The following is a 54,699-nucleotide window of genomic DNA, read 5'->3' on the forward strand; positions in this document are numbered from 1 at the left end:
GATGACTAGACACAAAAGTGCATGAAGTCAAGGGGATATGTTGACTCCTTTAATCCTTACAAGACTCTTGAGGAAACAGGCACAGAGAGGTTCAGAACTCCTTCAGGGTCACATAGCTAGTGAGGGAGAGCTAGGATTTGAACACACATTCCTAACTCCTTCATTGCTGACACCCCTTGTCCTGAAGTGCAAAGTATGTGTTATTAACTACCATTATTATCACCTTGATCTGAAGAGAATGTAGACAGCTCAAGTTTCTCTTCTTGATTGTAAGAATAATCTTTCCACAGGAAACTGATTCTAACTCCCAAATATCTCCCCCTTGCATTTGCTTATTTCTCTGTCAGTCATCGGGCAACACTGCAGTCCAGGCTACCATTATTTCTGACCAGGATTGCAACAGAACGCTCTCACTCTCCATCCTGCCTCCAATCCTGCCTCATCCCATCCTTGCCCCAGGGTGCAGACAGCCATCTTGCTAGCCTGATTTCATTTGCCTAATTAATCAAGCACCAACAGACAATCAATAAATAATTATGAAATGAACGAATGAAATGTAAGGCTTCATTGGCCATATTCCCTCCATGTAAGCAGTGCGTGAATGAACACTACCACATTCCACTGTCTCATTTTTCCCCCAGCTTCCTTTGCTCACAGTTCCTCTTTTAAGCAGTTAATTCTTTCAATATTTTTTTCAATCCATCAAGTGATGCCATGCGACTTAAAAAGTACAATCAAGAGTAATAATAATAGCGTGGTTTAACTGGGTGAGGGTACTTTATACTCTTCCTTTTCAAATTGCACTACAACTTTAAGTAAATGACTATTCTTAATACTGGTTTTAATTTCACATGGCGAGATCAAAGCTGTAATTTTTTCCTCTCAATTTTGTTGCTTAGCTAATATCTGTGAATTTTCACCATGACCATCATCATTGCCCTCAGCATCCTCCTCATTGTAGTCATTGCGTGTTAAAGTGAAAGTTTCAAGAATCTGACTCCTGAACCCGTGGTGCCTTGCCCAGAACCTCTCCAGTTCGCTCACTGTTAGGGGTGGAATGTTTCTGTTCCCCCGAATTCATATATTCAATCTCTAACTCTTTTGTTGTTGTTGTTGTTGTTTTTGAGATGGAGTCTCGCTCTGTTGCCCAGCTGGAGTGCAGTGGCAAGATCTCGGCTCACTGCAAGCTCCACCTACTGGGTTCACGCCATTCTCCTGCCTCAGCCTCCTGAGTATCTGGGACTACAGGTGCCCGCCACCACGCCTGGCTAACTTCTTTTGTATTTTTAGTAGAGACGGGGTTTCACTCTGTTAGCCAGGATGGTCTCGATCTCCTGACCTCGTGATCTGCCCGCCTCGGCCTCCCAAAGTGCTGAGATTACAGGCATGAGCCACCGGGCCCCGCCTCAACCTCTAACTCTTAATGTGACTGTATTTGGAGATAGGATTTTTAGGGAGGCAATTAAGGTCACATTAAGTCATAAGGGTGGGACCCTAATCTGATAGGACCACTCTCCTTAAGAGAAGAAAAAAAGGCCAGGTGAGGTGGCTCATGCCTGTAATCCTAACACTTTGGGAGGCTGAGGCTGGTGGATCACCTGAGGTCAGGAGTTCGAGACCAGTCTGGCCAACATGGCAAAACCCCATCTCTACCAAAAATACAAAAAATAGCCAGGCGTGGTGGTGCGCACCTGTAATCCCAGCTACTCGGGAGGCTGAGGCAGGAGAATCGCTTGAACCCTGGAGGTGAGCTGAGATAGTGCCACTGCACTCCAGCCTGGGCAACAGACTCCATCTCAAAAAAAAAAAAAAAGACTACCAGAGAGCCTGCTTGCACCCTCTGGTGTACTCTCATGCTCTCCCCATCTCTCTCTTTCTCTCTCTCCCGCTTCCACCCTCCCTCTGTGCAAGCTCAGAGGAAAGGCCCTATGAGGACGGAAGTAAGAAGGCAGCTGTCTGCAAACCACAAAAAGAGGCCTCACCAGAAACCAGCCCTGGCACCTTGATCTGGGACTTCCAGCTTCCAGATCTGTGTGAAAATGGATGTCCAGCCACCAGTCTGTGGTGTTTTGTTATAGCAGCCAGAATAGACTAAGGCACTCATGGTGCTGGGAGGATCAGCAATCCAGCATCTTTCTCTTTCTTCTTCCTAGGACCCAGGGCTGTTTCCTGGAGCCTGGCATTGTAATTGCTGGGCTTGAAGGGGAGGAAAGGGACAAGAAGACAAAAATGATGCCTGGATATCCAGCACCTGGAGACCTTGGGCTTTCCAGTATTGAAGAGGGAAGAAGGTTAAGTTAATGGAGGAATGTGAAGGAAAAAAGCAGATAGTTTAGTCTGGAAACAGGAGGAAGGGCCACCCATCCTCGGACATGCTGCCCTGCGTGCAGGCTTCTCAAGACCATGGGCTGCGGCATCCCTCCCTGGGAGGGTCTCCTGAGCAAAAGACTGGCTGCAACTCTTCTTTCAGATATTTCTTCTGATTGCCTTAAAACACACACAGAGAAAGTGAGAGCTCTTGAACTGTTTAGGAACTTAAGCTTTATGTAGGTTTGATGAAACGTTTTCATGAGTTGCAAAAAGTTGAACGATTTTTACACGAATTTTAAGTCAGGAGTGATTTTGTACAGAATACTTGGCAGTGATCCCAGAAGTTGTTTATGTTGATTTCTAGAAGGAGATACAGAATGCCATGCTAGGTTTAAAACTCCTGAGAATGTTCAAGCAGTAATAAATGCACACGCAGAAATTAAACAGAAACACTGCTTGAAACTCAAGGTCCTTTCTGGTGGTCAGAACAGGCATCACCGGGAGATTTCAGCTGATAGACAGGCCCGACTTGATCAGCCTCAGGAAAAGCTTGCCAAAAGGCACTGAAAGTTAATCACCAAAGCCAAAAAGATTAGACTGGCAAAGACTCAACAAGCAAGTAAACACATTAGATTTTCTGAATATGACTAAAAACAATTACAGTTCACTTGTTAATATTTCACTGGATACTCAAACTTTTCTTAGGAAATTCACTTTTGTTGTGGCAGGACTGCATAAGAAATGTTTCTGTCTCTCTTTTTTTTTTTTGAGATGGAGTTTTGCTCTTGTCACCCAGTCTAGAGTGCAATGGCACGATCTTGGCTCACTGCAACCTCCGCCTCCCGGGTTCAAGCAATTCTCCTGTCTCAGCCTCCCAAGTAGCTGGGATTACAGGCCCCCACCACCATGCCTGGCTAATTTTTGTGTTTTTTAGTAGCAAGGGGGTTTCACCATGTTGGCCAGGCTGGTCTCGAACTCCTGACCTCAGGTAATCCACCCGCCTCGGCCTCCCAAAGTGCTTAGATTACAGGCATGAGCCACCGTACCTGGCCAAGAAATATTTTTCTAAAACCTACATTTAACTAAAAGGAATACTTTTGTTCCTCAACTGATAATTAAGACTTATTTTTTTTTCTAGAGACAGGTCCATTGTATACTATAATTTTTCACTATACGTTTTATTTGTTGAAATTGTCTTATATAAGTCAATTGAAAGTGATTTAGTAAATCAATGTGTTTTGAACATTAAAATCAAACAAACAAAAGAACGCACAGACAGATATTCCTTTAGAGCCAGTTTTAAGCCTATGATAATATCAGTAATAAGCTTGGCTTACCAGTAAGCTTGGTTTATACTTCTAAACAAGAGGCAAAGGGAGAATTTTGCATACAAACAAGTTTCATTCAAAGGTCATAAAATGTATCTGTTTTTTCAAAGCGCAGGGTTTAGTAAACAGGAGTGACTGGTGAAGATGAAGGAGTTGACGCCAGTAAAATGGTAAAAGGAGGCCCGGCATAGTGGCTCATGCCTGCAATCCCAGCACTTTGGGAGGCCGAGATGGGTGGATCTCTTGAGGTCAGGAGTTCGAGACCAGCTTGGCCAATATGGTGAACCCCCTTCTCTACTAAAAATAAAATTAGCTGGGTGTGGTAGTGCATGACTGTAATCCCAGCTACTCAGGAGGCTGAGGCAGGAGAATCACTTGAACCCGGGAGGCGGGCTAAGTGAGCTGAGATCATGCCACTGCACTCCAGCCTGGGGTGACAGAGCAAGAGTCCATCTCAAAAAAACAAAAAACAAAAAACAAAAAAAAAACGGTAAAAGGAGCAGAAAGTGGAGGCTTTGTCCAAGCTCCCACACTTACATTCACTGGGACATGAACAAATACAGATGGGGTAACAAGGAATTCCTGTCTTCTTGGTCAATCAGAGCTGCAATCATTAGTTGGGAGAAGAAAAAAAGAAGTGGACACATTTTCTTCATTCTTCATGTTCTCCCTGGATTTGACAAAGGGTGTCCCCAGACTCGCATACCTAAGGCCCTGGTCACACAGCACATCCTGGCTTTTCAGGCCAGCCATTGACCAGGGCCACCTTTTGAATGGACAGCCACTTGGGCTCCAACTCAGTGTTTCAGGATCATCCTCCTAGCCTTCAACTCACAACCCTTTAACCCTCCTCTTAGCTTTAGGCTCCAATTCTAAAAAACTTTAAGCCACCACCTAAAGACATACATGTGGACTAGGTCTTCAACATGTTTTCATGTAAAGTCGAGAAAATGGGAGCTTGTCCCTGAAAGGTAAGGTTGGGGTCTCTGGAGCCTATAAAATTCTATTGGTAAAGCAGTAATGATCATTCCTTTTTCTCAAGAGCTCTAGGAACTCAGGGTTGTCTCTGGTGTTTTCTACCCAAACTCCATCAGGGTCTTGAGTTATTCACCACGGTCCCTGGTTGTTCTAGATTTGGCAGCAGATTGCCTCAGATATGTGGGAACCAAGGAACTTTCCAGAGTCTATGGATGCTGATGTGAGTTTCCTCCCATCCTCTGCTTGGCATCTCTTCCATCCGTCTAGACTGAGCCCCTGCCATCGGGGCAGGATGGATTGCACTCGTGTTGGTGTCAGGGGTGCCTCGCATTGGTGTTAGGGGTGCAAAGGTCGCTGCTGCCCAGCCTGCAGTGGTTGATTTCTCCCACAGAAATATTCAATAGGCGTCACTGACTGAGCCTTTCAGTGCTGCTCTCCTAGACAACTAAAGGGCTGCAAGAACTTTTTTTCCTTGGAGTTGCCAGAGAGCAAATCCTGCACTTCTTTTATCTCTTGACATCATTTCCTAATCAGGTTTAGCTTCATTTTGTGCCCAGGCTTTGAATAAAAATAGCACACTTGCTAGTGCTCTGCAGGCTTTGTGTGTGTGTGTGGGAAAAAAAAGTTTATTAGAAAAAACGAGTTGTTTCCAAATTCAATTAAGATGGTATGTTAGCTGCCAAGTATATATCTTAGATTAACTGAAAAATGGCATTTGTTTCAGTCAAGATATTGAAACATTCACAAATCCCTCATTTAAAGACACCAAACTACTTAAAACTTTAACTCATTCATTAACACATTGCTTCTCATAAATATGTGAACTAAAGTATATGAATGAAAGTGGCTTTTCAAATATGCAAAGAATATTATATTGGTTTTCAGCAGATGTGAGCAATACAAGTTGGTCTAACTAGAAAAAAAGAGAAGTTTAGGGGGCAGAATGGTTTTGTACCTACCATAGTATAAACAGTTTTTTTTTTTTTTTTTTTTTGAGATGGAGTCTTGCTCTGTCTCCCAGGCTGGAGTGCAATGGCGCAATATCGGTTCACTGCAACCTCAGCCTCCTGGGCTCAAGTGATTCTCGTGCCTCAGCCTCCCAAGTAGCTGGCATTACAGGCACGTGCCACTGTGCCCAGCTAATTTTTGTATTTTTAGTAGACACAGGGTTTCACCATGTTGCCCAGGCTGGTCTTGAACTCCTCACCTCAGGTCATCCACCCGTCCTGGCCTCCCAAAGTGCTGGGATTACAGGTGTGAGCCACCGTGCCCGCATAAACAGGATTTTCTTCAAAACACTGAAACATTAGTAGACATGCCTCATGAGCTCTTGGAATGCTAATTAAAATCTAGTCAAAAAGGAATTGAAATAGAAAAATATTATCTTCTGAAAATACCATTTAAAAGTTTTTAGTTCATATGTCTTGTTTTGTGTATTTATGTGCATATTTTTATTTGCAAAACAGCCAGAGATCAATCCAGTATTCAGCGTTGCAAAGTATGTGGGTGAAATTAATGAAAGGATTAATGAAAGCTATTGCTATAAAGTTTACATATATGAAAACAAAGTCATGTTTCTAAGTCACATGTAAAGACAATCATGATAAATACATTTAAAAATCAGCAACCAATTCTAAATTAGCTAATTTCAAGGTTAAGAAGTGATGTAGCAGAACTTAGAGCACCCCAAAATAAAATTATTTTCACTTTACTTTCAAATTTTAATACATTTAATGAGTTGCCTAATCAAGTCAAGCAGAATAATAAACATTGAGCAGAAAAAGTACACCTGTTACTAGAATACTTATTAGTCTGTATTCAGAGTACTTATAAAATAGAAAGCTGAAAGCATCAGGGTAACAACTCAGCTTCATTTTGTTATTTTTCCCTGCTTAGGTCTTCAGCAAACTCTTCAACAAAGCAGTCAGGCTGAGGAGGTGAGCCTCTCCCTAGAGGGTGACTCAGGCTGGCGAAGCTCCTGCCCAGGTAACCACACCCCGCAGGAGGCGGGTCTCATCCTGGGCGATGGGGAGCAGGAGGTGATGGTGGTGGTGGTATTTGAAGTGGTGCTTCATTCCACTCCAGGTGTGACAGTGACAGTGATGGTGACAGTGAAGCAAGGGTAGAAGCGTGTTTTATAATCAGGGCTGCCAGGTGATCAGGGAACGGGGAGGGAGACAGGGCTGTACAGGGCGGTAGCAGTGAGAAAGGCAAGGGCTTAGGCCGAGGCGGATTTAAAGGAGAACAACCAGGCCAGGCCAGATGGCTCACATCTGTGATCCCAGCACTTTGGGAGGCTGACGCGGGAGTATTGCTTGAGGCCGGGAGTTCAGCCCAGGCAACGTAGTAAGACCTATCTCTACCAAAAAAAAAAAAAAAAAAAAAAAAAATTGGCAGGTGCAATGGTGTGGCCTGTAGTCCCAGCTACTTGGGAGGCTGAGGCAGGAGGATTACTTGAACCCAGGAGGTCAAGCCTGCAGTGAGCTATGATCACGCTACTGTACTCCAGCCTGGGCAGCAAAGCAAGAGCCTGTCTAAAAAAAAATAAGATAAAACAAAAGAAAGAAACAAACACCAGAAGGCACTCTCAGGCACAGCCTTCCAGTGTGACCTAGTTAGTGCTGGGCTGTGGGATGTGAGGGGCGGAGGCTCGGCACAGCCCTCGGAGACTCCAATACTGTAGTTTCTCCTCTCTTCACTTTCATTTGTTTTAGCTGCGTTCAGCTATGCAATGATGATCAGACAATGACGGCCAGACCTACCCTACACACGATGCTCCTGGTGACAGGCACATGCTGCTTCCTTCTTGAGTATTTGATTCGACTAATATTTATGAAGCATTTATCAGCGCATGGCATCACGGTGTAGGCAAAAATATATGTGATGCACATTCACTGAGAGCTTGCTTTACATAGAACAGGAATTGGAAGTTTGCAACCTGCGAAAATTACTTTTTCTGGTTGCAAAAAATGTATGTGTACTATGAGAAAGTATATTATCTCTGAAAGAAATTCAAACATACAAAATATAGAAAATAAAAAAGTAGAACTAATCCCATAATCTCTCCCTCCGGATGTAGCCGCAGTTAGAATTTATCTTCAAAACTTTTTAAATATCCTTAAGTCTCTGGGAGTGTTTTATTTTTGAAAATTAAGATAACAGGGCCAGGCGTGGTGGCTTTGGGCTGGGCACAGTGGTTTATGCCTGTAATCCCAGCACTTCAGGAGCCTGAGGTGGGTGGAACACCTGAGGTCAGGAGTTCGAGACCAGCCTGGCCAACATGGTGAAACCCCGTTTCTACTAAAAATACAAAAATTAGCTGGGTGTGGTGGCATGCACCTGTAATCCCAGCTACTTGGGAGGCTAAGGCAGGAGAATCGCTTGAACCCGCGAGGCGGAGGTTGCAGTGAGCCGAGATCATGCCACTGCACTCTAGCCTGGGCGACAGAGTGAGGTTCCATCTCAAACAAAACAAAACAAAACAAAAAAACTAAAATAATAATACTACTAAAAAAAGACAATTAAGAGAACATTAAAATTATACAGTATATGAAAGTATTGGAATACTGGTTAAAGAAAATAATCTCAAAAACCTTCCCCAATTTTATTTTGTTATTTCATTAAAATGATTTTATTTTACTGGAAAAAATGTTATTGGTCAATTCATCGATGAAAGTCCCATGGAGCGGAGGCTCGCGAGATGTCAGAGGTGACACCTGCTGTCCTGCTACCGTGGAGCTGTTGCCTGAGCTGAGTTCTGGAGACTCTGCTGGCCCCACCTTCCTCTGAGATTACGGATTCAGGTTCAATGCAACACAGTGCAACATATCTTTCTAGAACACGACTCTGCCCAGGACCCTTAAGCTTGAAATTGAAGAGCTAATTTTCCCCAGACAAATAAAGCAAATACTTGACGTGATAGCATCTCATTTCCTGCAGGTCTGAGAGATGGATCGTGATGCTGGGATCTAAAGGCAACACACTTATCAGAGGAGGCAATGTGTTTGCTCATCCATTGAGTTGGCTAAAAAGGATGCTTAGGATACAAGGGGTGCGTTTACTCAAGATGCTATCTAAGTAATTGTCTATTGGTAATAAAAAAATAGCTAGAAAGAAATTAAAATTAATTCCTCCAGGAATATCTTTGGTCTGAGAGCAATAAATGTGTCAAATTACCATCTGTAGTACAAATGTCAGCGATCTGTTTGTACTGTTATTGGTGGATACTATAATTCCCAGACCCAAGTAGAAATAGGGATTTTGCAGCTGGCTAGGTGCAATGTATTTAAATTTGTTTTGGGGGTTAATCTGGAGAATAGGTGTATTGTTCTTTGTAAAACAATTTAATGGTAATAGGCAAAATGGCAGTGATAAAGTAAGGAACACAAGAGGACACAAATAAAAATAGGGAGACCTCAGTCAGGCATCTTTGCTGGGATGACTCCACATTACAAGTATAGAGTTACACACACACACACACACACACACACACACACACACACACACACACAGAGTTGCCTGATGTGGCAAAGAAAAATCCAGAACGTCCTTCCCTCTCTGAATTGTTCCTCCTATGTGCTCCCTGGGCTCTCATCACTCTGTCTGACCCTGTTCAGTTCTCTTCATCCGTCAATGGACTGTAAGTTCATTCCACCAGTTTATCCCCAGTGTGTTTCACTGCGCCTGGCTTAAGTCAGATATTCAGTTAATATCTGTTGACTGAATGGATGAAAGAGTGAGTGGCACAGAAAACACACTCACGCTTGAGGATCGCACAGCCGTGTGAAGCTGACTGTGGATTGCACTGAAGAACGAGGCTGGGATAGTAGAGATGCCCAAAGGAGGAGACTGTGAAGGCAAGCCTGGATTCTGCCCTGCAGCCCCTAGATACCAGGGCTGGTCCTGGGCACAGGAGAGACAGGTGAGCATTGATGTTTCAGAAAGAATATTCTTCCAGCAGCATGAAGGGCAGCTTATGGATAGGTGAGGCGGGAGGCACGTGGGAGATGAGACAGAAGGGTTTGTGCTTTATAATCTGAGTTGGAAGTGTGGGTGTTTCTTCTCTGTGGTCTGTGGGTTTCAGTATTAGTTATATTCTGCAGTTGAAGATGACAGTGATTTAGAGCAGGGTTGACCCTAAGTCTCCCCTGCCACCTCCCACACCAGAGCCATATTGTCACTGCTATGACCCCGACCATAGGAGGGGCAGAAAGACTTCGCAGGGTCTCAGCTGAAGGAGGTTTTGGGTGGAAGCGGCCAGAAGGCACCTGTGTTAGAGCAGTTAATCATTAAAAACACACACTAATGCTCCCTTAGAATATAAATGGTGTATGTTAGTGTGAACAGCTAGGAGGGCAGAGGGTGAGTTACCTGAAGAAGAGGAGGACACAGAGGAAAGAGCTGTGACCCCAGTGACTGAGAAAAAAGGTGCCGAGACAGCTGCGGCCGGCAGAGCCCGCGGGTTCTAAGATTCCTCTCCACTCAGTTGCTAACTCCTGCCCCACTCCCCACCTCCCACAACAAGAAAACATTCTTCAAGAGTAGCTGGTGCCTGTGATTTCTTTCATAAGAAGCAGAGTCTTTAATTCTGCATTGGAGATTAGAGGTTTACTCTAAAAGGTCAGCTCAGGAGACTCTTGAAAACAGCTCCAATCTAAATGCAACCAGTTCATAAATTCCTGTCCTATGGAGATAAGTTATCGCAGCAAATCCAACCACAGGCAGTACAGCTCCTGAATCATCAGGGAGAATTAAAAGGAGATGATGAAATGGGTAGCTTTTAGATTAATACAACGGTATAAAACCCAGGGAATGAGAGAATCTTGAGACTGTTATTTTCTGTATCTGCCATGACAAACGTTCCTTAATTCTTTAAACACTCATTAAAGAAATGAAAATTACTTTCTCATTCTCTAAAAACAATTAACAAACTTGTAGAGGGGAGAGAGTCTGGGGGAATGGGAATTGAAGATGAAGGGATGGGGGAAACGTCCGCTGGAGAAAAGCGAGAGACACACGTTTTACCAGAAATTGAGCGCTTAGGATTTTTGGCATTGCTGTTATGAAGACAGGAAGTTCTGATGGACATTTATTAGGATTGCCAGATAGAACACAGGACGCTCAGTTAAATTTGAATTTCAATTAAACAACCAATAGTACATGAGACAGTTGCATTCCATATATTTCTTGGGACTAAAAACATCATTCCCTTCCAGGAGAGAGTGATGTTGCACCATAGCAGGGGTTAGCAAACTATGACCTGTGGGCCAAATCCAATCCTCTTCCTGTTTTTGTAAATAAAGTTATATTGCAACACGGCCTGCTCATTCATTTAAATATTGTTCATGGCTATTTTCACAGCATAACAGCAAAATTGAATAGTTGTGAGTCAGACCGCATAGTCTTCAAAGCCTGAAATAATTACTTTCTATTCTAGTGGAAATCAGGAGTTTTCTAGGTATAGAAGTTTAGGAAAAAACTGTTTCTGGTCCTGAGGTTTCAGAAAACATGACAAATAGGAGGATGCAGGAAGTTTGGTGAGTGGGGAGAATTATAAGCAGGAAATTTAAGTGGGGATCAGCTTTTTTTGTGTGTCTGAGACAGATTCTTGTTCTGCCACCCAGGCTGAAGTACAGTGGTGAGATTATGGCTCACTGTAGCCTCGACCTCCCAGGCTCAAGCAGTCCTCCCACCTTAGCCTCCCAAAGTGCTGGGATTACAGACAATGAGGCACTGTGAGTGGTGGGGTCAACTTTGGAAGGGTTTTGTAAACCATTTTAAGGAATACCTTTGCTCTTTCTGTTTAATCTTCCTAGAATAGTTTTCCTCTCAACATGCCTGTTAAAATCTTATCCGTTCTTTGAAGCAAGCTTTAATCTCACCTTGAGCATAAGATTTTTGGTAAGAATATTTTTGCTCATTGTTCTTTTTATTTATCAGTGCAATAGTACTTATAGTGGGTTATCATTAGCTGTTGCCCTTACGTAACAGAAAAGTTCTTTTTTTTTTCTTTTGAGACAGAGTCTCACTCTTTCACCCAGGCTGGAGTGCAGTGGCATGACCTCGGCTCACTGCAACCTCTGCCTCCCATGTTCAAGCAATTCTTCTGCCTTAGCCTCCCGAGTAGCTGGGATTACAGGTGCCCGCCACCACGCCCAGTTAATTTTTGTATTTTTCGTAGAGACGGGGTTTCTCCATGTTGGCCAGGCTGGTCTTGAACTCCTGACCTCAGGCGATCCACCTTAGCCCCCCAAAGTGCTGAGATTACAGGCATGAGCCACCATGCCTAGCCAGAAAAGTTCTTAAATGCAGAAATTATTCGTCTCCATAGGTACTAAAGTGATTAAGGTAGTTATATATAAGTAGATGTTCAATAAATAAATATTGAATAAATATATATAGTGATGGGCCTACAAGAGTGTAAGAATAATTACAACATTGTTTGACTACAACAGTTGAATGCTTCCGCAGGGACAATTTCTCCGGCATGGTCCACATCTTCCAATGTTCAGTGCTATCATTTACACCTGCTTCTTTACACTGCTGACTAATGGGGCAAATCTTTTCTACTTTATTATTGTTTTTGCCTTTCTTTATTATGACTAATAACCCACTGGCCAACCTAAATGTCAGTCGTCATCTTCTTTGCTCATTTCCTTCTCCTTCAAATTGTGCTGTCAAGCATTCTAATTTTGGCTGGCTTAGGTGGGATTAATGCTCCTGACTGTAAGGCTATTTTCCCCGCTTTGCACAAATATTTCTTTAAGCAATGATCATACTTCTTTGGTAGCTTTGTTACAATCCGGTAATACCTGGGCATCTATCTTCTGTATTGAAAAAAGAGCATGGTCAAAGGATTCAGTATCGAGCTCCACATTTAATGACTAAAGAAGACATTTAATTTGAAATACCATTTGTCTCCAAACTGACATTTTATATATGAGAAACCTGAGATCCACACAGAGATCAAATGACAGACAGCTGGTTTTCATGGAAGTCCAGAGAAGCACCTTCCAGCAGGTTGCAAACTTCTCCCTTTAGAAGATAACAGCTAAAATCTTTCTGTCTCCCACTCTTGGCTCTAATTTGTTTATCAGACAACCAGCAGTTTTGTCATTGTTTCTTCATTTGGAGACAGAGCTAGTAAGTCTTGGTCAAGCCCAGTGATTCATTTCCTTATTTTTTTTCACTGCAGTTCCCATTCAGGGTTCTGCCAAGTGCTCTTTTGCATGGGGGAGGAGGGGGGGCCGCAGCCTGTGCCCTCTTGACCTAAAAGAGCTCTGGTTGGGCGGTGAGTCATTAATTCCCTGATGTCTTTTCCAACTGTAGATAAAAATCACAGTTGATTAAATGATGGGGCAAGGTGTGGAATGAAGGTTGGCATGGGTGTAGGAAAAAAAGTACATTTCCTTTTCCAAAGTACAGTATTTATTTTAATTGGCTCACAATAAATAGTAGGGGTAATTGTAACTCACAAAAGAGAAGTGCCCTTTGGAGAACTGGCATCACATAGAAAAGAACAAAAGGACATAGAAAAGTTTTACAGCAATCCTGATATTTGTGACTTAGAGTGATTTTTATAGGATTATAAAATTTGCTGGAATTAGTAGCTCTGTAGAGAAAATAGGAATCACAGAATTTCAGAGCCAGAAGGTATTTTACAAAGTGAGTCAACCTCAACCTCCTTAGATTGCTGATAAGAAAAATGAGGCAATGAAGTGCTCAGAGGTAGGATTTGTCTTGCAAGTCCTTGGGGTACCTCCATTTGCAAAGCTGCAGGTGAATCACAAGTTCTGATGACCTCTGACCTCTAGAATCACCTAAACACAGTGGAGAAACTACAGCTGGCTACAGGGTATCCAAGGTGGGTTAACGGGACAGCCCTCTTTCAGACATGCTGTACTCCCAAAGTCTCATCACATTTAGCAGGACTTCTCCCATATATGTGGGGGTTCAGGCTTCCCAGACCCCTCTGTGTCTCTCCATTAACATTTCAGTTTGGTATTGGGCTTCCTGGGGCTCTAACAATGCTCTGAGAATTCAAAATGTAGTATAGAGAGGATGTGTGAGATGAATATTTCTAAAACATAATGATGTTACTCTTTTGCTTAAACGTCTTTGAAAGTCCTTTCTTGCCAACACCAGTATTTTAAATTGTAGTTTTATTGTTACTGAGCTATGGTAAGGCCAACAGGTTGGGAGATGATTGGTATGGAAAAGACAGTTTGTTACTAACAGTTCCCAAGAGGAGGGGGCAAGTGTCCTGCTGGGCCCCACGAGGAAGCACCAGGGTGTGTCGGGAGGCAGGAGAGAGGTGGGGCAGAGTGTGGGCAGGAAGTTTTATTGTGGCTTCCACAGGAAAGGCAAGGCTAGGCAGGCTTAGGATTGGTAAGCCTGAATAATTTCAGTGGGTTCTGGGCTAGAGAGGCTGTCCCTAGTTGTCCGGTACCTGGCTCTTGGATGATGAGCGCAGATGAACATTGTCTCCGGGGTATGTGTGCCAGGTGGAAGATGTGGTGGGTGTTGGCTCTGGATTGTTAGTTTCCATATGAAGGATGGGCTCCCAGGTGAGTTGTTTGCTATCTCTAAGAATTGTCAAGCCCCCAGAGAGGCAGTCTGTCCCCTGTCAGCAAGGCCCCAGATGCCAGAGCATCAAGAATGCAGAAAATATAGATAATACAAGCTTCATTTGCAGGAGTGTGCACCTCGGAACAGTTTTCCTGGGAGATGCTCTGAAGCCAGAGGATTCTGTCCTCTATTTTGGGAACTGCTGCCTGTGGGTCCCCTCTGGCAGTGTGTTAGCAGATTAAGGTCATTGGGGGAAATCCTGCTTGAAAGAAACCTGTTAGTCTTTATTTAACCCTGTTTTCCAAACTTGTTTAACCATAAAATCCTTTTGAAAAACATGAACTGTCATTTTTAAGATTAACTTGAATATGTGGTTTAGAGGTAGAATCCAGGCTTTGCTTTGTTCAAAATCTGGCCCTCACCTTCTCTCCTGGGGATTCTAGTAAGAACCATTCACGGCAGGCAGGCTGGTTTAATTAGGGTTACTATCACAAGCTTTCTTCCTTCCTGCCTCCAAGCTTCGCTCAACCGGTTTGCCCATGATTCAGGATAGTACCTCGTGCTCCCTCCCCAATCCAAGTCTTTCTAGCATCTCCTCCTCTGTGAAGTCCTTGCCAGCTTCCCCAGCCCACAAAATAGATGTTGCATACCACATGTGAGACTATTCTAAGCACTTTGGAAACCTTAACTAACTTAACAATCACTGTGGTCCTACAAGGCTGGCACAATTTGTAACCCTATTTTACAGAGAAGGAACCTGAGATGTGGAGGTGTTGAATGACACGCAGAGTCATTGATTTGGTTTGGATCTGTGTCCCCACCCTAATCTCATGTTTACTTGTAATCCCCAATGTTGGAGGCTGGGCCTAATGGGAGGTGATTGACTTATGGGTGTGAATTTCCCCTTTGGTGCTGTTCTCCTGAGAGTGAGTGCGTTCCGGTGAGATCTGGTCATTTAAAAGTGTGTGGCACCTCCCCTCCCTCTCTCTCCCTCCTGCCCCACCATGCGAAATGCTTGCTCCCCCTTTGCCTTCCGCCATGATTGTAAGTTTTCTGAGGCTTCCCCAGAGGCAGAAGACACTGCTTCCTAGAGTCTGCAGAACTGTGAGCCAATTAAACCTCTTTTCTTTATAAATCACCCAGTCTCAGCTATTTCTTTATAGCAGTGCAAGAAAGGATTAATATAGTCATAAAGCTGAAAGGTGTTCAGGATGTCATTGGCATTCAGTGAATGCTGTTAGAATAAATGAAAACATGGGAATCATGTAGGTCTCTTCTAAAATGTGTGTGTGTGTGTGTGTGTGTGTGAATACATGCTTTAAATCAAAGAGAAGGTGCATCTTTCACTCTCTCCTCTCTCATTTAACATTCTGCAACTTTATTAAGACTCCACTCATTCATAATTTGTTCAGATGGAATTTACATTTAGAGTTTACTTGGGCTTACCAAGATGATTTTCTGAGTCCTTCCTCTGAGACAGTGTAAGTTCATAGGTAAATGGGAACACAGGGAAAAATTTAAAACCACTTAAATGTACTAGCTTTTATACCAGCACAATATACTACTAATTCATCCTTATACATTAATTACAATAACATTTTAACAACTGTATCAGGGTTCAACCAGAGAAGCAGAACCAGTAGAAGACAGATATTAAGAGGCTTATTGCAGGGAATTGGATATGTAACCATGGGGCTGGATAGGCTAGTCTGAAATTTGCAGGGCAGTCTCCAGAAGGGGCTGGAGTTGCTATGCACTGGCAGAATTTCTTCAGAGAAGCCTCATTTCTGCTTTTAAGATCCTTCAACTGACAGAATCGGGCTGCCCCAGATTATCTCGGATAATCTCCCTTAACAAATAAAGTCAACTGACTACGGAATTGACTGACATCTACAAAATACCTTCCCAGCAACCCCTAGAGTAGGGTTTGACTGAAACACTGGAGCCTGTAGCCTCACCAAATTCACACATCCAAAGGCAGTTACAAGAACCTTTACTAATTACCATGTTTTTAGTCTATTTTATGTTTCTATTTGTATTTTAAAATAAAAAATAATTTATCTAGAAATAAGCTATTGAATACCTAAGATGTTTTAATCATCCGAATGGACTTCCCTTCAGTTGGCAGGGAGGTAATATGACACTAGTTACTGGTATTTCCTTGCTTTTCTGTTATCTTCAGATCTCTATTTATTTCTGTTTCTCTCTCCCTTCATGTTCCAGGTGTAAGTATCTCCGGTTGACATTAACCTTGAGCCTCAGTCACCTTACCGGAAAATGAGGATGATTACAAAGTACTGACGTCATAGGGTGGACTGGAGGATGAGATGAATTAATGAAAGCACTTGGATGAGGGTCTGGTAGGCAATGAGTGGTGCCCTCTTTGTAGCAGTAGGAATTGCTCATTACCCTCTGGTTAATTTCCTCTGGCCATGACCATGCGTATGAGTGACAGAGGTCTTTCCAGAAGACATCCAGAGACTGTGGCATCACGTGTTGAAGAATTAAAACATTAGTATATACCAATGCCTTTCTAATGTAAAATGTGTCATTTTCAAAGACCTGTTTTCCATTACCTTTCTGGGCTGCTAGAGACTCATGCATTCCTCCCGGCTGTCAGCTGGACTGGCTTTTGAAAATTCATGGCAGCTTTGCTGTCAGGCCAGGTGGATGGTCTTTCACAGGGAGGGACTTTCTTGCCACAAAATTTGACATGGTCACACTGCTCCTCAACACTGAATGCGTTCAAAGACCCTGATAGGCAGCAAGACAGTTTTACTAGGTAGCTCCCTTTTGAGGTGGAACTCACTATCAGGAGAACAGCAAGGAAGAAATTCACCCCCATGATCCAATCACCTCCCATTAGGCCCCACCTCCAACACTGGGGATTACTATTCAACATGAGATTTGGGCAGATCCAAACTATGTAAATAAGTAAGTGTGTTTTATTGTCATCTTGGGTTGGAGGAAGATACTAAGACGCAGAGAAAGGGCCTTTTCCTCTAGCCTCAGCTCTAGAATTAGACAAAGCAGGCCAGACATCTAGGCCTTTGCCCACCAGCTCTGGGTAAAACATGACTGTTACTGAGCACTAAACTCACTCTTCTTTCTAGGTGGATACCAACACTCAAGCATAGGTGAGGTTGTGGGGAAAAACCCTGATTTTCTTCCCCAATTCTTTTTCCCTGGCACTGCTGGCAATGGCAGGAAGACACATTCAATTTGCCAGCGGGAATGCTTTCCTAATTTGCTTTTCGAAGAGTACAGCAAAATTTCTTCTGGGGAAAAGAGTGACAGTCGCTGCCATGTAAACAGGAGGCAAGGGCTTGCGGCACTACCAGAGCCTCCTCTTTGCAGAACGCTCTGAGCTGCTTTGAGGCTTGTGAGGGGAGGGGTGTGAGTGGTGAGGAGGATGTTTTCTTTACACATCCACCTCCATAAACTGTCCGTGCCATCTGGTAGAGACTGTATATGCTGTTGTCCCAGACGCAGGAAGAATCATCTCTTCTGCGATGATGTCTTGACGGAGAGCTCCCATGTCAGAGCTGCTGACTGTGTACCTGCAGCCAGCAAAGCAGGTCCCCTTCCTTTATCTGCTTCTTCCTGTCCGCAGCCCCTTGCATTTCCACCTCAACCTGAGACGGTGAAGCCCTCACTCACATGGGAGAATGCAGACTTGCCCCTGCGTGCATTGCCATACTTCCTAGAGGAGAGCTCAAAGCAGAGCAGGGGCTCAGCAAATGTTGGTTGAATAAATGAATTAATGGATCTACTAAGGTGTTTCTAGGTTCACCCAAATGAATAGTTTACGAAGTTTCTAAGGGCCAGGTGTGGTGGCTCACGCCTATAATTCCAGCACTTTGGGAGGCCAAGGTAGGAGGATAACTTGAGCCAAGGAGTTCTAGGTTAGATTGAGCTGTGATTGAGCCACTGCACTCCAGCCTGGGTCACAGAATGAGACCCTGTCTCTAAACAAGCAAACAAACAAACAAACAGAAGTTTCTTAGGACCCAAAGCCACTAGGAACAAGAATTCAGCCAGGTGCAGTGGCTCACGCCTGCAATCCCAGCCCTCTGGGAGGCTGGGACAGGTGGATTTTTTGAGCCCAGGAGTTCAAGACCAGCCTGGGTAACATGCTGAAACCTCACGTCTACAAAAAAAAAAAAAAATTAGCCTGGCATGGTGGTGCACACCTGTTGTCCCAGCTACTCAAGAGGCTGAAGTGGGCAGACTGCTTGAGCCCAGGAGGTCCAGGCTGCAGTGAGCTGAGATCATACCATTGCACTCCAGCCTGGGTGACAGAGCAAGACCTTGTCTCCAAAAAACAAACAAACAAACAAAACCTGAATTCAGAAATGGTTGTCACAGATGAAGTATGTAATAATGGAAGAGCATTTCTGACTTAGAAGAACAAGTACCTAGAAACAATGTCCATGTTACAAGGGAAAGGCACTGCTACTGTGGTGATGGATTTTGGTGGCATTAAAACCAAATGATTTATGTATTTAGATAATGAGACTGTATCATCCTGCTTTTCATTTAAAGGCTGTTATTTAGTTTAATGATAACTTCAAGCTAGAAGGTAGGACTAGGAGTGCGGATTAAGTATTGAGCAATGGTTAAGAAAAGAGTTGATGGTAGGTACCATGAAGAGTAATCATGAGATGAAATTTTCAAAGGTCACTCTGTTTAATTCTAATCTGAACAATCAATGCGTTAAATTATCTCAATAATTTATTTAAATCAACACTCATATAAATAGGGGTGAGTACATCGATTTTGACCATTTCCTGAGTTCCAATTCACATAAGTGCTTGTGGCCAGAGGTAGGTAGATGGAGAAAATATTTTACCCTCTTCAAGAGCTTTAGCCTGAATACTAGCACAGGTGTTTCAGTGGTGTCTGAAAGTCAAAGTGAAACTGTATTGCTTGTGGCTATCTAGTTCCTGAATTATAAAAGAAACTGCTGATCTTCATTGCTGTCTTTTGAATATTTTGTTACTGACAGATCAAATATTCACTAGGCTTTATCAAGTATGCCTGTGTGTGTATTCACATCATTAAACTAATATTTACTGCACACTCCTCTAAGTACTATATGTGTGTTGACTTATTTAATTCTCTCAACAGTCTGTGAGGAAGTCCTTATCATTCTTTATGTTAAGATAAGGACCAGCCTGGCCAACATGGCGAAACCCTGTCTCTACTAAAAATACAAAAAATTAGGCCCAGCGCAGTGGCTCACGCCTGTAATCCCAGCACTTTGGGAGGCCGAGGCGGGCGGATCACCTGACATCAGGAGTTTGAGACCAGCCTGGCCAACGTGGTGAAACCCCGTCTCTATTAAAAACACAAAACAAAATTAACCAGGTATGGTGGCGGGTGCCTGTAATCCCAGCTACTCAGGAGGCTGGGCAGGAGAATCGCCTGAACCCGGGAGGTGGAGGTTGCAGTGAGCCGAGATCACACCACTGCACTCCAGCCTGGGCGACAGAGCGAGACTGTCTAAAAAAAAAAAAAAAAAAAAAAAAAAAAAAAAAAGATAAGGAAAGGGAAGTACCGGGAGGTGATCACACAGTCCTAGTTCCACACTCAACACTGACTGCCACAGCCACTGCTGTACAGGGAGGGCCACTGGCTGGCCTGTCTACACGTGTTCTTCCAGGGAAATGATGCAACTGTCAGACGACATTCAGACCCTGATAGGGTATCATCCACAAACATAACCTGGAGGCACAGTGTACCCGCTTCAGCTTTTGAACTCTGCTTACAGTATTATTGGAGTGGTCAAAATGGGGATGGCTTCTACAACAAAACCTCTAAAAGCAAAGGAACAGGATTTGTCACAACTCCTGGTGTCCTCAGGGACAAATGCACCGTGGTGATGCTGAGGGCTGGAACCCCGGCTGCGCCTGTTCCGCTGCTGCAGTCTCACTTTGTCCCGTCCCTGACTGGGAATGAAACACTTGCCTCCAGCTGGGATGTAAACATTTTGGAGTCTTTCGATATTTGTTCCAATTTAGCCAGTCATCATTGACATTTTCCTGGAAATTTGCACAATATTCTTTCATTTAACACTGGGATGAATTCCAAATGAAGAAGGCTCACTATTCTTGTGTGTTTTTTAAAAAAATTTTGAACCTCTCCCTCCATTTTTAGATGAATAAATGTGAAGAAAGAGACGAAAGAACATAGAATTTAGAAAAATGATGTGGATGTATTAACTATGCCTAAGTTACCAAACCGAGCCTCCTGAAGACTCTACGTTGGTCACACCCATCCATGTCATATTCAGGCAGGGCGGCCGCAAGTGGATGCCGGCGTGCTTCTGACTTCGGGTTTTCTCTGAAAGCCATTAAGAACAGGAAACGAAGGATGTTACGTCGTGATGACGAACCTAGAACAGCTTCTAAAACAAACAAGTTACATAGTGATGAGGAACATAGCAGAGCTTCTAAAACAAAGGAAGTTACCTAGTGATGAGGAACATAGAAGAGCTTCTAAAACAAAGGAAGTTACGTAGCGATGAGGAACATAGAAAAGCTTCTAAAACAAAGGATGTTACGTAGTGATGACGAACAAGAACAGCTTCTACGTCTTCTCTGAGAAAACACCAAATGGCGGATAACGCCGGTGCAGCGGGGGCCGGAAGCCCCGGGGGACCCTGGGATGGGGAACTGCGGTGGTTTCCGCTGAGGTTTCCGCAGTGGCATGCGGGCCGGGGTCGCGGCCGTGGATCTGGCCGTGGACCGGGCCAGGGCCGAGGCTGCGGAGCTCGCGGAGTCAAGGCCAAGGATAAGGGGTGGACACCCATTACCAAGCTGGGCCTCCTGGTCAAGGACATGAAGATCAAGTCCCTGGAGGAGACCTATCTCTTCTCCCTGCCCATCAAGGAATCTGAGATCATTGGCTTTTTCCTGGGGGCCTCTCTCAAGGACGAGGTTTTGAAGATTATGCCGGTGCAGAAGCAGACCCGCGCCGGCCAGCGCACCAGGTTCAAGGCATTTGTTGCCATCGGGGACTATAATTGCCACGTCGGTCTGCGTGTTAAGTGCTCCAAAGAGGTGGCCACTGCCATCCGCGGGGCCATTATCCTGGCCAAGCTCTCCATTGTCCCCGTGCGCAGAGGCTACTGGGGGAACAAGATCGGCAAGCCCCACACCGTCCCTTGCAAGGTGACAGGCCACTGCGGCTCTGTGCTGGTCGGCTTCATCCCCACGCCCAGGGGCACTGGCACCGTCTCGGCGCCTGTGCCCAAGAAGCTGCTCATGATGGCTGGTATGGATGTCTGCTACACCTCAGCCAGGGGCTGCACTGCCACCCTGGGCAACTGCGCCAAGGCCATCTTTGACCTTACAGCTCTAAGACCTACAGCTACCTGACCCCCCGACCTTTGGAAGGAGCCTGTATTCACCAAGTCTTCCTATCAGGAATTCACTGACCACACCTGGTCAAGGCCGACCCAGAGTCTCCGTGCAGAGGACCCAGGCTCCAGCTGTGGCTACAACACAGGGTTTTATACACAAAAAATAAAGTGAATTAAGCCTGTGGGGGAAAAAAAGAAAAAAGAACAGCTTCTAAAATAAAGATTGATTATAATAGGCTGGGTGAGACTTCTGACAAATCCAGACATGAGGCAATAGGAATTCTCCCTGAGTTGAGAAATACAGTCCTAACTGTTTATTCAGTCAAGGAGGATTACACAGCAACACGCTAGAAGAAGATTTAAGGATGAAAAGTCCACATGATGAAAGAGGAAGTGTCACCTTGGAGGGTCTGGCATTCAACATTGGATTAAACTGAAGCCCAGGAATTCCTACAAAACATCCCCCCACCTAGTACTAAGTAATCTTCACTATCTGCCTGACAATGGAATGTAGGAATTGTGTCACACCCAGAGGGTGCAGGTGGAGTTTTCTCAGGATGCCGCAGTGCAGGGTCAGTGTGGGATTTAATAATATTTTGAGAATAAGAAGAATCAAGTTGGGAGGTTTTAGGAATAGTGAAGTTACCTCCCATAAAGTCCCTTTCCCAAGATTGCAGATATCATCATGTACTTAACAAAACCCTACTAATCAGAGATATGTATTGTACAAATGAAACCTTGGGTGGACAACAAGAAGTGTGAAAAAAGTTGAACTCAGGTCAGGCACGGTGGTTTACGCCTGTTATCCCAGCACTCTGGGAGGCCAAGGCAGGCAGATCATGAGGACAAGAGATCAAGACCATCTTGGCCAACATGGTGAAACCCTGTCTCTACTAAAAATACAAAAATTAGCCAGACTTGGTGGCGGGTGCCTGTAGACCCGGCTACTTGGGAAGTTGAGGCAGGAGAATTGCTTGAACCCGGGAGGTGGAGGTTGCAGTGAGCCGAGATCGTGCCACTGCACTGCAGTCTGGCAACAGAGCAAGACTCCGTCTTAAAAAAAAAAAAAAAAAAAAAAAGTTGAACTCAATAGAAACCAAAGAAAGGCAATGTTAAGTAATTTTCCACTTGCCAATTTGGCAGAGAGTAAAAAGGAACAATAATGACCAGTATTTGTGAGGGTATCAGGAAATGGCAGCTCATATGGTAAAAGTATAAACTGATGTGATCTGTCATTCATTGCCTTTTCAAAAAGTATAATATATAAATATATATAGCAGTGTTTAAAACTGTAACATTATTTTTATTGCCCAGGAAGTTCAAATAAAAATAAACATCTTCATAGTAAGAAAATGGTACAATGGGCCAGGTACAGTGGCTCATACCTGTAATCCCAGCACTTTGGGAGGCCGAGGTAGGCAGATCACCTGAGGTCAGGAGTTTGAGATTAGCATGGCCAACATGGTGAAACCTCGTCTCTACTAAAAATACAAAAATTAGGCGGGCGTGGTGGCGGGTGCCTCTAATCCCAGCTACTCAGAGGCTGAGGCAGAAACCTGAACAAACATCTTTCATTAAAGGATATTCTTAGGTAAGCACTTAAAACTTTTTAGTATATTACAGGGACATAGTTTTTACTATTCCAACTGTAAAACATTAAGACATGACAGTGGTGATTGTAACTATTTTGTAGGAGCGTTGAAATGATTATGCTTTGTTTCATGAGAAAGCAGAGTGAAAAATTCCACATACCTCTAATTACATAACTTAATAAAGTTATTTATTTTGGTTACACCTATCAATATAATTTTCATGCAGTGCAAGTTATGCCATAGGGATTATGGTTGTCAACTGAAGAATGACAAGGCTTATAAATTTGGAAAGGGTTGCAGCCTGCAGGGTGGCCATCTGACAGGGTGGGAAGCCAGAAACAGACATTTTGAGGGAGGGGCAACAGGAACAGGAATATATGCTGAACGAAGTGGCTGAATATATGTGTTTAATAAGCTACAGGAGAAGTCATGAATCTTTGTGAAAGAGGAAACATGTGCATGAGCAATAAAGCTTCCTGCTTCTCCAAGGGATCCATGTTCAGAAAATGGCCATGTTAGCATGATCGGAGAGTGGAGTGTTTGGCCTTCTGACTTCAAAAGGTGAACCAGAGGACACAAAAATTCCAACTGCACATTCCTTGTAGACTCCATGGTCCGTGGTCTCTTATCAGGCAAAAAGGAGGGGTGGGCAGTGTCAGGTTGGTCAATAGCGGTGGAATCATTTGAAAGACTGGTTTCTGTTTTGCTCTTAGGGAAGAAAGCTTAATGGTGGCCAGCAGGGGAAGGGCACATTGAGGTGTGTCTGACCCCATTCCATCATGGTCAAGAACTCAGTTTCCAAGGTTACTCTGGGGTCCCCTGGACCAAGAGGGGGTCCATTCAGTGAGTTGAGGAGCTTAGCATTTCATTTTTATTTCTCATGGGTTTTTCTGTCAGGCCAATAAAAAACAACAAACACGCATGGAAGAAGTACTGTGGCTGCCTTTTTTTTTTTTTTTTTGAAATGGAGTTTTGCTCTTGTTGTCCAGGCTGGAGTGCAATGGCACAATCTCAGCTCACCACAACCTCTACCTCCCGGGTTCAAGCGATTCTCCTGCCTCTGCCTCCCTAGTAGCTGAGATTACAGGCATGCGCCACCACGCCTGGCTAATTTTGTATTTTTAGTAGAGACGGGGTTTCTCCGTGTTGGTCAGGCTGGTCTTGAGCTCCCTACCTCAGGTGATCTGCCCGCCTCGGCCTCCCAAAGTGCTGGGATTACAGGCCACTGCGCCCAGTCCTGTGGCTGCCTTAAAATATCTGATACTAATATTACCTAGGTATTACAGACTGAACTGTGTCTCCCCCAAATTGATATGTTGAAGTCTTAACCCCCAACTGTGACTATAATTGAAGATAGGGCCTATAAGGAGGTAAATAAGGTTAAATGAGGTCAGAAGGGTGGGGCTCTGGATAGATACAGTATCCTTACACCAAGAGACACTGGAGAGCCCTCTCTCTTTCCCCACAGGCATATAAGAGGCCATGTGAGCCCACAGCGAGAAGGCTGCCATCTGCTGGCCAAGAGAATTGGTCTCGGAATGAAACCACCTTGTGGCCACCTTGATCTTGGACTTCCAGCTTACAGAACTGTGAGAAATACATTTTTGTTGTTTAAGTCACCCTGTCTATGATATTTTGTATGGCAGCCTGAGCTATGATATATGGAATGCCTATTTATTATTTTTTAATATCTATTTCAATCTTATCAGGTAGCTACTTCATTAGCCCAACGTTGCACATTGAGGTTTACGGAACTAACTTGTCCAATGTCACACAGCTGATCACTGGAAGAACCAGGAATTAAAGTCTTCTGATTCTAAATTCTAAATTCGTTTCTTTTCTTTTTCTTTCTTTCTTTTTTTTTTTTTTTTTGAGACAGAATCTTGCTCTGTCACCCAGGCTGGAGTGCAGTGGCGTGATCTCAGCTCACTGCAACCTCCACTGCCAGAGTTCAAATGATTCTCCTGCCTTAGCCTCCCGAGTAGCTGAGATTACAGGTGAGTGCCACCATGCACAGCTAATTTTTATATTTTTAGTAAAGACATGGTTTGGCCATGTTGGCCAGGCTGGTCTCAAACTCCTGACCTCAAGTGATCTGCCCACCTCGGCCTCCCGAAGTGCTGGGATAACAAGCGTGAGCCACCTCACCCTGCCTCTAATTTTAAATTCCATACTATCATGATTACTCAGATTAATTTTTTAAATAATGTGTTACTTTCATCATTGAACCTCATAAATAGTTGTATAACTTTTGGTTTTCCCATCACCTAAAATAAAACAGCACATTACTAAAACTGCTGTAGCTTTACTTTAGCTGTTTATTTTTCAAAACATGAGTAATTATATTTCAGTGGATTGTCTTAATTTTATATGGCTGGGTATAGAAAGAAGAGTAACTCCACTTTAGAGATGGCAGTGGCCAGGAATAATCATGATTCCCATCATTTTTGGCTGGAGAATTTTAAAAGAATATTGAAAAAAAGTAGTGCTTTAGAGGGGACTGTGCTAATGATTCTGCTATTGGCAGGTCACCCCAGGAGAAATAAGTCTCAGCCCATCAATTTGCTGATGCTACTTCTCTGGGAGAGGTGAGGATGTTCTCAAAGAAGGCAAGAGTACTCATTATTGTAAAGATAAAACATGATTTAAAAGACTCATGAGAAAAGTTGTTTTCTAGAAGCACAGCAAACATCACGAGGAAGCCATGTTGCTTATCTGCAGTCTTTGCTTTGATATTTCTGTGTTGGATTAGTCTTTGACATTTGGAAATCAGTTCATCATTATTGGAGCAGTGGTGTTCTTAATAAGAAAAAAAAACATCTAAAGCAAACTAAATGGTGGAGAGGAAAGGCTGTATATGTTAAGAGGTGAGTTAGGAAAGCACGGAGGAACTCTGACTTGGAGCCGATTCAAATAGGACTGAGAGAAGTAGTGGATAATACCATAGATGTTTAATAACAGCTTGCAGACAAGGTTCAACAAGGACCTGTCAAAAGTAACTCTTCCAAATACCATGATAGAGTTAAGGCAGAGGACATCTTTGCATTGTTTCATTATGAAATATTTCTTAATTATAAAAAGTTACAGAGAAAATCAGCCAGGCACAGTGGCTCACACCTGTAATCCCAGCACTTTGAGAGGTCAAGGTGGGTGGATCACCTGAGGTCAGGAGTTCGAGACTAGCCTGGCTAACATGGTGAAACCCTGTCTCTACTAAAAATACAAAAGTTAGCCAGACACGGTGTCAGGCACCTGTAATCCCAGCTACTCGGAGGCTGAGGAAAGAGAATCACTTGAAGCCGGGAGATGGAGGCTGCAGTGAACCGAGATCACACCACTGCACTTCAGCCTGGGCAACAGAGCGAGACTCTGTCACAAAAAAAAAAAAAAAAAAAAAAAGAAAAAGAAAATTTCAGAGAAAATCATGGCCAACAGGTGTGTGTGTGCCCCTCAGCCCTATCAAAGCTCAACATGTTGCTATATTAACTGTAGATTTAAAATGCCATATTTGCTCCAGGATTTAAATGAGAACAAATTACAGAGACACTTACCCCCTCTGTAATACCTTCCTCTCCTGTTACTCTCTCTCTCCTTTCTTTCCCAGGGGAGGGTTTAGTGTTTATTATTTCCATGAGATTTTTTTAAAATGGCTTTTCATTACTTAGGTAAATACCTGTAAATTACCGCCAATATTTGTAGAGGGTTGAATGCTTGTCCTCCCAAAGGGTATGTCCACATCCTGACCCTCTGCAACCTGTGAGTGTGCCCTTATTTGGGAAGTGTCTTGGTGGATATAGAAAAGACATGATCCTCCACCATCCGGTGGACCCTAAATCCAACAAGTGTCCTTACAAGACAGAAAAGAGAAGACCATGTGAAGATGGAGGCAGAGACTGGAGTGATACGGCCACAAGCCGAGGACGTCCTGGAGCCACCGGAAGCTGGAAAGGGCCAGGCAGGAACCCCTAGGGCCTTTGAAGGAGTGCTGCCCTGATGGTCCCTTGGATTCCAACTTCCGGCCTCCAAAAGGGTGAGAGGATACATTTCTGTTGTCAGCTACCCAGTTCATGCTTATTTGTGATGGCAGCCCTAGGAAACTCATGCAGTATTGATTTGCATCTTTCAGACTAATGTAATGGTATGTTACTGTATCAGTCTACAACCTACTTTTTCTCACGGTTTGATATTTATCCATAATGCTACATATAATTTTATTTCATTCCTTTCCTTTGTTCTGTAGTGTTCCACTGCATGACTTTATTTCTAATCAGCTGAGTGACCTTGGGCTTATTTCTGTGTGTCTTCATATCCTAATCTATAAAATGGGGAAAATAATCACTAAAAATAGTGGAAGTATTAAAATTCATAAAAACCTATCTATCTTATAGAGTTCTTTTGAAAGTCAAATAATTTAATATTTTTAACGTTCTTACAATAGAACATTCCTGGCCAGGCGCGGTGGCTCACGCCTGTAATCCCAGCACTTTGGGAGGCCGAGGCGGGTGGATCATGAGGTCAGGAGATCGAGACCATCCTGGCTAACAAGGTGAAACCCCGTCTCTACTAAAAATACAAAAAATTAGCCGGGCGCGGTGGCGGGCGCCTGTAGTCCCAGCTACTCGGGAGGCTGAGGCAGGAGAATGGCGTGAACCCGGGAAGCGGAGCTTGCAGTGAGCCGAGATTGCGCCACTGCAGTCCGCAGTCCGGCCTGGGCGACAGAGCGAGACTCCGTCTCAAAAAAAAAAACACAAAAAAACAAAAACAAAACAAAACAACAAAAAAAAATAGAACATTCCTGAAACATAGTAATTGCCCTGTGTTAATTAAAAAATCTATTTATCTATTTGATTGTTGATGGATTTTTAGGATGGTTATGCTTTGCCATCATCATAAACAACAGAGCTATGAGCTGTATGTATCTTCTGGTCTACATATGCAAGAATTTCTCCGTGGTCTAGGCCTAGAGGTAGAATTTCTGAGTGTTTTGGAATTTCTGAGTATACCTTTAACTTTATGAGATCTTACCCAATTGTTCTCCAGAGTGGTTGTAACCATGGTCTTTCCTCTTGAAATAAATGAAGTTTGTCCATGTCTTTGTCAATGCTTATTGTTATTAGAGTTCGGATTTTTTGCTTCTCTGATGGATACAAAGTGGTTTAATTTCAGTATTCCATTTAACTATTATTTTTCATATTACTAGTGAAATTGAGCATCTTGTCAAATGTTTCTTGACTCTGTTTCCTATCTGTGAACTGTGGGTTTGTACCCCCATCTCTCTTTATATTGGATAGTTTATCTCTTTCTTATTTATGTATCACCCTTTGTGGATTCTGGACACTCTCTTTAAGTATTGCATATATATATATATTTTTTGAGATGGAATCTCACTCTGTTATTGCCCAGGTTAGAGTGTAGTGGTGCAATCTCGGCTCACTGCAACCTCCGCCTCCCAGGTTCAAGTGATTCTCCTGCCTCAGCCTCCCAAGTAGCTGGGATTACAGGCACCCACCACCAGGCCTGGCCTTGCATATATATACATATATATATATTTTTTTTTTGTAGAGATGGGGTTTCACCATGTTGGCCAGGCTTGTCTCAAGCTCCTGACCTTGGATTAGCCCCCTACCTCAGCCTCCCAAAGTGCTGGGATTATAGGCGTGAGCCACCGCACCTGGCCAACGCTTGCCTTTCTTTAAGTATTGCAAATCTTTTGTACCAGTTTGTGCTTTTATTTTCACTTTGTTTGTGGTGTCTTTTGTTTCATGAAAGTTTTAAAAATTTTTTATGTTGTCAAATACACCTTTTTTATCATTTGTTGTTTTAAAGAAATCTTGTTTGAAAAATCATTTTCTACCATAGTCATAAAATCTTGCTCTTATAATTCTTTTAAATGTTTTAATGGATTTGATTTTCATGCCTGGCATTTTAGTAGGCTTTGAATTATTTCTTTATATGATGTAAGTGAGGGATACAATATTTTCCATATGGATGACCAATTTTCTCAGATTTATTGAAAAGACTGGTATGTCTCCAGCCTCTCTGAAACACTGATCTACTTAGTACTGCCTAGTACTGCAACAAACTCCCTCTCCTAATTGACTATGGTTTTGTAATAATCCTTATTATCTAATAGGCAAGATCTTATCCTTCCCCGCCATGTTTTGTCTTTAGAAATGTCTTTGCTCTTCTATATTAAGAATAGACATGTTCAGTTATAAGAAAAACCTTGCTTACAATTTTTAAAATTGGAGTTTCACTGATTTTTTAGTAAAATTCTAATGTATCTATGTGTCTTACCATTGAATAACATGGATTACATCTCTACTATTCACAATCCTTTATTGTGTGTCCTTCAATGATATTTTTAGTTTTTTCTATAAAGGTCTTGTCCACTTTTAAAGAGATTTATTCATTTGAATCTTATAGTTTATGTTATTTCTTTTTCCTCCTTTTTTTCCTATTATAGTTCAGGCTTAGTTATAAAATAATTGTAAGTTTAAAAAATAAGCTTAAAATAAGCTTAATTATAAAATAATTTATTTTGTTATTTATTGATTTTTCATTTTTGCTTTTTTGAGACAGAGTCTTGCTTTGTTGCCCAGGCTAAAATGCAGTGGTGCAATCATGGCTCACTGTAACCTCGATCTCCCAGGCTCCCAAAATCCTCCCACCTCAGCCTCCCGAATAGCCAGGAGTACAGGCATGTACGACCATGCCCAGCTAATTTTTGTATTTTTTATAGAGATGGGGGTCTCGCTATGTTACCCAGGTTGGTCTTGAACTCCTGGGCTCCAGTGTTCCACCTGCCTCGCCTCCCAAAGTGCCAGGATTACAGGTTGAGTCACCGCACCTGGACTATTTGTTTAAAGTAGTTGCTGAACTCTTTGAATTGTTTTGCTTGCATTTTTCATGGTGACACATTTTCTACAAATTAGGAATTTTATAGAAATATTATCTCCAATCTTCTACTTTTTGTACCACTTATTTCTTTTTCTCACTTTAATTGCATTAGTGAGGTTAAGTAGAAATGTTATTAGGTATCCTTCATATGGGGCGTTCTTGCCCCTGAATTAAGTGGGAATGTGAATTAATCTCTTTCGTAGTGACGACTGAATGGGAAGGATCTTTGTACTCTTCCCATCCTTGCACTGTGGTGGTTAGAGATGTAGGAAGATATTGGAGAGACAAATAGAAAACATACCGTGAATAGGGCTTCTGGCAAAATTCCTCTTGGCTCCACCTGAGCTGGTGATCTCAGGCTTCCTGTATAGGACAACACATATTTTTTCATACTCACTAGTTGTTCATTCATTCATGATTTTATAAGATTAATAAATGAGCAGTTTACCTACAAAAAATGGCAGGCAGTGTTCATGAACTTGGAGGGAGGGGAATGACTACAGCCTACCCTGTGGGGAGGGAAGCAGAAGCTCCTGTGTCTCACAGCTGAAGGGAGCTTGGGATGTAACGAGGGATACTTGCTTCTCTCTCCTGGCTTAGTGGCCAGAGGTAGCAGTGTGTAAGTGGTTAAGCTCATGGCAGTTTAGGGTGCTCAAAGCTTCTCCTTTATATTTGAAGCTGAGTTAAACTCAGATAAACTGCACTCTATTGCCTAGGCCAGAGTGCAGTGTTGTGATCATAGCTCACTGCAGCCTCAGACTCCTGGGCTGAAGGAATCCTTTTACCTCAGCCTCCTGAGTAGCTGAGATTACAGGTGCATGACACTACACCTGGCTAATGCTTTATTTTTTGTAGAGACAGGGTCTCACCATGTTGCTTAGGCTGGACTTAAGTGATCCTCCCGTCTCGGCCTCCCAAAGTGCTGGGATTACAGGAGTAAGCCACGGTAAGAAGTAAGCCTTGGATCTTAAATGTAGTTTTAAAAAGCTGAACTCCGTGTACCTTTCCAAACTTCACAAGGAGCATCTTTCAAAATATGCTGATCTAAGTCCCTAATATAATTTGAATATTTACAATAGAAAATTATTCAATTAGGCTACTATAGTCATTTTTCAGGAGAAGTTAGTGATAGTATGATCAATAAAATTTTTGTACAGGATGCAATGTCCTGCTGAATCTATTATGCATTACTGTCTTTCCTTTGAATATGCAAAAAGTAAACAAATAGCATCTCTTTATGTCAGAAATTTAGACGTCCACAAAACCGCGTGGCTTCCTGGGGAGCTCTGCAATTTTTGCTTCATGAATGGGCAGGAGCCCAGCAAGTCCTGCCTCTTTGCTTCTGTCCACACTTAACAGACTGGCACCCTGAGGAGTTATTTAATTTAGAAAAGTGCTCCCAGTACTGCCTTCTACTCTTTATCTTAAATAGGCAAGTCTTCCTCCTAAGAAAAGACATCAGAAAAAGCTCCCTGGTGAAAAGAAAGCTTATCAACCACCGAGTCCCCGGGAGAAGCTGTCTCCTGCCTAATGGTAGGAATTATCTGTCTGAGCTTTCTGCTGTTACTGCAAGGACCCTTGGGCACACTCAAGCTTTCAAGAAGCTGTGCATCCTCTGCCCTGTCATGGGAACCTGATTTGGCTGTTTTGCTGAGTCAAAGCATTGGACACTGCAGTCAGCTCCTTCAAGTCGCTGGCTTTCCCCTTTGGATTGTTTCTTTCATCTTTACCCTCAAAGTCTCATCCATTCTTCAGTCTGTGCTCAAATATACCTTTGTCCTTGAGACCTGGGAAGCCTTCCTGTGTCCCCACTTCTCTCTTCTCACATTTGCTCTGTGTTATCTGTTTATACCTCTTGTTTTCATGGAACAAAGCTTGGGCTTTGGAGGTCAACCTTGGTTCAGATCCTGGCTCTGTGTCTCACTGCATGAAGATTTCTTCATTTTTATGATCCTGTATTTCCTCATTTATAAAATAGAGATAATAATGCCAAATGTCATTAAAAATGACACCATATTTGTGTAAAAAATAAATAAGTATATAAATCGTTTGACATGTTGTCTGTCAAACACTCGACCATATATTGTATTCTTCCTTCTTCCTGTTACAGGTAGTTACATATGAGCAGGGCAGGAGAGGGCTCTCCTTCGCCCCTACCCACTGGGAATGTCAGGCGATGGTTTGGCAATTATCACATTGCTTCTTTAAAAATGATAATTTGGCAGCCAGGGAGAGGCCATTTCCTGATGGTCCACACCTGTTAACATCAAAATGTTAACTGAATGCAGACCCCAGGAAGAAGCTACTGGGCATGCCTGTTAAAAGACAATAATGGCGAAGTACCATGTTCTGGGTGGGGTACACACCATTGGAAAAGGGAAGAGAGCCTCAGATGGGCATGCGCATAAATCCCTAAACACACTGGGGTGTGCTCAAGTCCAAAGGGTGAGGAAAACACTGCGCATGCAGGAAGCCCACCCTAAGGGGAGAATCATGGGAAAGAGGCGAGTCTATAAAGTCCCAGGATCAAGGTTAAAGTGCTGTTTGTTGTTCTATTTTTTTTTTTTTTCCCCTCGAGACTGAGTCTTGCTCTGTCGCCCAAGCTGGAGTGCAGTGGTGCGATCTCGGCTCACTGCAACCTCTGGCTCCTGGGTTCAAGCGATTCTTGTGCCTCAGCCTCCCGAGTAGCTGGGATTACAGGTACATGCCACCACGCCCAGCTAATTTTTGTATTTTTAGTAGAGACAGGGTTTCACCATGTTGGCCGGGCTTGTCTCGAACTTCTGACCTCAGGTGATCTGCCTGCCTCGGCCTCCCGAAGTGCTGGGATTACAGAGATGAACCACCATGCCCAGCCTTTTGTTCTTTTCTCTCTTGGACTTTCAGGGGCTTACTTGGGTCTCTTCCAAGTGAATTTTCCTTTCTTTCCTGTTCTAAAGCCTTTTTATGTTTAAAATTTATTTATTTATTTACTCATTTTATTTTTTATTTATTTTTTCTATTTTCAACAATGTTGCATTTTTATTGGTGACAGTTAATTTGGAATATTATATAATTACAGTCTTGAATTACATAATAAACCACTCTAATAATATAGTGCAGTCATTCAGTCAGAACTTTCCAGAAAACCTGAAATTCATTTCTCATAGATTTCTTTTCAGCATAGTTACTATTCTTAGTCTTCTTGCTTTTTCTTTTTTAAAAAATTCTTATTTCCATAGGTTTTTGGGGAACAGGTGGGATTTAGTTACATGAGTAAGTTTTATAGTGGTGATTTGTGAGATTTTGGTGCATTCATCACCCAAGCAGTATGCACTACACCCAGTTTGTAGTCTTTTATCTCTCGCCCCCTTTCTACCCATCCCCCTGCCCTGGTCTCCAAAGTCCATTGTATCATTCATAAAGCCTTTTTAAATAAACTTCCATTCCTGCTCTGAAAATTGCCTCAGTCTTTTTTTCTGCCTCATGCCCCTCGGCCAGTTTCTTTCTTCTGAGGAGACAAGGGCTGAAGTTGCTGAGGACCTGTATAGATTCGCTGCTGGTAACTTGGGGTAACTTGGTTCTCTGCCACCATTAACCTTACTACTGTTAGAAACAGGTGCTCAGTGCCACAAGGAAAAACCAGCACTTAGAGAATTTCTCAGCAAGGCACATTTATTTCTGCAGAAGGGTGCTGCTCGCATCTGTCCTGACCACAAGAGCACACCGAACAAAGGAAGGAAGGGATTTTTAACCCTAACACAGTTCCTGTCCCTGTGTCATTCCCTTATAGGCTAGGGTTGGACTACACAATCTAAACTGATCCCGGTTGGCTAAGACTTAAACTTTTCTAAATAGGGTAAGTGTGTGATTTGTAAGAGAAGGAGGGGGTAGGAGTGGTCTGTCCATTATAGTAAAAGGCATGTCTGGACATGTCTGGGTATGTCAGGGTGCAACAAGAGTGGGAGGATGGTTTGCAGGCTAGAAACGAGACGACAAGGAGGTTGGGCTTTTCAACAAAGAACAAAAACATTAGACAATTAAACCTTTTGAAGAGGAATTTATCATTCCTAACACTACTATTTCATTTCTGTTTAGTTACTGATTATTTAATAACATTTTGATTCACAGGGGTGTTGGAACCACATCTTATACAACTCTCTATCCCCCAGAACTAAAGATATTTGTTGGGTGTATCAGGCAGTCTGTGAGGAGTTGCTGCATTAAAATAAGTTGGTCAAAAGAGAAACAGAGAAAAAAACAAAAGGCATATAACCAACATTCTATGTCCTCAATTTCTCTCTTCAGTTTAGAAAAGATCAGCAGATGTCCATGTCCTAAATACCAAAGGGCATTTTAGATCAGGACTGTGGCAGACTGGGTCCTAACAGTTCTTGTGGTCCCTGTTACTGGACAAGGTCTCAGAGCCATTGTGACTCCACTCAAAAGCCTTAAAACACTGTGTTTTCTTCCTTTTGCTACACAGGACATTTGTGGGACAATTGGCATAAGATCTACCTGCTAGGTAATAGTAGTATATCAATGCTAACTTCTGATTTTGATGATTGTACTGTGGTTAGTAAGACAGAAATATTTAGGAATAGGAAAGCATTATTATGTCTGCAACTTACTCCTCAGCTGTTCAGAAAAAGACCCATTAAGATACAGAGAGAATGATGGAGCAAACATGATACAATGTCAATATTTAGGAATCCAGTTGAAGTTTGTATGGGTATTCATGGTACTTTTTTTGCAACTTTTCTGTAAGTCTGAAATTATCTCAAAATAAATATGTTTTTTTGTAAACTGTTTGAGATCACGCTTGCATCTTCTCTGACTTGTAGCCAGATGGAGGAGTTACCAGACCAATTTATAGTCCTCTTTCCCTTCTCTGTAAATTAAGACGTATGCTTGCATACATGTCACAGCCTGGGAAATGACACCAATTACCTAATGGGGTAAGCCTGATGGAGAGCTTTTGGGACAGTCAGAGCTGCAAGGTTAGAGGCATTTCTGATGCTTATCTGCAACTGGAAGCCTCACACTCCCCAACTCTGCATTCATTAATGAGATGTTAGCCCAGAGTTTCCCTCTCCCACAGAGATCAGGAATAAGTACAGATGTTGCTTGACCAATAATGTCTGACATGGGTGCCTACTATACTACAGAGCCAGGAGACATGCCACTGACAAAGAAGGCTTTATTGACACCCTTTCTTTCTTTTTTTTTTTTTGCTTTTTGAGGTGGAGTCTCGCTCTGTCGCCCAGGCTGGAGTGCCGCGGTGCAATCTTGGCTCACTGCAACCTCTGCCTCCCAGGTTCAAATGATTCTCCTGTCTCAGCCTCCCAAGTAGCAGACACCACAGGTGCGTGCCACCATGCCTGGCTAATTTTTTGCATTTTTATTAGAGACAGGGTTTCACTGTTTTAGCCAGGATGGTCTTGATCTCCTGACCTCGTGATCTGCCCACCTTGGTCTCCCAAAGTGTTGGGATTACAGGTGTGAGCCACCGCACCTGGCCTGACACACTTTTGTGTTTTTTTTTTTTTTTTTTTTTTTTTTTTGAGATGGAGTTTTGTTCTTGTTGCCCAGGCTGGAGTGCAATGGCGTGATATTGGCTCACCGCGACCTTCACCTCCCGGGTTCAAGTGATTCTTCTGCCTCAGCCTACCTAGTAGCTATGATTACAGCATGCGCCACCATGCCTGGCTATTTTTATATTTTTAGTAGAGATGGGATTTCTCCATGTTGGTCAAGCTGGTCTCGAACACCTAACCTCAGGTGATCCACCTGCCTTGGCCTCCTAAAGTGCTAGGATTATAGGTGTGAGCCACTGCGCCCGGCCCACACTTTGTTAACAGACCTGCATAGTGGTCAGAATTTTTTAACTCCATAACAAAGTTGTCGTTGAGTAGAAGAAGAAGGGGAAAAGAATACCAGTATAGATTTATCACATGTTTATGAAAACTGAAAGATAAATATTGGAACAGTTCTTTGTATGTAAGGGCTAAATTATATGCTTAATTGTAAATAAAACAGGTTTTCCCATAATTTTTCTTATGATGTTACTGGCCTGTCAGATTTCTCTCCCACAGCAAATCAGGGACAAATCCCACATCTGCAAGGGTAGGTTTGTCAGAGGCATGTGAACCAGAGCAAGTCCATCGTGAATAGGAGCTGGGTAAAATGATGCTGAGACCTACCAGCCTGCATTCCCAGATGGTTAAGGTATTCTAAGTCACAGGATGAGATAGAAGGTTGGCACAAGGTACAGGTCATAAAGACCTTGCTGATAAAACACGTTGCAGTAAAGAAGCCGGACAAAACCCACCAAAACCAAGATGGCCACGAGAGTGACCTCTGGTCGTCCTCACTGCTACACTCCCACCAGCACCATGAGAGTTTACAAATGCCATGGCAACGTCAGGAAGTTACCCTATATGGTCTAAAAAGGGGAGACATGAATAATCCACCCCTTGTTTAGCATATCATCAAAAATAACTATAAAAATGGGCAACCAGCAGCCTTTAGGGCTGCTCTGTCTATGGAGTAGCCATTCTTTATTCCTCGACTTTCTTAATAAACTTGCTTTCACTTTACTCTATGGACTCACCCTGGATTCCTTCTTGAGAGAGATCCAAGAACCCTCTCTTGGGGTCTGGATTGAGACCCCTTTCCTAACAGGGTCACAGCCTAAACTCATGTTGGGGTCACACTAGAACTCAAGCATTTCTGCCAGGCCCAGGGAGCAGCCCTTTCTAAGGAGCAGCTCCTGACAATAGGGAGGAGCAGACGGAGCCAAACGAGGCAAGACAGAAACGCCCCAGGTGTCAGCTGTCCCTCAGCCCTTCTCACCCTCTTAGCCTCAGATCTTCTCCCTCTGTCTACACACTCATCCTTCACATGAGGTTTTCAAGTCTGGGGACTAAAAACAGATACAGCTAATTTTATAAAAATCTTGGAGAGGCACTGGGAGTGTAAAGAAGCACTTTTGGGAAACCAACACAGAAGTGAAGCCTAGACGGGGAGGTGTGTGTGGCGGAGGGGGTGGGAGATTCTCTCCACGTCACTGCGTAACACAGGATGTCGCAGCGCTGTGTGCACCCAGGGGCCAGCACGCAGATCTCAGTGACCTTAGGGCCAGTGCAGTGCAGTGGCTTTGGCTCCAAGCGAGGACTCCGTGCCCTGCAGCACTGGCACTGGGATCTTAACTGGCATGGATGGGTGATGGCGCTAGTGACAGCCAGGAGCGCTCACACACAGCAGAGGCATTGGAAGGGGGCAGAGATACAGAAGTTGCCACACTGGTAGATGGGAATGTGTTTTTGATTACCTTTGAGATGCCTTCTGGAGAGAGTTCCAGTTTTAGGGGGGAAGCAGAGATACAGAGGTACTATAGTAGTGAGTGACAGGTGAAGCAGAGAAGCACAATCTATATATGGCACAGCTTTTTTTTTTTAATCCATAGAGAGGTATAGATTAATTGATATCATTTGCATTTCTTAGCTTGATAATTTAGAAAGATTGTTATCTTTTTAGAATATCAATGTATATGTGCACATTAAAATAAGTTATATCCATTTAACCACTACCTTTGTACTCTTACCTAATATTCACAAAAGTAATGCAGTGATGTTTTTAAGCTGAGGTGCACATCGGAATTACTAGGGAGTTGTAAAAACACATATGCCTCTATCCCACCCTTAGAAAGTCAGATTTAAAGATTTGGGATAAAGCCAAAATAGCTATAGTTAAAAAAAAATCTTTTAAGGAGATTTTAGTATTCATTTCTTTGTTGAGGACTAAGAATAAACAATCTGTACTGTTACACAATATAAAACATAGTTATATACCTATTCTATATTTAGATAATAAGGTCGATAGTCATAATAAAATGTAATAGATGAATCACAAAAAATCATAATTAATTATAACGTCTTGCATTTCTGTTGCACTTTTCATCTTTTCAAAGCACTTTAAAACCATTATCCCGATTTACTCGTATAACAATCAAGAAAGAGAGGCGTGAAGAATTATTGGGCTGTTCCTTAGAATAGAGACAGTGATGTGGACAAGGCAGTATACAAAGTATGGGCATAGAGAGAGTCTTATGGGACCAGATCCAGGTAAGTGTTATGTGAACCAGGCTTAAAGCTTAAACCAAGTTTAGAACCAGGGGTTCTAAACGCACCCCTGGCATTCAACAGAGACTGCTCAGTGCCTTGTTTGCTTTTTGTGCTCAACTCTTCTACAGGAAAATTGCAGTCATTATAGTTAACTGCCTTGTTATCCTTATGTTCTATAGTTTAAAAGTGCCCCAAACCCCCACACATTGAAGTCTCCACCTGGCACCTGCCAGGAACACCTTTGGAAATCTATTCACTTGGGTTGGACGTGGTGGGTCATGCCTGTAATCCCAGCACTTTGGGAGGCCGAGGCAGGTGGATCACGAGGTCAGGAGATCGAGACCATCCTGGCTAACACAGTGAAACCCCGTCTCTACTAAAAAAAATACAAAAAAATTAGCTGGGTGTGGTGGCAGGCACCTCTAGTCCCAGCTACTCGGGAGGCTGAGGCAGGAGAATCCCTTGAACCTGGGAGGCGGAGGTTGTAGTGAGCCGAGATCACCACTGCACTCCAGCCTGGACAACAGCAAGACTCTGTCTTAAAAAAAAAAAAAAAATCTATTCACTTGGCCGAGCATGGTGGCTCACACCTGTATTCACAGCACTTTCGGAGGCCGAGGTGGGCAGATCACCTGAGGTCAGGAGTTTGAGACCAGCCTGGCCAACATGGTGAAACCCCGTTTCTACTAAAAATAAAAAAACTGGCTGGGTGGTAGTGACTCACGCCTGTAATCCCAGCACTTTGGGAGGCTGAGGCAGGTGGATTGCTTCAGGCCAGGAGTTCAAAACCAGCCTGGTCCACATGGTGAAACCCCGTCTCTACTAAAAATACAAAAATTAGATGGGAGTCGTGGCCTGTGTCTGTGGTCCCAGCTACTTGGGAGGCTGAGGCAGGAGAATTGCTTGAACCCGGGAGATGGAGGTTGCAGCGAGCCAAGATTGTGCCACTGCACTCTAGCCTGGGCAACAGAGGGAGACTGTGTCTCAAAAAAAAAAAAAAAAAAGAAATCTATTCACTTAAGATTCCAGGCATAAGAGTTGACAATCTGGTTCTGCTTAGTGAAAACCAGCTTGCCCAGGTAACTTCCATTTTCACTAGAAAGTCCAGAACTAATTTAGGAGAGCAGCTTTGCCCACGTGAAGCATCTTAGTTCTTGTACTTTAGATAAGATTTAGAAGCATCCACAGACACATCATCTCCCATGTTAGTCGCCTGGCTGAGGAAGATACTCTTATCACAGTGCTTGCACGTTGTTGAAAATGCTCTTGTAGGATGGAAATGAAATGTGACTGTACAGATTTTGAGGTGAATATTTTTGAACTCAATATATTCATTTTCTATGAATATTTCTAAGAGAAAAAATCAACAGAGACTTTGAACAATGGATATAAAATCAGAATGTCAAAGGAATAATCATCTTTTAATCTTTTCTTTATTAAACTTTAATTGTAAAAGCATTTGGCTGAATATAATTTTGTTTTCATTATCATTAAAAAGTCATAGCATTCAATTGATATTATTTTATGTACATAAATCAACACAATCACTGATTTATTATTTGATACTTCTTTGTATAAACTGATCATTTAATAATTTTACTTCTAAGAGGAAAGGTTAATATTTCTGTAGGTTTCAGCAGTAGAGGCAGAAATGCATACACTCATATGGGGTGAGTAAAAATATGGCTTCTCTCATCTGTCCCACCAATAAGAGTTTCTGGTTCTGCTTTTAAATGCCAGGAATCTGTTTGCTTTCTTCTTCCCAGGCATCATCTTCCTGGACAACCGCACTAGCTTCCTAAGCACATTTGCGTTTCTCCATTTCCATTCTTGCTGAATCCCCTTCCCATTCACACACACAGCAGCCAAAATACTTTGACATTTAATTAATTTATTTATTTGAGATGAAGTCTTGCTCTGTCACCCAGGCTAGAGTGCAGTGGCAAGATCTTGGCTCATTGCAACCTCTGCCTCCCTGGTTCAAGTGACTCTCCTGCCTCAGCTTCCTGAGTAGCTGGGACTACAGGTGCCCGCCACCACACCCAGCTAATTTTGTATTTTTAGTGGAGACAGGGTTTTACCATGTTGGCCAGGCTGGTCTTGAACTCCTGACCTCATGTGCTCTGCCCACCTTGGCCTCCCAAAGTGCTGGGATTATAGGCATGAGCCACGGTGCCTGGCCCAAAATACTTCTTAAAAAGTGTGTAAATTAGATCACATGATTCCAGTTTCATCCAGTGGTTTCCCATTGCATTTGGGATAAGATCGAAACTCCTTGAGACCCAGAATTCTCTCTCCCTCTAATTCACTGTGCATCAGTCACGCTGGCCTTGGGGTTTCAAGACCTGCAGTCTGATCCCCATCTCTTGGCCTGAACGTCCTCAGGTCTCAGCTTAAATGGCATTTCTTTGAAGAAGCCTTCTCTGATCACTCTGCCCTGTTCTTTCAGAGCCTTTATCACAAGGTAGAGAATTGCATATCCAGGAATTTGTCTACTCACTTAACACAGCTCCATGATGGCTGGGCTTTGTTTGCTTTTGTCCAAACTTTGTCTAGAGCAATGAATGAATGAATGAATATCAGAACGTTTCAAATAAGGCTGGAACTTGGGCAATGTGTGTGATTCCGTCTTACACAACATCCCCAAATGCTGGTCCAATCATCCCCACAAGATCTCAACAGGCTACTTATAATTTTTCACCCGTATGTTCATGGTGATCCAACTCTCCTTCCCTCTGTCATGTCTTTACTTCTCATTTCTCTCAATCTTATAATGAGGACATTGCAACGATTCAGTCAATACTATTCTCTACCATCACTGTCTACAGCACAGCATTTATTTTTCATTTTTGTATTTTTACCAAAAGATGTCATGAGTGTGTATCTGACCTCTTCAGTTACAAAGTGAGAAATTGAAGACATGGTTCTCATTTTTCCTTGGCACTGAGCTCTGTGTTGAATTGAACACATGCATCCTCTCTGACATATATATAATTTTCTCCCTTCTCTTAATTTCTAGGATTGCTTTTAAATGAGGAGGCTCCAAGTTCAATTTTGCATGAAATACATATTTTTAACAAGTTGATTTTTTAACAAGTTGATATTTTTTCACATGCTGTAACCATCTGTCACTCAGTAAAGCCTAGAAATCAGACATATCAAAAACTAACCTTTTTTTTTTAAGAAGAAAATATAACCATTTTTTAAAAGACCATTATGCCCCCAGAGATTTAGGGTAATTTTGTTTTGAAGCAATACTGACCTCCTGTGGCCAGGAGAATCCTTCACTTTTTTTTTTTTTTTTTTTTTTTAAAGCAAGAGGGTTTTATTTTTTACATCCATAGAGAGGTATGGATTGACTTATTTGCATTTCTTAGCTTGCTAATTTACAAAGATTGTTATCTTTTTGGTATATCAATTTACATATGTACATTAAAATAAGTTATATCCGTTTGACCACTCTACCTTTTTACTCTTACCTAATATTCATCAAAGTGATGCAATGACTTTTTCAGCTGAGGTGCACATCGTAATTACCTAGGGAGTTGTAAAAATACATATGCCAAGAGTTTTTCTTGTAATACTTTCCCTATCATGACAGTATTTATTTTTGGCCCACAAAATTTACTGTAATTTAGTAGTGTTGATATTTTCAGTCTGTAATTCTAGTCACAAAGGCAGTACTTAGCAAAGTAACGTCTTGTTCTCTATCAATTGTGGGGCGGGGGTGGAAATGCAACCCGATGTTGTAAGACCCCGAAGTCCAGAAGATACAGTATTTCAGGTGCATTCACTCTAAGTATGCGGTTATTTCTTCCATTTGGGGCACCTTTCTCCTGTTCCTCCCATTTCTATAAACAACGCCATTTTATTAACGTCACATTTTATTTGGGGTCAGCTGCTCCTTATTTAGCTATAGCTCATTGTCCTCACCATCAATTTACATTTCAAAATACCTTACGTGTGACTCTCTCCGCCATCTGCATTTCACCACCTTTGTCTTCTGCTTCCCTGAAGATGGCGGTGGCCTCCTGGGCACCTTTTCTGCTCCTCTCCTCCTCTGCCCTCCCTGCTAGGCTCGCCCTCTCCTCTTCAGAAGCCCTCTGCCACGGATTGTCTTCTGACCAGTGGCTCCTCGTGGGTCTGTGATGATCAGGCAGAAATTGGGATAAGAGTTCAAAAATGTTTATGACAATTAGAGCAATGTTATGTATGTTTGGATCTAAGAATACAAATTTTGGCTTGTATTTTTGTAGTTGGTCTTGTTTCCACTTCGTGTTCTAGAAATTTATTTCTACCATCTATTACAGCAGCACTGGTCAGTGATGGATTGGAAGAAAACTCGCCCTTCACGACGGAAGGTTTGAGGAGCACAGCTTTACTCCTTCCTGCTGGGTTCATCCTTCCTAAGCATCCTTGTTTTGTGAATTATTCCCTTACTCAACGATTTTAATGTCTTCTCGTTTTCCATTGTATCACGTTGTATTAGTCCGTTCTCATGCTGCTAGGAAGAAATACCTGAGACTGGGTAATTTATAAAGAAAAGAGGTTTAATTGACTCAAATTCCGCGGGGCTGGGGAGACCTCAGGAAACTTACAATCATGGCAGAAGGCACCTGTTCACAGGGCTGCAGGAGAGAGGATGAGTGCCAGCAGGGGAAATGCCAGGTGCTTATAAAACCATCAGATCTCACTCACTATCATGAAAACAGCTTAGGGGAAACCACCCCCATGATTCAATTACCTCCCACAGGGTCCCTCTTGTGACACTTGGGGATTACGGGGATTACAATTCAAGGTGTGATTTTGGTGGGGACACAGCCAAACCATATCCCATGTCTAAACTCGCTGTGGAGTTTCTAGTGAATTTAACTTCAGCCCAGCTGTCCAGCCTTCTTCTTAATTCAGCTCACCAGGCTCTCCAGGGCCTTTGCTTAGGTGGAGAGGTCCGCGCATGCATGCACACAGCGTCTCCCACTCCTTTCTTAGGTTCCTGAGCCAACCCCGCCCCAGATGCCGATCCCTCTCTGTGACCCATCCAAATGGAACCATTGCTTCAACGTCCACTTCAGGTTTTTTCTCCTACGGAAGCTTCCTGCTCATCCCAAACCTTACTGGTCTTCCGGTCAGCTCAGTTCCCACGGTGGTCACCATGACAACAGGTCAGCACAGGCAGCTTGCATGGGCCGAGGGCCTCATGTGCCCCGCCCCTGTGGTCTCTGGGCAGCATCTCCGGTACTTCTCACGCCAGCCTACGAGGTAGCTGCTATTTTCACCTCCATTTTATGGATGAGGAAACTGAGACACAAGATGTTAAGTCTCATGCCATTGGTCAAAGAGGCTGTAAGGGGTGTGGAGGGGATCACAGCAGTCTTGACTGTTTTTTTGATTTCTCTGCGAGGTAGCTAATAGGAACTCTAGTTTACAGAGGAGGACATTTAAAGTTCGATGCCCTGGGCCACAGGCTGGGGAAGCATTGATTTGAACCCAGGTCACTTGTGTTAGTGTCCTTAGGCTGTGGTAACAAATCACTACAATCCAGGTGGCTTCATACAGCAGATTTATCATCTCACGGTGCTGGAGGCCAGAAGTCTGAAATCAAGGTGTTGGCAGGGTTGGTTCCATCTGGTGGCTCAGCGAGAGAATCTGTTCCACGCTTCTCCCTCTTGGAACAGCTTCTGGTGGCTGCCAGCAAGCCTCAGCATTCCTGGCCTTGTAGCTGATTCACACCCATCTCTGTGTCTGTGTTCACAGAGGTCTCCCTCTGTGACGATCTGTGCCTAAACTCCCTCTCCTTTTCGTTTATAAGGAATGCATTTAGGGCCCACTCTAAACAGAGTGATCTCATCCTCGAGATCCTTAATTACATCTGCAAAGACCCTATTTCCAAGTAATGTCACACTCACAAGCCATGGAAGTTAGGACTTGAACGTATCTTTCTGGAGGGTGTTACTCAATTTACATCAGTCTCGCTATCAAGTCCACATCCTTTCCACACTGTGCTGTTGTGCAATCACTTTGTGCCATTAAGTTTCCTATTTGATCACATACTCTCTATGCGTAGACTCAGTGTTTGACAGGCTCAGGATTTATTTAAGCTGTTGTAGTTAAGAACCATGCTTTATCCATCATCGGCAGTCCCTCAGTGCGATAAGGCATCCTCGGATGGGAGAACCTTCCAGAATTCTCCATCACAGCAAGTAGACAGTTAGGTAACATCATCTATGGATAAAGCCATTCTTATGTGTAGGCAAAAGAAAATGTATTCCTCCACACAAAAAAGGATGCCTATTGGGAGTACCGGGAAGGAACTAATAATTATTTAGCTTCCACTACATGCTAGGCCCTGTCATGCATTTTGCTTTATTCTTATTTAATTAACATTTTGTCCATTAAAGTTCAGAGCAGCAAGAAAAGAAATGAAGTACCCCAAATAGCTAAATTGTAGTTGGTTTGGGCATAGCAGGTTAGGCTAGCAAGATGGAAGAAAACAACTTTTGTGATTCATTATGAAAAACAATTATTGAAAAATAATTGAATCTTAAGGTATTGTGGGTCTTACTAATTGAATATGCTTTCATTGAAAAGACAAAAACCCAGTGCTGTGAGAGAACCTTTGTTTTTGTATTGCCATTCACCGGAAAAGCTTTTTAAACTCAATAATAAAACTGTGAATAACTTTTAGTACTAAAGTTTCAGTCATTCTTTCTTTGGTGACTTCACTTGAGGGAAGTTAAAAAAAGTGGCAGTAATTCTGAGCACAACAAAGACTTAGAATTTCAAAACTCGATTTGCATTTTAAACATTCAGGAGTAAGGACTTTTGTTTGTTTGCTTATGGTTTTTTTTACGTAGCCCTTGAGGATGCAATGTTAAAAGACAGCACTTTTAGATGAAAATGATGGGTCATGTAATTGGAGGCTGGCTGGGTTGGTGGTGGGGGTCCGCAGGAAGGACTCCCCCGGGATATTCCGCTTCGGAGTTGTTTTTAAGTGGATTGTTCCTCAAAGAGAATGAAGAGTAAATATACTTCAAGTTTAATGCTCTCTTGAAAAGCAGCAAAGATTGCTTTTTAAAATAACTAAATCTGTGATGAGGGATAAGGGAAAAGGCCTGGTATTCTCTTCTGTTTGCCCTTTGATAACTTGTTTTTGTTTGAAGCTCTGTTTTGTGGATCTATGTTCTTGAACACATTTCTGTTTTAAAATCTCTCCTCTCCTGCTGTGAATTGTCTGACTTGGTTTTGATAGTGCACTAGGCTGGAGGTTTGAGGACTATTTAGTCATGAGAATGGCCAAGGAAGGGCTGTTGTTGGTTTATCAGTAGCACCCCCTTGTGGCGATTCTATGCATTTCCTAATTCTAAGTAGCTGAAACGTTTCAAGGACAAGTTTAATTTGATTTATACACAATATTTTCTTCTATTTTTCATGTTGTTAGTTTAATTACTTTTCTCTCTTACTCTAACATTTAGTCCAGCCTAAGATCCATTCTTTCCACTTTAAATTTAGGGATGAAGCCTGTGGCTTGGAACAGACCGGGGTTCATATGAGGATTGAAGGCATTTTAATAACACTGAACACCAAGTCACTGCCAAAAGTCTGTGCCAAATCTTCGCACTTGCTTGATTTTAAACACTTGAATATTTAATTCTAAAATACACTTTTCTCAAAACAAAAGTATTTTAAATTGCTGTTATTGTTACTTAATGGTACAGTATTCCCTTTATCTTTATTCGTACTCAGAAAATAAATTCTGAGGGCTTTCTTATTAACCACTAAAACGTATACTGTGTGCAACACCTTATACAGTCTACTCAAATGCTGGATGAGATTATTTGGAAATTAAGTTGCTTGAGTGAAAATCCCATATGGGAGAGCTGCGGATACCTTAGAGCAAATTGGAGCTGCATTGGCTTTACATTTCTTTTAAAACCTCCGTATTTCAATCAGAGAACTAAAACTGAGCATTAATGCATTTCACATGGGCTGAATATCTGGTTTTGAGCTTTGCTATAACTCTAGATATTTTGGTATGGTAATTAAACTAATGTTAAAAGTGCATCTTGACAACTTCTTACTTTTTTGCCATTATAGTCTCCTATTTCTGTAACCACTTTTCCACACGCCCCTCGAGGTTTTGCCTTGTTTGAATAATTTAGATTAGGAGGTCATTCAGAGATCATTTAAAATACAATTTTGCCCAGACTACATTACATATTACTTTTGGAGGACACTAAATGAATGCTTACTTGTAGAAATAATCAGGGCGATTGGTTTAGAGGCTCAGGGCCTCATTCTTTATGAGCCTCAAATACTGCGAGTACCAGGGTTGGGGGAGTAGGGCAGTGACTCACAAGGCAGCTTCTGGGAGGAAAGAAGGAAGTCAGGTGGTGCCCACAAAAGTACTTTGCATTATACTCAATCTATTGTACTCAACTATTCTCCATGCAGAGCACATTGATCCTATGCCACTGATTGATATAGCTTCATGATTTTTATGAATGCTCCTTCCCTTATATTCCCACAGGACTGATTTTGTTGACTTTTTAAAAATTCAATTTCATACATTGGGGAAGTCCATAGTGTGATTTGTGCTAGTGGGCTTTGATTATTTTCAAAACTTAAATCCTATATTTAAAAGAACTTTCTACGAGTGTTTTTGAAAAGTATATGTATATATATATATATATATATATATATATATATATATATACACACACACATTTAATACATATGTATATATGTATTACGTATACATATACATATATACATATGTATATATGTATTACGTATACATATACATATATACATATGTATATATGTATTACGTATACATATACATATATACATATGTATTAAATCCTGGGGCCTGATAAAATAAATTTAGGTATTTTTAACTAATTAGAAGAGGAAGGTATCTGAGGCAGGAAAATAGGGTATAGAGGCGGGGAACATAAGGGCGATTCACACTTCAGCTATGACAGGAAATATTCTATCCAGTTACATAAGGCGTAGGCTGAGTAAATGACTTTATTACTTTACTTCATCCTCTTCATTTACATAGGGCGAACACCAAGTAACCAGTGGAAACCTCTAGAGGGCATTTAAACCCCCCACAATTTTGTAACGGGGCCCTTGAGCCTCTGTGCTTGGGCCCACTCCTGCACTGTGGAGTGTACTTTCATGTTCAATAGATCTCTGCTTTTGTTGCTTCATTCTTTCCTTGCTTTGTTTGTGCGTTTTGTCCAATTCTTTGTTCAAGACGCCAAGAACCTGGACATCCTCCACTGATAACAGTATCAGGGACATGGGCTGTGCTTATTCATATACATTTGTCAATGGTTGGAGGCTACTGCCCACCTCTGTGATCACTCTGGAGAAGAGAATCTTGAAGATAATTGTAATTTGGATTCCCTTCACTCCAAAGTACTGTCTTGTCTTGAATTGGGACTTTAAAGAGGCAATGGAGAGGATGCATTGAGAATGACCAAACTGTAATCACATAAGGAGCTTAACAGCACTCTGCTCTATACCTTTCTCTCTTTTTAGGCAGGTTCTGGCATCAAAATGTCTGGATTTTAATTCAGCGTGCCGTTTACTACCTCGATCAGTTATGTTGCTATGTAACAAATTACCCCAAAACTTAACAGCCCAAAACAGCATACTGTTTTGGAGAGAGAGGATTCCTGTGGCTCAGGAATCCAGGTGTAGTTTCCTTGGGTCCTCTTCTGGCTCAGGGTGTCTCACAAGGCTGCAGTCAAAGTGTCAGCTTGGGCTCTGGCTTCATCTGACGGCTCAGCAGGGGGAGAATCCACTGAGAGACTCACTCAAGTGGCTGTTGGCAGGCCTCAGGTCAGGTTGGCCAGAGACATCAGTTTCTTGTCACATGGGGTGCTCCACTGAGCAGCTCTCAACATGGTAGCTGGCTTCTCCCAGAGTGCGTGAGAAAGGGAGTGAGGGTGAACAAAGACCGTCAGAAAGGTAGAAGTTAGAGCCTTTTTGTAACCTAATCTTAAAAGTGATATCCCATTACTTTTACCACATTTCATTTGTTAAACGTGCGGCACTAGGTCCAGCTCACATTCAACAGAAGGCAATAGCGGGATGCCGGGGGTCCTGAGGACACCTCAGAGGCTGCCGACCACACTACCAGGGTCATTGTCTCTGTCACTAATGTCTCTGGTATTGGGTTCTCTTGTGTCAAATGACTAAAATAATGATTCCTACTTTAGTGAGCACTGAATAACCTAATAAGACACTTAGAGCTGTACCTGGCCTATAGTTAGAGGCCAATTAAATTGTGGTGTTAACAACATCCCCATTTTATAAAGGAAGAAGTAAGATTACACTGAATTTACGGGACTTATCTGGAGTCCTGCAACTCAGAAGGAAGGAGGCTGCTGGGATGTGAACCCAGGGCTGCCTGACTCCAAAGCCCATTGCCTTAACCACTGTTCTGTCCTAATCACCACGGAGGCTTGGATGCGATTCCATCTCCATATGTGTAACAGGTAGTCAGAGTTGCATTCCTACTTGAATATTGTTTTCATCAATGACTTCTGTGTGGATAAGGCCACCAGCCAACTTCCTTTCTTTATCAAATTTGAGAGGCTGGGCGCAGTGGCTCAGGCCTGTAATCCCAGCACTTTGGGAGGCTGAGATGGGTGGATCACCCGAGGTCAGGGGTTCAAGACTAGCCTGGCCAACATGCCAAAACTCCGTCTCTACTAAAAAAATACAAAAATTAGCCGAGTGTGGTGGTGGGCGCCTGTAGTCCCAGCTACTCAGGAGGCAGAGGCAGGGTGAATTGCTTGAACCCAGGAGGCGGGGCTTGCAGTGAGCCGAGATCGCACCATTGCACTCCAGTCTGGGCAACAGAGCGAGACTCTGTCTCAAAAAAAAAAAAAAAATTTGATTTGATTTGTCAGTGTTAATTAGCGCAGCTGACTTACCTGCTGCCTTGGGAAACATTTCGGTTTTCCTAGTACTGTCTTTTTCTTCATCTCTCTGGCCTCTAAATGTTGAAGTACTTTTGGCTCAATCCTTGGGCTTCCCTTTTTTAAAATCTGTGCTCCTTCTTGCTGCTGCGATACAGTCTCACGGATTTAAATATAATCTTTCTGAAAATGACTCCCAAGTTTATAATTTAAGTCCAGGTCTATCTCTTGATTTTCATACATGCTTATCCAGCTGCCTACTAGGATCTCTGCTCGGGTGATCTCCACTCGTCTAACGTGTCTAAATCGTGTCATGTTCAAAATGAATTCCTGGTCTTCCTGCTGAAAGCTTTCAGTTTATTTTTCCATGTTTTTTATTTTTTTCTTCATTGCTTTTAGCACCTTCTCACATATTACATATTTTGCATTTAAACAAATTTTTAACTTATTTTTATTAATATATTTCACTCATGTTTACTATTGCTTGTCTCTACTCCTGGAATACAAGCCCCATGAGGGCCAGGAGTTTGTTTGTTTGTTTTCCTGTTTTGAGCAATATTATGTCTTATTTAAGTACCTGGATATGGCTGACCATATAGCACCAGTCAATAAATATTTGTTAAATGATTAAATGCAGAAACAAAAAAGATGAGTTCCATAACATCAGTGAAATGTGCTTTGGAGAAAGAAATCATAGCCCCGTTCTTGTTTTTGGTGCATAATCGGAAGCTGGAACTCCGTGTCTCCTCTCTCACCCCATTTTAAAACAATAGCTCTAAACAATATATCTGAATATGCCACTGAAGAAATGTCACTAGGTGGAGTAACTCTAAAAATTGGGGGCCTCTCAGTGGGTGGCCGAAAACCATCAACAGGTGGGAAGGTAAGTCCTGCTTCCCATGCACCAGGCTGGCTCTAGTAACTTCCATAAACAGAGGACGTGGGAAGGGGAGGTGGGCAGGAAATTGGGAGCAGAGCAAGAGATGACAGGAAAGTGAGAAAAAGATTGGTTTTTATTGATTGAAGAACTAGAATTATTGAATAAATGTACAGAGCAACGTGAGAATCAGGCTTCTTGGTGGTGCTCATTTAAAAATAAGAGTAAATTACTCCATTCAACAAAAATGCTTTACATATAGAAAAAAAGTCCAGCAAATTGAACAGAGCTTTTTTCATTCTTCTTGTGAAAGGTCAGGGCAGTTCTAATTCCAATGTCCAATTACCAGGCATAATCAGCACAGCAAAGTAGAATCAACTCAATTTCAATCTCAGGCATTTGTCTCACCTTTAGCTGGCTTTGGTATGACTCACTGCAATTTTCTCATCAAAAAGCTAATTTTAGGAGCAAAATGTCAAGAAAAGATGAAAAAGGAGAGCCTGGTTTTACAGAGCCTGGGATTTTAAAAAAAATCAGGGCTGCACTCATAAGCTACTTGTCAAATCAGTCACCCACCGAGGCCTCTATGATGCGATGGCCGGGATCCAAGGGAATAGAAAGTAAGGCAGAAAGAGAAACAAGTTTGTCCCATTCTCTAGTCTCAAATGTAGGAGGACGTTCTGTTCCAGACGGTCCTAAATTTTAACCTGACTTGATGATTTTTGAACAAATTCCAGTTGCGTGAGCAGACTTGACAAAATGAACAGCGAGTTGGTGGCCCCTTGGGCAGCTGCAGTTGTCTCCTTAAAAACAACAACAACAGCAACAAAAACCAAAAAACAAAGCCATTATTCCAAGTGAAGTAACTCAGGAGTGGAAAACCAAGCATGGTATGTTCTCACTTATAAGAGGCGGCTAAGCTATAAGGATGCAAAGGCATAAGAATGATATAATGGATTTTGGGGACTTGTGGGGAAAGGATAGGATGGGGTGAGGGATAAAAGACTACATTTTCGGTACAGTGTACACTGCTTGGGTGACGGGTGCACCAAAATCTCAGAGATCACCACTGAAAAACTTATTCACATAACAAAAAACCACCTATACCCCCCAAAACTATTGAAATTAAAATAGAAATTAGGCCGGGCGTGGTGGCACATGCTTGTAATCCCAGCACTCTGGGAGGCCGAGGCGGGCAGATCACTTGAGGTCAGGAGTTCGAGACCAGCCTGGTGAACATGGTGAAACCCCATGTCTACTAAAAATACAGAAATTAGCCAGGCGTGGTGGCACATGCCTGTAATCCCAGCTACTCGGGAGGTTGAGGAGGAGAACCTCTTGAATCCAAGAGGCAGAGGTTGCAGTGAGCTGAGATCGTGCCACTGCACTCCAGCCTGGGTGACAGAGTGACATCTGTCTCCAAAAAAAAAAAAAGGAAATTAAAATAAAACTTTTATTTTTATTTTATAAAAATAAAACTTTTATTTTTATTTTATAAAAATAAAACTTTTATTTTTAAAAATAAAACTTTTATTTTTAAAAATAAAACTTTTATTTTTATTTTATAAAAATAAAAGTTTTATTTTCATTTTATAAAAATAAAACTTTTATTTTCATTTTATAAAAATAAAACTTTTATTTTCATTTTATAAAAATAAAACTTTTATTTTTATTTTATAAAAATAAAACTTTTATTTTTATTTTATAAAAATAAAACTTTTATTTTTATTTTATAAAAATAAAACTTTTATTTTTATTTTATAAAAATAAAACCCAAAATTCTTTGTAAGGGAAACCTATGAAAGGAGGGAAAAAATAGATTTTTCTAGGCTATTTCCACTTTTTTTTTTTTTTTTGTAGAGCTAGGGTCTCATGTTGTCACCCAGGCTGGAGTGAAAGGCAGTGGCACCATCAGAACTCACTGCAGACTCGACCTCCCAGGCTGAACCAGGCTCTCACCTCAGCCTTCTGGGTAGCTAGGACCACAGCCGTGTGCCACCATGCACAGTTAATTTTAAAACAATTTTTTTTTGTAGAGATGGGGTCTCACTATGTTGTCCAGGCTGATCTCAAATTCCTGGACTCAAGTGATCTTCCTGCCCTGGACTCGCAAAAGTGCTGGGATTATAGTCAGGAGCCACCGTGCCCAAGCATTTTTCTATTTTTTGCTACAAGAAAAGGAGTGCCTGTTTAGTTCCCTGAGTGATTATAATGAAACTGTCAACAAGTTCTGTGTCCATTCAACGTTGCCGGGTCTCCAGTGTGGGGTGGCCTCCCCGAGGCTCTTCGCCTGTGCTCTGGCGTCAGCAGCACTCTTTCTGGTAACATATTCTCTGGGTCCACACCAACTCCCTTCTGCTGCAATTCTGGAAAAGCCTATTTATGAAATCCATATGAAAATTACAGAACAGTTAGTTATCCCATCACCTTTCATGGTCTTGAAAAGTCAGACTTCTAATCTAGGAGCCACAGGGCCTATCCTTTGAGTGCTTGTGTCTTTCTGGTCTTTCACCACATTTGCTCTCCTGCCTGACTCTGTGTTGCGTCTGCCCTTGACTATGAGCAAGGATAGGAGCTGCCCTCGACTGTTACGTATTTTTGCCACATTATTTCACAAAATGATTTTTACTTACCACTAATCTATTCTGTGGAGGTGCCAGAGAATGGCAATTTTTAAAAAATCCAAACATTTAATTTTAAAAGCATTTGAGACATTTAAAATTCATGTTATTTCTTTGGCAAAGTCTTTCCCTTTGCAAAGGTGATCCCAAACCCAGGATGTGGTCAGCAGAGCTCTTACTGATTCCTTTTCCTGGAAAAGGCTTTCTCCTCTAGGAAGGCGTGTTCATGTGTGCCTATGTGGGTGGCTGTGTTGATTTTGGGGTCGGGTGGTGTGTGGGGAGGAGATTGCCTGTGTACTTTGCCTTTCTGAGTTTCTCCAGAGTGTGTGAGACAATAATCAGACAAGGGGATTCACCATAGCTTTCAGTCCTTTAAAATTATCTATATAACAGAATACGTTTATAGTCTATGAATTCATTGTTTCTTTGAGGAAAAGGGAAGCAGCCAGTCCCATGGCTTATTGTTTTAGAGAATGTTTTACTGCCATGACAAAGCTAAACGGAAAAGAAATTTGTCTTTTGTGAAGAGATGAAACTTATACCTTAAACACAAACACCCAACCTTGCCAGCTTTATATTCTTATTGCTCAGACATTTTCTCATAGAGTTGGGGATGTTTCACTTTGAAATGGAAACTTATATAATCCCCCCTCCCAAGAATTGTTTCCCTGAACCTCACACCATGATGCATTATTTACGATATGGGTTAAGAAATGAATGCCATTCATCCTGCTTCAATGAGTTCAACATGTTTTAGCATAAAGTGCCAAGGACAGAGATACTTTTGGTGGGAGAAAATCTGAAAGCATACTGAGCTATTTTGCCAATTATTTCCCCAAACTCATTTGTTTTCCATGAATTCAAGGATATTTTGAGTTAGAAATAAAATAAAACAACATCGGAGTAATATACTAAATGGATTAAAAAACCAAACAAAAAGTGAGAAAGTATTTGACACCAATTTAATAGACCAAGTGTGGGTTGCCTCAATATGGAAAAACTCGTATAAATTGACTAAAACTTCACCTTAGTCTTACTGCTCTTTCTACAATGATAAATTGCATAACTGGATCAAGTTGTGGATTCTCTCACCCCCAAATATTAGATGTTTTTGCAGATGAGCAAACTAAGACCTGGACGCCTTTTCTCACCATCACCAGATTAGTTAGTGGCCGTTTAGGGGGACCTCAGACATGTGGCTGCATAGTGTCATTGTCATCGGAGAGCTGCAACTCTCCCTGCGCCTTAACGGTCCTCTCCTGCTCATGACTGAAATGCTATTGTCCTCATTGTTCATGCCAAGCATGACCTTGTCTGGCCCCTTCTTTTCCCATGCAACTATCGGGATGCCCAACAGCATTTTAAGAGGATTTGTGTGAATCAGTGGGTGAGGCCAAGAAGGCTAGAAAATATTAGAGTGCCAGCTGTGAGTAGTGGCTAGATGTAAGAAGAAGGAGAACAATTTTTAAAACTTGAGAATATAAAAATGAATTGCCGCCATTCATAACTTTGATTATAGATGGGCCTTGCACTATTGATGTCAATGACAAGTCATGTCTAAAGTGTCAAAATCTCTCATGAAGGAAAAAGCGAGAGGTAATAATTATTTTTTTTTGGTCTCAGAAAAGTTTAAAGATGTGACCATTTGAGGCAGATTGATTTCAATTGTTGTTTTTCAATCCACTCTTAATTTAAAATGAAGACTCCTTCCAAGGGTGGTGTGAGAAATCCACTGAATAAATTGTAGGATCAGAGCAGCTTTCTTTTAGCGTATTATTCCTAGTTAACAAATTAGGAGATCTTGGCCATATTAACGCTCAAACATTATTCTAATGAAAACGTTCAGATAGTTCTTAGTACTAAGAACCTACAAATAAATAAAGAATCCCCAGCTTGTTGCCTTGGAAAATTTGATTTTAATGAACAGACGTAGCTCAGAATGTCTGTTATTAGCATACAAACACTCCTAGGTTCTTTTCTTTTGAAATATGCCTTCATTTACAAAAGTTTAATGTTTTAATATGAAAATCCTACATTAAATCTTCATCAGCATTAATAAATCACTAGATCTTTTAATACCAGGCAAGGCACTGAAGAAATGCAGCATATAATACTTAC

General features: G+C 42.2%; 2 pseudogenes, besides 1 other annotated feature; both read left to right on the plus strand.

Moving 5' to 3' along the window:
* Positions 2,625-3,057, plus strand: LARP7P3 (LARP7 pseudogene 3; annotated as a pseudogene).
* On the plus strand, positions 20,780-21,732 carry RPS2P6 (ribosomal protein S2 pseudogene 6; annotated as a pseudogene).
* Positions 20,861-21,030: an enhancer, noted in NCBI's record as "experimental_49413 CRE fragment used in MPRA reporter constructs". NCBI's record gives its function as "activates a minimal promoter by MPRAs in K562 erythroleukemia cells, with activity observed for the introgressed 18:68097612 variant allele {active_cell/tissue: K562}" and the evidence as "EXISTENCE:reporter gene assay evidence [ECO:0000049][PMID:34662402]".

The sequence above is a fragment of the Homo sapiens genome, chromosome 18 (genome assembly GCF_000001405.40).
Source record: "Homo sapiens chromosome 18, GRCh38.p14 Primary Assembly".
Classification (NCBI taxonomy): domain Eukaryota; kingdom Metazoa; phylum Chordata; class Mammalia; order Primates; family Hominidae; genus Homo; species Homo sapiens.